Genomic DNA, 72,089 nt, shown 5'->3' with positions numbered 1-72,089 from the left:
CATTGGTTTAAGTAACATTCTTTCAGTTTTTGCTTCTGTTTCCTCTTATTACAGGGTAGCATCTGCTTAGCACCTTCAAAAAATAAATTAAAAACAAAATCCTGATTCTACATTGAAGAGAAAAGTTTCTGAGAATTAGGCTGCAGAACTTTAGTGTCTGCATATGTCATTCACTAGTATTTATTGTGGTGCAGGTCTGATGCAATCTGCCCACCCAAGAATACCCACATGAAGCATGGGGTGCCCTTAGAATACCAATTAAAAGAGAGAAAGAGAATGGATTAATAGTGGGGGGGGGATCCAAAAAAATCCAGTGCATCAGCACTTCTCTGCATCACTGCAGCACCAGTCCCGGGAGCAATACAGGTTAAAAATCTCCATGGTTGTTTCCCCCTAGAACCACATCCGACCAGAAAAAGGCCTTCAGCCAATTATTTCCTTACACTCTGAATGGGTGAAATTCAGCCCTGTGCAGACAGTCAGTGCATCACAGCGGGTTTAAGTGGCACTTCACTGCCCAGGTGCTGTGAGACTTTGGTGGCATAGTTTTCATCCTGGATTGGAACAGCCAGTGGGAATCCTGTGAGGTACAGAGCAGAGAGGTTGGGGCCACAACGTTCACCTCAGAGGCTAAGCTTCTACAGACTTTTGGGATGTTCCCATCTGAGGAGGATGATTTTGGCCAACCCTAGTTCAGAGCTTTCAGCACCTCAACCAGTGAGTCTCTGGCACAATTGTTCTAATGTATCTGAACTTTTCAGGCCTTGCCCCCACCTCTGACACCCCTTGTACCTCACCATTGCCCTCTAACAGCCCCTGTCCCTTCTCTTGATCCCTGCCATGCCCAAATACAGAGAGTAGCTCATGCTCCTTCTCTCTTAGACCTTCTTCTTACACGATCCTTCCCTACCTTTTGATAAACTGATCACTGTGCCCTTCCCCAGCTCCTGGAGGAATTGCGGCTCCTCAGGACAACCTGGGAATGGGTGGCTCCTACCTCCAGGTGGGGTGTGTGGTTTTCCATCTAAGCATCCCTGAGAGCCAGTACTTCTCGATTTCACAGGATGAGGCCATGGCTCCCCAAGCCGGGCCAGCTGCAGGCTGCATTGCTGTTGGCGACATGGACAGATCCCAGAACCTGGAAGACAGAGCAGGGAGGAAACCCTTGCTCATTTCCCTTTCAGAGCCCCCTTCAAAGACGGGTCAAGAGGGAAGGAGAGGAGGAAGGGCAGAAAGTGAAGCTGCCCCTGTGGGGAGGGCACTCCTGTAGAACCCAGTCAGTTCCCAGCTCTCCCCCACATTGCTCGGTGTGACCTTGGAGAGGTCACTTCCTCACCTTCATTCCCTGTCCTTAAAATGGGGGTACAAGTCTCCCCCACCCCACAGGGAGAAGGGAGGAGAGACCCATTTTCGGTGAGGGACTCAGACACTCTGGGCACAGATTGTGCCAGAGTGAGGGAAGGGACCCAGAGTTTGCTCCCTAGACCCAGGGGAGGAAGATGTTATCAGAAGGTCAGCAAAGGGGATGGGCCAGGAACTGCTGCCATGGACAGAGCTTAGGGATTTGGTCAGTGCCAGGGACTTTGTACCTCCCTTCAGCAAATGGCTTCCCTCTTGTCATCAGCAGTCCATACAGTATCTGAACTCCTTCCAAGTGTCCTGAAGGGGCTCCCTTCATTCTTCTTGCAGGTGATGGATTCGTTGACCCAGGTTGATGGCTGGAAATTTCGGAGAGGTCATTTGTAGCATGACATGAAATCAGTGGGAAATCTACATTTAGCAAAATAAAGGTTTCAATGGCCTTTGCAAATTTGGAACTGATCTGTCCTATCAATCGACGGTACATGTTCAGAAGAGGATGAAGCACGCCATCGTGGTCAGGTGATCTATGAGAGTCAGTTCCATCATGTGGCCATTTGATTCGGTAAAATTCCTGGCAATGACTGCCCATGGCCAGGGCAGGGTCTCCAGAGGCCTGAAATGCCAAGGAGTTTGGTGCGTGGTGCCTTGCTGAAAGCGTAGAAGTCACATCAGTCAAGCTAAGTCTGAATTTCAGCCCACATCTGGCACCAGCTAATGAAGCAGGCCCTGGTGGTCATAGTAGATGCATCTACTTGCAGGATGAGCACTGAGCCTCCAAATAGGTGCAGTAGTGAAGGCAGTTGTGAGCTGTTTGTGGGCTTTTTGGAACTTGGGTGACCAAACAAACATGGCCATTATGTGGAGGAGAGCACTCGTGGGGGTTATTGGCTCTGAGAACCCTGGGCCGAAGCAGCAGTAAAGCGGCAGTAAAGCGGGTGTCCCATCTATGAATGGTTTCCACCTTATTTGGATCAATCGTAACATTTTCCGGGGAGAGGATGTAGCCCAAAAACTCTGTGGAGAGTTGGCCGGAGGTACGCTTTTCCAATTCTGTGCTGAGACCATGCTGCTGAAACCTCTCCAGGTTCAGGTATGGTGCGCATGCTGCTCTTGGTTCTCCAAAAAAAAGAAGTCTGTCACCTGAATAGATGACACTGTGCAGATCCACAATGGCCCCAAATACATCACTGATGAAGTGTTGCAAGGGCAGGGGACCATTAGTTAGCTCAAATGGCATGTCTGACAGTTAAAATGTCCATAGTGTGCATTGAAATCTGCCTTCCATTTGTCCCCTGCCCAAATGAGTGTTAGATTGGAAATCCTTACAGATGAAGTTTGATGAACAACTTTGCAGATTTCCTGCGAGCAAACAATTGTGGGATTCCTAACTGGGGGTTATGGTTCCAAATGATCCTTTTTTTCAGGGGCTGATTGTCTAAAGAGAGACATAGTAGAGTCCCACATTTCTTCTTCCACAAAAGGGCCTGGGCACCCGTGGGAAACGCTAATTTGCTCATAAACGCTTAGGACCAGTTTTCAAGCCTGTACGCAGGGAGAGCCACTAATTCTGGTTCCACCAATGTGTAAATACTGGTGAAGGCAACTTTCAACCAAGGTTGCAGGTCAAGGGGGCAGTCATAGTCCTGGTGCAGAGGCAACGAGTCCCCATTTCTTTCAAAGGTATCCATGTAATCCGGGTATTGATCAGGAATGCCGGGTGTCCGAGTCAAGAAGGTGGAGTAGGTCCAGAGGCAGAGGCTGGTTCAAGGAACCCCGACATTTTCAATCATTTCCATTGTGCAGCTCCAGCAGGGACATCATCGGGCCAGGCTCATGTAGTGAGGCCCTGGTTCACACCTGGTGTGGTGTGTCCCTGTTGCATACAGGCCACTGACTTGCGGAGATCCTGCTTTTCTCCAAAAAGTTGCACCACCTAATGTCATGTATTGCATCTGATCATGATGCCCAGGGGTGGGAGCACAGGTCGCAGCAAGGTGCAGGATTGTGCCGAGGCTAAGAGTGGTACTAGAATCAAGGTCCAGGGACACAGCAGGGTCAAAACCGAGATCAGAGTCCATCGACAAAGCAGAAGCAGAACCAGGGCCAGAGTCTAAATCCATGCCAAAGGTCATAGCCCGGTAGTCAGAGAGCAAAGATCAGCCAAGTCAGTGTCAAGCCAGAGTCCAGATACAGGCCGAGGGTCAAAGCCGGGTAGTCAACGTCCGAGTGGTTGGGGAAGATCAGGAGGAGAAGGCAATGCTGGAGCGGGTCAGTGGAGGGCCTGGAGCGGGGCTAAAGAAGGGCAAGGAGATATGGAATCAAGGTGGGCAGGCAACATCTGGAGCCAAGAAGGGTCACGCCAAAGTCATAATCAGAGACTGGAGTCAAGGGTCAAAGCAGAGTCAACAATGAAGAACCGGAGGGCAGGGCAGGACAGGGTGGTGCATGCAGGCGGGAACCAGGATGACTGACAGGTTCTCCTAGGCACTGCCAAGCTGGATCCCTAGAGACCCCTAATCGGGGGACTCCCTTCCTAGGAATAAAAGAAGGAGAGCAAGATGACAAAGATGTCTCTGACCCTGGGGTCCAAGCCAAGGGGAGCTCCCACCCAAGCATTGTGCCAGGACCCCATCCCCCTCCTGGTTCATTTCACACTCAGAGACCCACCCCCCCAGCAGGAGGGGAGAATAAAGGGCAGAAAGTGAAGTTGCCTCTTGGGGAAAGGGACTAGCCTGGGATCCACTTCAGTTCCCAGATCTACCCCCAGGAGTGTGTGACCAGGATTGCAGCCCTTCTTCTGTGTCTCAGTCCCCACCTGCCAGATGGGGAGGATCCTTCCTTGCCCCAAGGTGTTAGGGGGGAGTTTCATTCCTGTCTGGGAAGGGTTCAGATACCATGTGTGTGGCTTGGGCTCCAGGTGGGGGATGGTCAGACATTCACTGCGACGGGGTAACATGGGCAATGGGGAGGTCTGAGCAGTGACGACAGGGGAGGGCTCCACATCGGGCCACCCCTCCCAGAATGCAATGATTACTGAGGATAAACCCTGGCTCTGCGGATGCTCCCATTTCTGGGCCAGTCCCATGGCCCTGAAAGCCTGATGCTTCTGAAACTGGCCTCTGGGCATGGGGGCAGGGACCGTATCTGGCCTGGCCCCAGCTCCAGGGGTCAGGGTGGGGCAGGGTGGTGAGAGCGAGATGCTCAGCCTGGGTTTCTCTCAGTGCTGTGGGGTTTATGGTCCCTCCCCCTAGCCCTTCTCCCCCAGGCCCAGCAGGAAAGAGCAGTACCTGCAGCAGGGAGTGGGAGCTTCTGGGCATGGGAAGGGGGGGCCCTTCAAGGCTGTCCCACGGAGCACAGCCCCTGCAGCGCTTTGGGCACCTGGCGCAAGCACCGGATGTAGAACAGGTGCGCCATGATCGCTGCTGTCACGTCCTCCTGCTGCAAGGGAACAAGGATCGGTCAGAGCCTCCGACACCCATGGCAATGAAGGGCATGAACGGCACTGGGAGCCAGCAAAATTTCCACCCCAACCCTCCCCACATCCAAGGGACAGATTCCCGCACCCAACCCTCCGAGACGAACTCTTTTCTCCTCTCGAGTGACCTCCAACCCCACTCCCACCACTGTGGAATGAACTCCTGTCCCCTTCCTCTCAGTCCCCCTGTGAGAGCTATTCTACCTCCCAACCCAGCCAGGGATTAAGCTCCACTCCCCAGAATCCCCTTATCCACCCTCTCCTGCTCCAGCTGAGGGGCTGGAAGGCTCTGGGCAGCAGTGCTATGGGGTGAGAGGAGGTGGAAACCTTTCCCAAGGGGACCCCCCCCCCTGTTATTAAGATGATGCCATGGACAGTAGCTCTGGGGAATGGGGCACTTCAGCAGCCTCTGCTGACTGACTCCTCCAGTTCTCCCAGAGCAGGTGGTGGCTGGGATAACATGATACTAGGGCCCTAGGAACCAGCCTGAGGCCTGGAGGGGTATGAAACTCTCACAGGGGGAGTTGGCAGCCCCTAGCATGAGCAATAGCAGCGTGTCATGTTGATGTGACACCTGTTAGGAAATAGCCAAGCTGGGTCTGCTCTGCTTTGAGCTGCTCAGGGGAGAAGCTGACACCTACCAATGGCACCTGCCCGGGTCAGTGCAAGGGGATGGGATGGGAGTGACTGTCAATGGCCTGGAGGTGAAAGGCCCTGGGTGTCCCTCCCCAATTGATCCTTCTTTGGTTACCTCATTCCCGATCAGCTGGCCGGCTTCCCCCAGGATAGAATATGTCAGCACAAGCCCAGCCTGGCTGACACGGAGCTGGGGGTCATGTATGGCCAGAAGCGCTGCCTGGAGGAAAGATCTTTTCTGGCCTTCTGTGAAGATCTCTCCAAAGACCTAAAACCAACAGCACCAGAGCCCTTGTCAATTGTCCAGAACCAGGCTCCAAATCCCTCTAGTATCTCACAAGGTGGACAAGAGTCCTCCTTGTGCAGCCAACTTTTGGGGTCCCATGGACCAAGGAGCCCCCTTCAGGAAGAGGTTGCAGGCACTGAGGAATAGCTCTTTCTGGAGCGGGAGTCACCACAGGTGCCATGACAGGCTGGGAACGTGTCTGCGCAGTCTGGAACCCAGCTCACAAAGACAACAAAGGACCCGCTACTGCTCCCAGCAGCGCTATTTTCTGCAGCTCACCCGCTAGAGGTTAGGGACCTTTTCGATCTGCTTCTGTTCCTGCTCCCCATCCCACCAACAATCCCACGAGCATCACATATGCTGCAGTGACTCAGCCCAGGAAAGGAGCTCAGTGTCCCTCACACAAGGCCCAGGGCAGGGGCAGGTTCTCCTTCCTGACTCGCCCTGGTGCTCGGCAAACCCCAAACCCTGCCTGTGCTTCCAGAGGTGCAGGGAATCCAACAAGGATCTGGTCCAGCAATTGCTGGTGTGAGCTTCCCAACTCACTGACCCAGGGGCTCACCTCTCAGACACCAGGGTGTCAGCCAGGGAGACAGTGAGCAGAGCCAGATTCCTGGAGATACAATCCTTCATTAACTCAACCCACCAGAGGATCCCTTTTATGCCATGTAACCATGGATCCATGCAACACACACAAGCCTGGACCGTTAGCAAGGGTCCAGCCCAGGCTCCTCGGCCTCTTGCAGCCAAACACTGTCTGCTGGAAATAAGTATCATAGAATATCAGGTTTGGATGGGACCTCAGGAGTTCATCTAGTCCAACCCCCTGCTCAAAGCAGGACCAATCCCCAACTAAATCATCCAACAGATTTTTGTCCCAGGTCCCTAAATGGCCCCCTCAAGGATTGAACTCATAACCCTAGGTTTAGCAGGCCAATGCTCAAACCACTGAGCTATCCCTCCCCCTACAGAACACACTCACTGCAGGGGGAGACAGCTCCACACCTGAGCTACTGCAATGCCCTGGCGGAGAGTCCTTACCTCCCCCACCCTGGCCATGTTTCTGTACGCCAGGCGCTCGGTGTCTTGGAGCCCGTCCCGACACCACAGATCGCTCTCCTCTCTGATGTTCAGCCCTGGGGGAGAAAGACACACCCATTGGGGAGGTTTGGCATCTGGCTTTAATGCCTGTTTCCTTCTCTTCCCTTTGCTGGGTGAACACTGGCTGGGGTTCTCATGGCATCCACGGCCCAATGGACTGGCAGGGTCCCCACCAGGTGCTTTAGTACCTGAAGGGGGATTTGTCTCATTCATCACAGTAATCAGGTGACCTTATGGTCATTGTGCTCTGGGCATGGGTGCCTGTTAATGGTGGCTGCTAATGCTGAAAACGCCCCACAGCCACTGACTTCAGGATCTGGCCCCAGCTACCCAACTGGTGACATTCTACAAGCTTTGTGTCCATCCCCTGTGGTCCCTGCCCCTGCCTTCATGATGGGCTCTTTCCCTCCATGTGTCTCAATAGGTCCGTTCCTGTCCCCTCACCAGCTGGCAGCCCCCTGGGGGGGCTGATTTCTCTGGACTGGGGGACAGAGCCAGGCTATGAGGTAAAGCAGCCAATTTCCCTGGCATCTTCGTCCCCTTCCTCTCTCCCTGAATTAGGGAGATGAGTGTGAGTCATCATCTAAGCTGGGGTCAGTCTCAGAGGAGGGAGCTTCTTTGTGTAGGGTCCCTTGGCCAGTAAGTGGGGGGCCCAAAACAGGGGCCTTCTTTCCATTGGGGTCCCTCTGCCCTCCTGCAGTTGGTCTAAGAGCAGAGGCCTTAGTTCTACTGGTGTCCCAATGGCCAGCTGGAGCTAGTCTCCAAGGGACTCATTTCTATGGGGTCCCATTGCCCAGCTGAGTTTCTTACCCCTCCTCTGCAGCAGGAGCCTCTGCAGCCAATAGATCCCAGCCCTGGCTTGCCGGCTGATGTCATCGGCTGGGTCAGAGAGGTAGAGACCCAGCCGCAGCACAAAGTTGCCCGCCTTGGGGAAATCGGAGGAGGTCTGGTGGAGGAGGAGAAGGGGGGAATCCATCAACATTCTGCCTTCAGCTCCCCAGCTCCCCGGGGTAGAGCTCTGCTCCCATCCATCTGTAGGAGGCACTGAGGGAGAGGAACTAGAGCCCTCTTTCTCTCTGCCCCCAAGGGAGCTTGGAGCAAAGGGACCCACGGCCTGGGCCCTCTATGAGCACTAGCTGCCAGGCTTCTCCAGAGTAACAAGGGAACTGAGGCCAGGCGCGACCCTGCCAGCCAGTGGCCTATGGAATGTCGCAGTCCCTTACGGAGCCAGGGGGGACCACTTAACCAGGGGATGAGGAATTTGACTCAAGCCCTGGCTCTGCAGGATGCTGGGGTCAAAGGTCACTTACGTCAAATCCGGAGAGGGAGGTGGCAAATCGGAGCAGGGCAGCGCAGCTCCGTATGGCCCTAGCTCTCTCCTGGGTGTTTCTGGAGTCGAGCCAGAAATGGAGGTGCTGCGGGAGAAGAAGGCAGGGGACAGTCAGCCGGCAGGCTTACATGCTCTACAAACGAGCCTCTCCCACTCCACATGGGGCAGAGAACTTGTGCTCAGGGTGGAATATCTGACTCCTCATGTGGGGGTTCATGACACTGCCCACATCTTGCTGGGCACAAGCTGTCACTGTCTCTCCAGCCTGGGACAAAGCTCAGCCTTGGGGCTTGTCTATTTGCTCTGAACCCCTGATCCATCAACAGCCCATCAGGATCGAGGCACATGCCCTGTGCCCCCAGACCCCAGCTCCACAGGCCTTGGTAGGATGGATGGAGGGGCCGTGGGGACAATCACTCCAGGAACTGCCGTGTCCCTAGGACAGAAGAGCTGATTCCCTCAGTCTTCTCCTGTATCTCAGGGTCTCCCTAGAAAGGAGCCAGTAGCTTTTCTCAGAGGCCTGTGTCCCAGGTTTCAATCTGTCAGTCCCCAGCCAGGCCTGGTGCTCACTGTTAGTGCTCAATGGAACCATGCAGAGCTCTGGCTGACAGTCCCAGCTCCTTCCCTCTGCCCCCGCCCCTTCCCCGCCACCACTACCCCGGATGGCGGAAGGGTCCCAGCATTCAACTGCACTGATGGCTCTGGGAAAGCGTGGCCATCTGGGTCCAAGCTGGGAGGACACAATGGAAACATGGTTCTTCTAGTCTCTCCTTTGCAGCCCTCCCACGGGGTTCATGGGAAATTCCCCCCCAGACCCTCCCATTCTGCTCACCTCCAAGAGGTGCTGCAGCTTGTCCGTGGTGGGGGTCTCTGCCAGCAGGCCCCCGAGCATGGTGTCCAGGCTCTCTAAGTAGGTGTTGTGCAGAGCCTGTGTCATAAATATAAAGGCAAGGGTAAACCCCTTTAAAATCCCTCCTGGCCAGAGGAAAAATCCTCTCACCTGTAAAGGGTTCAGAAGCTAAAGGTAACCTCTCTGGCACCTGACCAAAATGACCAATGAGGAGACAAGATACTTTCAAAAGCTGGGAAGAGGGAGAAAAACAAAGGGTCTGTGTCTGTCTGTGTGATGCTTTTGCCGGAGACAGAACAGGAATGGAGTCTTAGAACTTAGTAAGTAATCTAACTAGGTGGGTGTTAGATTATGATTTCTTGAAATGGCTGAGAAAAGAGCTGTGCTGAATAGAATGAATATTCCTGTCTGTGTGTCTTTTTTGTAACTTAAGGTTTTACCTGGAGGGATTCTCTATGTTTTGAATCTAATTACCCTGTAAGGTATTTACCATCCTGATTTTACAGAGGTAATTCTTTTCTTTTTACTTCTATTAAAAGTCTTCTTGTAAGGAAACTGAATACTTTTTCATTCTTCTAAGATCCAAGGGCTTGGGTCTGTGGTCACCTATGCACATTGGTGAGGATTTTTACTAAACCTTCCCCAGGAAGTGGTGTGCAAGGGTTGGGAGGATTTTGGGTGGAAAGGCGTGTCCAAACTTTGTTTTCCCAGTAAACCCAGATAAAGTTTGGTGGTGGTAGTGGAAATCCAAGGGCAAAGGGTAAAATAGTTTGTACCTTGGGGAAGTTTTAACCTAAGCTGGTAAAAGTAAGCTTAGGAGGTTTTCATGCAGGTCCCCACAACTGTACCCTAGAGTTCAGAGTGGGGAAGGAACCTTGACAGCCTGCAAGAAGAGGGAGCACCCGTCAGTCATGGGACATGGGGCTACCCCTCTCAGGGGACCAGGAGGGTTCTCTGGGGAGCCCTGGCCAGACCCAAAAGGTACATCCTGGCCTCTGCCATTCACATCACTGCAGGGACACTTAGCAAGAGTTCATGGCTGGATGCCTGCTGGCTCTTCAATCCTTGCCCTTAGCAGTTCTCTGCGCAGGGCCTGGTACCCAGCAGAATATGGAAAAGCCAAACCGCAATGGGTGGGAGGTAGGATCCCTGGGAAAGTCCAGGCAGCAGAGCACACAATGAGGAGAAGAGGGAAGGCTGGGATCAGCCACAGAGGGGTAACGCAATCCTCACTGGCAGGAAGGGGCCCTCCCTTGCAGTTTGTGTCATCCCCCCGACCCCACACGCCCTGCCCGGGCTTGCCCCCCGCTCTGCTCACCCCTCCCCTATTCTCAGCAGCTCCATCAAACCGAGGGGGCAGGGACCAGAGGCCGCTCCTGCTCCTGGGACAGAGAAGTAGGATCATGACCTACCCGGAAGTGGGTGGTGTCCTGCCCCGTGCCCATGGTGAAAATGGTGTATTGCAGAGCCCGCAGGAGGCGTGACTCCAGCTCCAGGGCAAGTGGTGGCTTCAGTTTGCTGGAGGGAAAGAGGAGCCCGTGTTATGCTTGGCAGCACCGGAGTGGCGCTGGCAGTGTCATGTACATGACCCTCCTCCCCTGCAATGATCCCTCCCTATGGCCACTGTAACGTTACGGGAGTGAAATCACCCCCAGCCAGGAAAGAGGGGATGTTCCCACCTCCTCTGCTGGGGGATGCAAACAGACATGGCTGGGGTTAATCTAGGCCTGAGAGGATCTGCACCAGGGTTAGAGCAGCTGGATGGGAGGGTCCTGGTACCTGAGGCTGCAAACCGCGGCCATGGAGCTGGAGACGATGGAACTCGGCTCAGACACCATGGGCAGATCTTCAATCAGCTCCTGAGAGACCCCAAGGAGATAAAATTGCATGTGAGATTCAGGCCCTGTAGACCCACAGGCGCTTCCCAGGGAGGAGGCCAAAGTGCTCTGCAGAAACAGTCAGTGTCACCCCCACCCCCAACCAGCTGGCCTCCCCATTCCTCCCATCCATCAAACTTACTCTTTCCTTCCTCCTCTCCCACCCAATTCTTCCCTCCCCTCAGCCTCAGCTGCCCCTCCGGCCTTACAGTTTCCCCACTGCCAGTTCCCCATCAGTGTCAGAATTTCCTCTTTCCCTGCTCCCCAGTCCTCATCCCCAGGAAGCCCTGTCCTCTGCTTCCCCCTCCAGCCCCACTAACTCTTCCTCCCATGTTGGGCTCCCTCACCCCAGGAGCCGGGCACGGGGTCCCACTCACCGCAATGCTCTCCACAAGGGCCGCTTTGGAGAAGTGCGGCTCCAGAGTGTCCCACCCCCGCTGCTGTGCCGACAAGCACAGACGTGGGACAGCGTGGAGGAAGCGGAGCTGTTTGGCCCTGTCCTCCACCCACTAAGAGTGGGGTTGTGGGAGAGAGAGAGAGAGAGATGGTCAGGTAGGGACCTCCCCACCCCACCTACAAAAGCTCCAGGTCTCAGGACCTCCCTGGAGTTGGACAGGGAAAGCCGCCCCTCTTCCCAAAACCAGTGTCACCCTGCACAGACTAGGGTTGTAACTGGGGCAGTGTCTGCGGGGAGCGGACACCTTGGCCTGCATGAGATGAACACCCCCACTTTGGGGTGCCAGGTAACAGGGGAGAAGTGCCCCCCATTGCGGGTGATGGATTCTCTGGGACAAGACCCCGAATGTGGGTGGGGATGGAACAAGGGGCAGGACAGACTTGGGGGCAGTGCAGCTGGAAGATTTTTGTACCTCAACTCTGCCCTGGAGGTGCTGCTGGATGACCCTGATGGTGTCTTGTTCAGGGGACACATCCTCCTCCTCCTCCTCCTCCTCCAGCTGGGCACTGAGGGTCTCTGCACCAGGGAGAGAAGGAGAAAAGCATCATTTATGCTACTGCTGTGAGAATGCAGGGTAGAGAAATGGCTCAATGTCCCCCATCCTCAACAAGGAACCCCATGGCATCAAGGTCCCCACCCTGCCCTTCCCAGAGATGACCTCAGCCCCATCAGCCTCAGGGCCCCATGGCCATCAGCCCCCACCCAACATTACCAGGGGAGGCTGGAGTTCCCCCAACTCTGCCCAGCATCTCCTGCCATGGAGTGTGGCTGGGCCACTCCCACTGGTGTCAGTGGGGCTCCCGTGGCTCTGTCCTGCCGCCTTGGTGAGCCAATGGGCACAGGGTGTGTCATAAATATCAAGGGAAGGGTAACCACCTTTGTGTATACAGTGCTATAAAATCCCTCCTGGCCAGAGGCAAAACCCTTTCACCTCTAAAGGGTTAAGAATCTAAGATAACCTTGCTAGCACCTGACCCAAAATGACCAATGAGGGAACAAAATACTTTCAAATCTGGAGGGGGGCGGGGGACTAATCAAGGGTTTTGTCTGTCTGTGTAATGCTTTTGCTGGGGACAAATCAGAAATGCAAGCCTTCCAACTCCTGTTAAGTTAGTAAGTAATCTAACTAGCAAATGTGTTAGATTTTCTTTTGTTTAATGGCTGGTAAAATAAGCTGTGTTGGAGGGAATGTCTATTCCTGTTTTTGTGTCTTTTTGTATCTTAAGGTTTTGCCTAGAGGGATTCTCTGTGTTATAAATCTGATGATCCTGTAAGGTATTTACCATCCTGATTTTACAGAGATAATTCTTTTACCTTTACTTTTATTAAAATCTTCTTTTAAAAAACTAACTAATTTTTCATTGTTCTTAAGAACCAAGGGCTTGGGTCTCGGTTCACCTGTACCAATTGGTGAGGATTATTATTAAGCCTTTGCAGGAAAGGGGGTGTAGAGCCTTGGGGGATATTTTAAGGGAAGATGTCTCCAAGTGGTCTCTTTCCCTGTTCTTTGTTTAAAATGCTTGGTGGTGGCAGCATACTGTTCAAGGACAAGGCAAAGTTTGTACCTTGGGGAAGTTTCTAACCTAAACGGGTAAAAACAAGCTTAGGGGGTCTTTCATGCAGGTCCCCACATCTGTACCCTAAAGTTCAGAGTGGGGAAGGAACCTTGACATGGTGGCAGTGGTGGGATCATTTTGGACCAGAAGCACAGCAGGATTTTAAAAGGTTTTGTAAAAAGTGATTGCAGCTGTAGATTTTGTCTCTCTGTCTGGGGGACAGAGCAGCAGGCATAACAAAAGGAGTTTTCTGTCGGCTGAGAACAGCTATCAAAGAAAAAAGGTATCGGGTTACAGCACAGCAAAATTTTACAAGTCAGGGTTTTTGGGTTTTTTGCTTTATTTCTAACTCTTGGGTGTAAAGTGAGTTAAAAACAGAGAGGTTAGGAGGACAGAATGCCATGTTCAACAGAAGCTGCAATTAGCCAGATTTGAGGCTGAGGAAAAACAAAAGGAACATAAAAGATGGGTCGAACTCAGGCAGAGAAAATGAAGGCAAAAAAAGAAATGGAGGCAAAGGAAACAGAAATGGAGGAGAGGAAAAAAGAAAAGAAGCATGCAGAGGAGAAGAAGGAAAAAGAGAGGAAGCATACAGTGGAGATGGAGAAGGCAAAGGCTCGGCAGAATATACTAAATAACCCTAACAATCCTTCCCCGACAATCCACAAATCCTTCCCCAACAATCCACAAATCCTTCCCCAACAATCCATTACACTATGTCCACAGTATAATGAATCCAGTGATATTGCTGAATATTTTCTCACCTTTGAGAGACTTTGCACACTCCATCAAATCCCTGAAGCTCACAAGATGACCAGATCGGCCGCAAGATTGCCTGGAAGAGCTCTGGACATATTCAATAAGATGGTGATTGAGGAGGCTTCGAACTATAATAAATCCAAGGGTTTGGTTTTAAAACAATTTCAAGTTACACCTGAAACTTACAGAGTAAAAGTGAAAGCCCTTAAGAGAGGACCTGGACTAAGTAATGTGGCTTATGTAAACCAGAGAACAGATCTGTTTGAGAAATGGCTCAATGGACAGGATGTAACTAGCTTTGGAGGAATACGGGATTTGATAATACAGGAGCAATTCCTGAATATGTCCAAGGATGATAGAAAGCAGTGTTTATGGGATAAAAAAATGGACTCAGCAGGAAGTCTTGCTTTTTATGCTGATCTATACAAGCAGTCCCAGACTGCCAGAGAGGCGGGGCAAACCGGAACAAAACGGGTGGAGGGAGGAGAGAGGAAGAACCCTGGTCACAGTTGGAGCGGATACCAGAAGGGACACCCTCAGACCACATCCTACTACCCGGGGCAGCCCAAGGCCCCAACTACACCCCAAGGAACACTCCAGACACCTTGTTTTCCCACCACACCGTTCTCCAGCAACCCACCTCGCCCCAGTGACCAGTCAGCTGGGCAAAGTTTTAAATGTAACAAGCCGGGACATGTCAAGCCCAACTGCCCCAAGAACCCCTGGAAATTATAGTTCATTGCACCAAAATCACACCAGAGGTTCTCAGGCCCAGATGCCTCCCAGACACCCTCAGAGTGGAGGGAAACTGTGAGTGTGGGCAGGAAGAAGGTCACAAAATGGAGGGACAGCGGAGTATTGGCTATCCAGGCTTCCTTAGTGGACCCCAATTTAATTGACCCAGAGGTCCAAGTGACAATTCAACCCTTCAAGGCCAACTGTTTTGACTTGCCTACAGACAAGTTGTCTGTTCGCTACAAGGGCTTGTCAGGAACGTGGACTTTTGCAGTCTATGATAATTATCCCATCCCCATGCTGTTGAGGGAAGACTTGGCCAATCATGTGAAGCTAGCCAAGAAGTTGGGAATGGTCACCCGCAGACAGGCTAAGCAAGCTGTCACACCTAGCTCTATTTCGGAGACTTCTACCAGGACGCACTCAAAGATATTGGAACCAGACCCCATACAAACGTCTGCAACAGCAGTAGTGAATCCAGTCACAGAGCCAGTCCCGGAACTGGATCCAGCAAAAAAAACAGCACCAGACCCATTGCCAGCACTGAATCCAGTACTTGCAACCCCAACACCAGAGGGCTCCACCCAACCTGCACTGGCAGCAGCAGATAACCCTACACAAGAGGCTCAGCCAGAGCCTAAACCCCAACATAGTGCACCAGCCAAGAGCGGTTCACAGTCAACTAAAACAGCCCCATCGCTTGCATCGCTTCCAGAGGGACCAAGCCCAGGTCCACAATCCAATCAGGAATTGATGTCTCCAGCATCAAGGGAACAGTTCCAGACCGAACAGAAAGCAGATCAAAGCCTCCAGAGAGCTTGGACGGCGGCACGGAACAACCCACCGCCTCTCAGCTCTTCGAATCAATCCAGGTTTGTTGTAAAAAAATGACTTTTATACAAGCAAACTCTTTCTGGTGGATACGAGGAAAACTGGCATCCTCAGAGACAGTTGGTAGTTCCAACTAAGTACCGGGTAATGCTATTAAGCTTAGCCCATGATCATCCTAGTGGCCATGCTGGGGTGAACAGAACCAAAAACCATTTGGGAAAGTCGTTCCACTGGGAGGAAATGGGCAAGAATGTTTCTACCTATGTCCGGTCTTGTGAGGTGTGCCACAGAGTGGGAAAACCCCAAGACCAAGGCAAAGCCCCTCTCCAGCCACTCCCCATCATTGAGGTTCCATTTCAGCAAGTAGCTATAAATATTCTGGCTCCTTTTCCAAAAAAGACACCCAGAGGAAAGCAGTACATACTGACTTTCATGGATTTTGCCACCCGATGGCCAGAAGCAGTAGCTGTAAGCAACACCAGGGCTAAAAGTGTGTGCCAGGAACTAGCAGACATTTTTGCCAGTGTAAGTTGGCCCTCCGACATCCTTACAGATGCAGGAACTAATTTCCTGGCAGGAACTATGGAATGCCTTTGGGAAGCTCATGGGGTGAACCACTTGGTTGCCACTCCTTACCACCATCAAACAAATGGCCTGGTGGAGAAGTTTAATGAAACTTTGGGGGCCATAATATGTAAATTTGTAAATAAGCACTCCAATAATTGGGACCTAGTGTTGCAGCAGTTGCTTTTTGACTACAAAGCTGTACCACATCCCAGTTTAGGGTTTTCACCATTTGAACTTGTATATGGCCACAAGGTTAAGGGGCCATTACAGTTGGTAAAGCAGCAATGGGAGGGGTTTACACCTTCTCCAGGAACTAACATTCTGAACTTTGTAACTAACCTGCAAAACACGTGCCAAACCTCTTTAGCCCTTGCCAAAGAAAACCTACAGGATGCTCAAAAAGAGCCAAAAGCCTGGTATGATAAACATGCCAGAAAGCATTCCTTCAGTGTAGGGGACCAGGTCATGGTCTTGAAGGCACTCTAGGCCCACAGAATAAAAGCGTTGTGGGAAGGGCCATTAATGGTCCAAGAGCTCCTGGGAGCTGTTAATTTTCTCATAGCATTCCCCACCTCCAACCGAAAGCCTAAGGTGTACCATATTAATTCTCTAAAGCCCTTTTATTCCAAAGAATTAAAGATTTGTCAGTTTACCGCCCAGGGAGGAGATAACGCTGAGTGGCCTAAAGGTGTCTACTACAAAGGAAAAAGTGCTGGTGGTGTGGAAAAGGTAAACCTCTCCATGACCCTTGGGTATATGCAGCGACAGCAAATCAAGGAGCTGTGCACTAGCTACACGCCGACGTTCTCAGCCACCCAGGACTGACTGAACGGGCATACAACTCCATTGACATAGGTAATGCTCACCCAATTAGAGCCCGACCTTACCGGGTGTCTCCTCAAGCTAAAACTGCTATAGAATGGAAGATCCAGGATATGCTACAAATGGGTGTAATTTGCCCCTCTGGCAGTGCATGGGCATCTCCAGTGGTTCTAGTTCCCAACCCAAATGGGGAAATACGTTTTTGCATGGACTACCATAAGCTGAATGCTGTAACGCTCCCAAACAACTATCCAATGCCACGAACAAATAAACTAGTGAAGAAACTGGGACGGGCCCAGTTCATCCCTATCTTGGACTTAACCCAGGGGTACTGGCAGGTACCGCTAAATAAATCCGCCAAGAAAATGTCCGCCTTCATCACACATGTCGGGCTGTATGAATTTAATGTGCTCTCTTTCAGGCTGCAGAATGCACCCGCCACCTTCCAAAAACTTGTAGATGGTCTCCTAGCGGAATTGGAAAAATGTGCAGTCACAGACCTTGATGATGTGGCCATATTTTTGGAATCCTGGGCAAAACACCTGGAACACCTACAAAAAGTCTTCAAGAGCATAAGGGAAGCAAAACTAACTGTTAAGACTAAAAAGTGTCAAATAGGCCTAAACAGAGTAGCTTACCTTGAACATCAGGAGGGTCAAGAAACTATCAACCCCCTACAGGCCAAAGTGAATGCTGTCCAAAAGTGGCCTGTCCCAAAGTAAAAAAAAACAAAACTGGTCCAATCCTTCTTAGGTTTGGCCAGATATTACAGGCCATTTGTTGCGCAATACAGCCAAATCGCCAATTTCAAGTTAGACCTAAAACTTACAAAGTAAAATTTCAAACCCTTAAAAAAGGCCTGAACTAATGTGGCTTATGTAAACCAAATAACAAATCTGTTTCATAAATGGCTCAACAAACGGGCTGTTACTAACTTTGAAGGAAATGTATATTCCTGTTTTTGTGTCTTTTTGTAACTTAAGGTTTTGCCTCAAGAAATTCTCTGTTTTAAATCTAATTACCCTGTAAGGTATTTACCATCCTAACTATATATTGGTGATTCTTTTCTCTTTTCTTTAATTAAAATTCGTCTTTTAAACACCTAATTAATTTTTCATTGTTCTTAAAATCCAAGACTTTGGGTCTGTGTTCACCTTTACCAATTGGTAAAAATTATTATGAAGCCTTCCCCAGGAAAGGGGGTGTAGGGCTGGGGGAAATATTTTGGGGGAAAACGTCTCCAAGTGGTCTCTTTCCCTGTTCTTTGTTTAAAATGCTTCGTGGTGGCAGCAGACTGTTCAAGGACAAGGCAAAGTTTATACCTTGGGAAAGTTTTTTTTAACCTAAGCTGGTAAAAATAAGCTTAGGGGTCTTTCATGCAGGTCCCTACCTCTGTACCGTAAAGTTCAGAGTAGGGAAGAAACCTTGACAGGGTGTTACTAGTCCCCCGCTGCCCCTGTCCTCCCCCCTGTCCTGTGGGTGTCCCCTCACCTGCACAGAGGGAGACTTCAGCCTCAGGGCTCTCAGACCCCACGGAGGGGCTGCTGGCCCCTCGGGAGAAGGAGGAGCTGCTGGTCCCCGTGCCAGAGTCGCCCAGCTCCTGCTCTGGGCTGGCTGGGGGCTCCTCGGTGGCCAGGCTGGTGGATGGCTCCGGTTGGGCACTGGGTTGCGGCTCCTGGCTCCTCCGCTTCCTGTGAAGGAAGCTGCAGAGCCACCTTCCCAGGCTCCCACCCTCTCTTGGATCCCTCCTACATAGCATCACCCTGGGCCACCTCCATTTGGGACCAGAAGGGGCCTCAGGGCATGCTAAGGGAGCTGGTGTCTTCCTCCTCCTCCAGAAAGCCAGGGAGCTCCTCCTCCTCGCCTGACCACTGGCCTCTTCCCCGCCCGCGGGGACAGAGGGGCCGCTCTCCTCCTGGGAAAGCCGGCCGCTGCTCCCTACCGGCTCCGGAGCCACCAGCCCGGCCTTCCTCCTCAGCATCCACCTCAGCCGCTGCATCCTGGGAATGAGTGGGGAGCAGCCATGAGTCTGGGTTCAAGGCAGCCTCTCATTAATGTGCCTGCCTGTTCCTCCATCCACCTCCCCTCCGCTGAGGCAATTTCTCCTCACCACACACCCCACCCCAGAGCATGGGGGCTGCCGTCCACACCCACTGGCAGCAGCTCACAGCACAGGCTGCTCCCAATGTTCCCCCATGGGGAACAATCTCCTGCAAGGGAAGGGCTGGGAGCCCTCTTGCTGGCCCATTCCCACCAGACTGGGGATGGCTCTGGAGAACTCCACTCACTTGCTCTAGATGGGAAAGCGCTGGGTGGCAGATACTCACCGAGGCCTAGTCTCTTGCCCTCCTCCTTGATCTCCTGCACCCAGGTGGGCTGGAAAGGGTGCTGCCCAATGCCCTGCCAGCAGAGCAGGGAGTAGAAGCCTGCAGATCAAAAGTGGCTGTGAAAACAAGATGACGTTTTATTGTCAGGGGATGGATAAACTCAGCCTAGCAACCGGGGGTTTACAACATTGACCTATGGCCAGCAGCACACCTCCCATCTCCAGGTCTCCTCGTACCTCAAGCACATTCCTGAAGCGTGATGACCCAAGGGCTGTAGGGGAGTGTCCCCAGCCCCAGTGAGGGAAACAGAGGCCTGGGCAGGAGAAGCCACTGCCTCAGGGTCGTTGAGGGAGTCAGGGATAGAGCCGGGGATGGAGCCTTTGTCCAGGCTCCCGCACTAACCACTAGAGGAACAGTCCCTTCCAGAGCTGGGAAGTGCCAGCGGGACTCGATTCCCAGTCTCCCTGGCTCTGAGTGTGACTTGTTGTTGTGACTGAAGCAGGGGGGTGGGAATCTGGACTCCTGGCTTTCACTGGTGATTTTCTTCTATTCCCAGTCTCCCTGGCCCTGAGTGTGACCTATGGAGGTGGTGGAATCTTCATCCTTAGAGATTTGTAAGGCCCAGCTTGACCAAAAAAATCATCTATTTTAAATTAAGGGCAAAATTTATGAAAATCTCTTCAATAATTTAAAGAGAAGAGGAAAAAATAACATGAAATCGAACATGTTCACTGCCAAGTTTTTGAGAGAGTCACACCACTGACATGATAGCTAAAGTCCTGGAAGCAAAGTTAGCTGAAATGCTAAGCCAGCTTTGGACAGCAATAGCTTCCTTGGAAGGTGCAGAAACTATTGTCTTCTTTTCAGTTTATTCAAAGAGTTCAGTTCAATGACTCGTTCGTTGAAATTCAAGAAAGCCATTGAGAGTTCACAAAACAGGCAACTTCTTTTCCTCCCTCAATCTATGGATAAAAACTAGGTGTGAGGGGATGGATATACTAGTTCATAAATCTAGAAACACGTGAAAACCAGAACGTATCATTTTAGTTCACTAACCACACTTCAAATTTCCTTTGGTTAAGAAATCAGTTTTAAATGCAAAACATTTTCATACAATGTTTTTCTTATACTTCTCTTTCTAGCTCCAGCATGACCGTGGTTTGTGACCAAAGAGAGGTCACTTCTTTTCTCTTTCCCTCTCTATCATGGAGATGGAGAAAATTCTCTAAGTCCTAGCAGGCAAGAGATTTGAGCACGTCAGGCGTGTGAGAGGCCTTGTGCTCTAAAGGACAATGGGTGATTGTTGTTTGGGGCAAGAACCCCAACAGATTTGATACTTGTCCCCCATCCAAAGCCAATAACACATCTCTGTATTTTCAATCATGAGTTAGACATTCTCAGCACTCCTTTATCTCCCGCAGCCCTCAGGTGTTCCTTGGATTATGGAGGCTTGGTTGCAAAGAGGACTGGAATTTTTTTACTGGCTTCCTGGGTGTCCCTAGCCAATGAGGGTCTCAGTCTGGCCTCCGAGGCCCACACCCCCCAGACACTGAAGATCAGGATGGATAGATTTCAATTCACATTTTTTGTCTTTGTATTTTTGAATTATTTTCCTAATGAAAGATTGATTCTCATGAAATTCACAGAGCTGGCAGATGACAGAACAAGGAGCAATGATCTCAAGTTGCAGTGTGGAAGGCTTGGATATTAGGAAAAACTTTTTCACTGGGAGGGTGGGGATGCCTTTGAATCTGCTAGGATAGGGTCCCCCATCTTCTACTTAGAGCCTATATTTTTTCTTACCTTCTACACAGATGACGATTTCTTTCCACACAATCAATGCAGTCATAAAAATAATCCCGAGAATCTCCTCCACACCAACCGTCTCTTGGTCCCCACTGAGAGACCGCGAGATGGAGGCTTGCTGCAGCAAGGCTACAGGGGTCTCCGAGGTTCCCCCTGCCCCGCACCCCTGTCCTGCCGGGCTGTTGTCAAGGGAGCTCTGTGGGGTCACACCCGCCTCATCATCTTTGCCCAATCGGCTGAGTTCCTGCCAAAGGCCTTTGTGAAGTCACTGCCACACTCACCTTTCCCTTGCAGGCCTGATGTCTGCCGCTGGCCAGCCCGGTTGGATGTTTCAGCTGCACCCTGGATCACCCCACTTGCTCATTATTGATTCTGGGGAGCGAGCAGGCCACCCAGTAAAACAGCAGAGTCTATGCCTCACCCCACACTGAGTTTTTCATAGAGGCATCGGTTGTGAAACTATTTGATCTCCTAATCCGGCCTCTATTTCACTGGCTATGACATTTCACACGCTTACCACCATATTAAGCCCAATTGCTTGTAATTCACAAAAAGGTGCCATGGCACCTTCCAGAATGATAACCAGTTGTGATGGGAGGATACCAGGAAACAGAGAATCCACCCCTTCCCCAGGCCCTACACTACCAGCACTCCCAGCTATCTTCGAGACACCACCGACATTCTGGGGAAACTACAATCCATCGGTGATCTTCCAGAAAAGGCCATCCTGGCCACCATGGATGTAGAAGCCCTCTACACCAACATTCCACACAAAGATGGACTACAAGCCAACAGGAACAGTATCACCAATAATGTCATGGCAAACCTGGTGGCTGAACTTTGTGACTTTGTCCTCACCTATAACTATTTCACATTTGGGACAATGTATACCTTCAAATCAGCGGCACTGCCATGGGTATCCGCATGGCCCGACAGTATGCCAACATTTTTTATGGCTGACTTAGAACAACGCTTCCTCAGCTCTCGTCCCCTAATGCCCCTACTCTACTTGCGCTACACTAATGACATCTTCATCATCTGGACCCATGGAAAAGAAGCCCTTTAGGAATTCCACCATGATTTCAACAATTTCCATCCCACCATCAACCTCAGCCTGGACCAGTCGGCACAAGAGATCTACTTCCTGGACACTACGGTGCTAAGAAGGGATGGTCACATAAACACCACCCTATACCGGAAACCTACTGACCGCCATGCTTACCTACATGCCTCCAGCTTTCATCCAGACCACACCACACAATCCATTGTCTACAGCCAAGCTCTACGATACAACTGCATTTGCTCCAACCCCTCACACAAAGGCAAACACCTACAAGATCTCTATCAAGCATTCTTACAACTACAGTACCCACCTGCTGAAGTGAAGAAACAGATTGACAGAGCCAGAAGAGTACCCAGAATTCACCTACTACAGGACAGGCCCAACAAAGAAAATAACAGAACGCCACTAGGCATCACCTTCAGCCCCCAACTAAAACCTCTCCAACGCATCATCAAGGATCTACAACCTATCTTTAAGAATGACCCATCACTCTCACAGATCTTGGGAGACAGGCCAGTCCTTGCTTACAGACAGGCCCACAACCTGAAGCAAATACTCACCAGCAACTACACACCACACCACAGAACCACTAACCCAGGAACCTATCCTTGCAACAAAGCCCGTTGCCAACTGTGTCCACATATCTATCCAGGGGACACCATCATAGGGCCTAATCACATCAGCCACATTATCAGAGGCTCGTTCGCTTGCACATCTACCAACGTGATATATGCCATCATGTGCCAGCAATGCCCCTCTGCGATGTACATTGGCCAAACTGGACAGTCTCTATGTAAAAGAATAAATGGACACAAATCAGATGTCAAGAATTATAACATTCAAAAACTGGTTGAAGAACACTTCCATCTCTTTGGTCACTCGATTACAGACCTAAAAGTGGCAAGTCTTCAACAAAAAAACTTCAAAAACAGACTCCAGTGAGAGACTGCTGAATTGGAATTAATTTGCAAACTGGATACAATTAGTTTAGGCTTGAATATAGCCTGGGAGTGGATGGGTCATTACACAAAGTAAAACTATTTCCCCATGTTTATCCCCCCGCCACCACCCGCTGTTCCTCAGACGGTCTTGTCAACCGCTGGAAATGGCCCGCCTTGATTATCACTACAAAAGGTTTTTTATTTTTTGTTTTTTTCCCTCTCTCCTGCTGGTAATAGCTCACCTTACCTGATCACTCTCATTACAGTGTGTATGCTAACACCCATTGTTTCATGTTCTCTGTGTATATGAAATCTCCCCACTGTATTTTCCACTGCATGCATCTGATGAAGTGAGCTGTAGTTCACGAATGCTTATGCTCAAATAAATGTGTTAGTCTCTAAGGTGCCACAAGTCCTCCTTTTCTGTTTGTTTCAGTGGTTAGTCTCCCTCACTGTCAAAAATGTGTGCCTTACTTCTCATCTGAATTTCTCTGGCTTCAACTGACAGCTGTTGGTTCTCGTTTTGCCTTTCTTGGCAAGATCAAATTAGCCCTGCCCCATGAAATCCGATCTCTCTGTCCTGCTGGGATCCCTCCAGCCAGGAGAACCCAGTAGGGGCCTCCTAGCTGTTTGTCTGCTGGGCTGGGGATGTCAGGTGCACCAGAGGCATGCAGAAGTGAGTGCACTGCATCAGCCCAGCGTTGGGCTCAGGGGTTTGGCCTTGGCGACTTCTGCTCCAGCCACGTCTCTGGGTGTCTGGGCTAGGGGCTTCTGACCCCCGTGGCTGCAGCCAAGGCTGGGGTGCTGAGCTCAGGACTTCCATGCCCCTCCCCACTGCCCTGAGCACTCTGGGTGTCTGCCCGGCATCTGCAGCTGGGGCTCAGGGCATCCCTTGCAGTTCCTTCTGGGGCTCAGGGGTCCATTTTTCTGGATGCCCCCAAATTGGTCCTTGCATTAATTTGCCAGGGGACTAGTAGGTAGGAGCCCCCAGCTGAGGTGCTCTCAGCAGCAGGGACCCCTCCGCACATCTTAGAACCTCCTCTCACTTCAGAAAGATTCTTGGCTGCTGCCCTCAGAGCCCAGGTCTGAAGGCAGCACAGAAGTGAGCGTGGCAATGCTGTAACCCCCCTACAACAACCTCTGAACTCCCCCACGATCCCATTTTGGTTGGCACTCCCAGCAAACGAAATATCATTGAGATGGACATGTTCCAACGAGACAATTCAGTTAAGAGTAGGATACCAGAGGAGGAAAAATCACTTTTGTCGTGGCAATGAGGGTGGCCCATTTCAAACAGTTGACCAGAAGGTGTCAGTAAGAGTAGGGGGAAATTAGTATGGGGGAAGTTAGGACTTTTGGCTGCAGAATTCTATTTCATTTTTTTATGAGATTGTGTCTTTTAGGTTTTCTGGCACACAAGCAGAGAAGTTAGAGAAAAACATAAATGATTCTTGCTGGAAGTTTGCAATGTCTCGCTAATTTGTTTCTTAAGACCAGAACAAAAACACACAAGAACCCCAAAATCAGAAGGAGAGAATGTAAGCTTCTGCCTATAACAGAGAGGCACAATTCACTGGGTACCTGCTGACTGACTGCTGCTACACCCCCACTGCGCTGCTTAGCATGCAAGTAGGTCCAGGAACCGTGCCCAAAATTTAAAGTCGCAGTATTCAATTTTAACACAACCACAAATACACCAGAGCATCCAAATTTTCTGTTTTACAAGGTCTCTCCTTGTTTTGGAACACTGGTTTCTAAACATGCCATCGGGACTTTGAATCAAATTTCAGCTACTAATGAGCATGTGTGTGGAACAATCACTAATGTGCATTCGGTGTTATGTTGTAGGTTTCTTTAGGAAATCTGGGGAAACAGGAGCACTGGGAAAGCCTGTTCCCCCCCCCCCGACACACACACTGCACATTTGCTGCCCACTGGTGCTGCCTGAGCAGTAGCATTGTGACATCAGAGATAATCCACCACTCAGCGCTCCCTGCCTCCAGCTCCTTGTCACACCTGGGGAGAATGACTAGCCCCTGGCTGCCATGGCAACAGCTACCTTTGACAACTGATTGCCTCCTTCTTATCAGAACATCATCACACATAGGAAGTTTGTAATGAAACAGGACCAGATTTGGATAAGCAGGACAGTCTCCTGCTGGGCTCATTTGGGTTTGTACTGTGGTACTGTACAGTGTTTCTTTTCAAAGAGCAATTGTTTGCTACTTTCCTTAGTAAAGGCTCAGTGAAAATAAGATGCAAAATTCCTGCTCTTTTACTTGGATATTGTTTATCTGCTTCTTACAAATTGAGGATTAGAGCTTAGAACTTTCACTGATACTGAAGTTGCATAAAATGAGTTTTATTTTAATACAGTTTAATTTAATTACTTTCTATACTCTGATCAACACAGCACTGAGTGGTGAAAAGGGACCTTCACAAAGATAAGAATGGCAATAAAATATATACTGAAAACAATAGATGAGTAAGAGCTTCATTGTTTAAACAGCACATATATAGTAGATGTTCTTTCTATTCAAAAACGAAGGAAATTAAGAAACCAAAACCCCTTCATTTAACGCTTCTTAGGTTAGCTTTCATCAATAAATTAAACCATCAAATAATTAGGAAATACAAAGTCAAGGATTTAAAGAGGATTAAAAGGTTAAGAAGTTTAGCATTCTCAGGTTAGCAAATGTCCAAATAAGTGTTGCCGTGTCACCCTTAATTCAGTCCTCTTGTGCCTTTGCCCAATGATGCAGACGTTAATTACATGATCCCATGTTATTTTTTTCCCTCTCGACCCCTGCCTTATTCAGTGCACAGAATTCTTTGCTCTGTGGCTGTGTATTGAAGGAGTCTGTTGTCTGCAGGATCCCTGCCTCATTTATTGCAGAGTTAATGTTTCATGGGCAATGCTCATTCTGGTATTTCCTAACTTGAGAGTACTTGACTTCGTAGCCTTGGTCCTAATTTTTATGGCTTACTTTACTGAGGAGACCAACCTTTATGACAAAGGTGGGTTTTGTTTTGGTTTTGGTTTGTTTTTTGGTGATGTATCCATTACTTATCTGTTCAGTACCAGTCGTGTGTGCTTTACAAAACAGAAAGAGTAAGGACACTCCCTAAAACTGTTACGAATTATACCTGATAGGACACGCACACAAATGCTGCGAATTACACCTGGTAGGACATGCACACAAATGCTGCGAATTATACCTGGTAGGACACGCACACAAATGCTGCGAATTACACCTGGTAGGACACGCACACAAAAGCTGTTACGAATTATATCTGATAGGTCACGCACAGTTCGAATCTAGGCTGAGGCACATAAACAAAGTCCACAACTGCAGAGTTCCCACAAAACACCAAGTTTATTACGCTCGAGCGTGGTGACCCCCTGCTAGCCAGGAGGGGACCCCGAATACAGATTATACAAAAGGTTATATACTTTTTAGCAAAGCATATTGCCCTCGTGTATCAGAAACCTTAGCCAATAAACAAACCCTTTTCTTATCTACCACCTATCCCTGCTTGGTGCATTCCTCGTGCTAAACCAGTATGTTAATTACACAGCATGGTCCGAAAGCCATGCATCAGGAACTTTTATTATCAGGATGGGAGGCCTCACATCACAGGCCAGGAGATACGGAGTTAGAGACTGACAAAAATCAGATACTGGGAGTCAAGGCAGGCTGGAGACAAGGAGGAGGATTTTCACAGGGATGCAGTGTCTAAGGAACACTCCTCCTGGTGCATGATGGGCTTGCTTTTAGACAATGGTGGGCCCCAAACCAAAATGGAGTCACATGTGCTAACTTTTCCTTAACAATACAAAGACCTTATGATCTATGGAAGACGGACACATACAACGAAAGCAGGATATGTAAGGACTACTAATTTCTTTCTTTCTTTCTTTCGATGAATAGTTGTCACAAATATAAAGGGAAGGGTAAACCCCTTTAAAATCTCTCCTGGCCAGAGGAATAATCCTCTCACCTGTAAAGGGTGAAGAAGCTAAAGGTAACCTCGCTGGCACCAGACCAAAATGACCAATGAGGAGACAAGATACTTTCAAAAGCTGGGAGGAGGGAGAAAAACAAAGGGTCTGTGTCTGTCTGTATGCTGCTTTTGCTGGGGACACAACAGGAATGGAGTCTTAGAACTTTTAGTAAGTAATCTAGCTAGGTATGTGTTAGATTATGATTTCTTGAAATGGCTGAGAAAAGAGCTGTGCTGAATAGAATGACTATTCCTGTCTGTGTGTCTTTTTTGTAACTTAAGGTTTTACCTAGAGGGATTCTCTATGTTTTGAATTTAATTACCCTGCAAGGTTTCTACCATCCTGAGTTTACAGAGGTGATTCCTTTACTTCTATTAAAAGTCTTCTTGTAAGGAAACTGAATGCTTTTTCATTGTTCTAAGATCCAAGGCTTTGGGTCTGTGGTCACCTATGCACATTGGTGAGGATTTTTACCAAACCTTCCCCAGGAAGTGGTGTGCAAGGGTTGGGAGGATTTTGGGGGGAAAAGACGTGTCCAAACTACGTTTTCCCAGGAAACCCAGATAAAGTTTGGTGGTGGCAGTGGAAATCCAAGGGTAAAATAATTTTGTACCTTGGGGAAGTTTTAACCTAAGCTGGTAAAAGTAAGCTTAGGAGGTTTTCATGCAGGTCCCCACATCTGTACTCTAGAGTTCAGAGTGGGGAAGGAACCTTGACACCTCCCCAAATATGATATAAACTAGCATATAAATAAAATATTAAAAGGTATTTTTAAGATATAGTTAAAGGACTATCATCAATGAATAAACCTCCTTTCATAGTACCCTTGTAATTGTTTCCTTACTCACTAGTGTTTTCCAGGAGTGGCTTTTGAGTTTCAAAAAAAAAAAAAAAAGTTTGATTATATCCAAACCAAACTTTCCAGTTGGAACATTTCAATCAAAAGAATAGACCTGGTCTTTTGTAAAAGGTACGAATGGGGTAAGTCTATCATTGCCTGTCATGATCTTCATCCAGTATAATTCTGAGCTATCAGTAATTGTATATATGTTTGAGAAAGAAATGTGTCCATATTAGAAAGAAAAAGTTTTTGGCTGAAAGCTAAAGTACTTACTGCACTATCTTGTCTTATGTTTAGATTGTCAGCTGTTTGGGGCAGGGACTATCTTTCTGTTCTGATTCCAACAATAGAGGTCTTAGATATTGTGTGTGGCGGGAAGAGGGAATCATGAGAATCTTTTATAGTGAGGCAATCTAAATATAGGGTTTGTTACTAGCTCCCTCTATAACTTGTCTCACAATTATCATCACTACGTGTACACACAGATTACATTAATGTATTATGAAGGTTACAATTTTTAATAAAGTCGAGAAATGCTCAAGTTAAGATTCTCATATTAACCTTAACTTCTCATATTAACCTTAACTTCCACGGCACATTCTGTGTCCAGGTACTGGAGGGAGGGGTAGCCTTGACGGGGTCCAATTTTATCCCCTCACCTTAGTGCAGCAGTCCCTTAATTGGCTGTTTGTTCCAACCCTCCCTCCCAGTCTCTTCACCACAGTATCACGCCTGCCTCCTACCTGCCTCTCCCATACCCTGTGCCCTTTTCTTTACATTTAATTGATCCCCTCCTAAATACCCCCTCAAAAAATATATCTTGGAACTAAGATGTCTGCTGCCATTACACTGTTCACTCTGCTGGCATGTCCGGGCTAGTTAAATTACAAGCTCTTCAGGGCAGGGACTGTCTGCTAGCACAATGGGGCTTCTTCCGGTTAGACGTTAGGCCAGGGATAGTCAATTATTTTTTTGTCACGGTCCAAATTTGTTGGTCAAGGTATAGTCAAGGTCCAGACTCCAGAGGAAATAATAATAAAAAAATTATAAGAAGAAGAAAATAAAAAGATTTGGGGTTCCATTCAAAAGCATCTGGCAGTCTGGATTTGGCCTGCGGTCTGCCTATTGATTACCCCTGCCTTAGGCCCTTCTTACTGATGTAATAAACATGATTAATAATATTAAATAGTAACACTGATCATATGGGTTTAGATTCCGTGCTGCCCTTTATTTGCAGTCCATGAAGAGGAGGACAAGATGGCTTTAAACCACTTTTACAAACTCCTGATTGTGGGCTACTCTGGGGCCAAAACATCTTCCAATGCAGGGGCTTTCTAAGTAATAGCAGCCTGTCCTGACTGCCTGTGAGCAGCAGGACTTCCCACAATCTCTGCAGAGCTACGTTTTGTGGGTCCATCCCTGATATGTTTTGATTGCCTGCAGCTCCACCCCGGGTATGCCTCCTACCCTAGGGATTCAGACCGCACCCTTGGTCCTGCGGCTGTCATCAGTTCTTGTGTAGAGGGGATTCTATCCCAGCTGGAAACGCTCCTCTGGACATTTTACCCAACACAAAGCCTGTGGTAAATGATAATCGTCTCGTCTGAGGACATTTTGGTGTCAATCTCATTTAAAGTAATGGGAGACAGCAATCATTTCTAATATGGGAAATTTCAGGATTTTTAAGCCAGGAATAAGGAGATCCTATTGGACTTTTAAAAGACACCATGTAACTCTAAATTCACAATGTGAGTTGGCAACATGGTATACTGGCCAAGTTCACTTACATCTCACTTATCATGCCTATTACAAGGGTAACCGCTGAATACTCTTTTAATCTGTTCTTCTTTATTAGCTAAGGAGACACTAGAGCCCAAAGAAAAATGGAAAAGGAAGAAGAAAAAAGGATGCTTTCCATGTTCCCCATTCCGTAGAAAAAGCAAAGGATCTGTAGGTAAGCGGGACTCTTCTCATTTGGTTTGGGGCTCTACTCCTCACTCCCAGGAACTCCCAGTTCCTAACAAGGAACTGTGACGGGTGCACTATCGGCAATGCTGGGAGCCTGAAGCAACTCATGGAAATCGGGGCCATCACAGGCAGCTTGTGGGTATAAGAGGATGAGGTTTTTTTGGGTGGGGTGGTAGAAAGGGGACGGATACCGGGGGCGCCTACACCATTCTGCCTCTGATTCCCATTACACTGCGTTCTGCCACATTCCATTAATATCCTCCAGCTGCCCCAGTCCCTGTTCTGCTTCTCACCCCATCTACAGTGGAATCAGGCTTTCATCCTCACTGCCAGGGTGCCAGCAGGGGGAGCTTTGAGACCACAGCAGACACTCACCCTGCTAGCAGTTCAATGCCCGATGCCACGGTGGCCACCAGCAACTGCAAGGAGCAATTGCAGGGAAAGTTTTTGTCAGCCTCAAGCCCTGGGCGAGAGGATACTCTGTGAGTTCTTTGCAGGCAGATCATGCTCAGTGCGGTTGGCACAGAGAATTTCAGGGATGGAGCACATTCACTAAGGTTAACTTGGAGCTGTGTGGGGATGGATCATGCTCAGTGAGGATGGAATCTTAGATTTTGGCTGCCAGCTTCTAACAAGCCTCTACTGAGCATGTGCCAAGAGTTATTTTCAGAGGCGTATAAATTGGGTAGTTCTGGAAGAATTTTCTGAGAGACAACGAAAGGCCACCTTGCTCCAAATGTCAAGTCCCTGTTCTAAAGTATGGAGCTGTTAGACCTTCTCAGAGAAACAGTTGTAATTTTTTTTTAACAGTGGCAAAGCATCACTTCCTGTATAGAGGGGATTCTCCCCCCGCTGGAACCATTCCTCTGGCCCTTTTACCCAGCATAAAGTGTCCAGAGCAGGAATGAAAATATCACCCAGTGCTTTTTTTTTCCCCAGGGAAAAAAGAAATAAAATAAACTCAAGCAAAAAACAAACAAAACGGTCTATCCTGATTTCACTATGTACTTGTACAGTTGCACAAAGTCAAAAGTGTATGAAGCTTGCAGAACGTCCCAGTAAAATAGCAACGTGTAACCTGTGTGACATTCAGTAGTCCTATAAATACGAAAGCACCTCTGAATTTAGAAGACATTTCATTCTACCGTATGACAAAAACATTTTTTTTTCTTTTGGTTATAACTGTTATTATTTAACACCTCTTTTTTCTAAATTAACCTGGATATTGGGCCTCAGTGAGGAATAGAAAAGCCTCCTAAGAAATTTTCACCTGCAATCTTCAGCTGCTTTTAAAATTATTTGAGTGAAACCAAAACAATAATAAAACCCCCACAAACAAACCCAACACTTAATATATTTTTGCAGAAGTAAAGGTTGCATTTTTGCATCTTCATCTATTTCAGATATGGCCCAGGATTTCATAGTAAAATTCCCTACAAATAGCTGAGGACTCCATCTTATACATTGCACTTCTCAGATTATTACAAAGAAATTAGCAGTGATCCTTCCACATTTTCAGTTTGTTTGTATTCACACAAACGGGGAAGAAAATACATGTGTTTGTGTCTAGTGAGAAAGTCAATTATTGATGAAGTACCGAAAATTTATTTTCTTTAATTTCACTATCAGATGGTTTAAATCAGGGGCAAGATTCAGCGACACAGAGAGCTCCAAAGTCAAGGCAGAAAGATGTCTTAAAGCTGGAGCAAGAAGGGTTCATTGAGCCGGTCCTGGAGCTGGAGGAGAAAGAAGGACTTTACGGTATTTCCTCTCATAATTTTTGCACTGTACCTAAATTCAGTGGGTGAAATTCTGGTGCCTTTGAAGTCAATAGAACGTAGGACTTGAAGGAATCTCCTCGGTCATCGAATTCAGTCCCTGCTGTCATAGGCAACCCCATGCCATCATTTCATTCATAAACTTTTCAAGCTCCATCTTCAAACTAGTTAGGTTGTTTCCCCCCACTTCTCCTATTGGGTGGCTGTTGAAGAACCTCTCTCCTCCAACAGGAATTTGTCACTGACTTCAGTGGAGCCAGAATTTCACCCAACATGCTTTACTTAAGTTTACAAAAATGATCCATTAGGACCTTCAAAAACCAAATACACATGAGATTGGCCTAAATATCACAAGAGTAAAACTATAATTATACTATACTTCACGGTTTGTAAATTTCTTGTCTGGTTTGTGAGCCTTTAGGGGAAAGCTGCCTCCTGCTTTAGTCTGTGGAGTGCCTTAGGGTCAAATTCAACACTAAACAAATATGCAAACTGCAGACTTCCCCCCTATCTGCTTGAAGATGACTCCCCTTATCTACTCCTAACCCCTGCAAGGGTGAAGCTGCCATTTTGTGCCTCTTCATCTCTCTCCCTTACCCCTATCCTATCCCCTTCCCCTCCCTGCCCCACTAAGTCCCCTCCTCCACTCCACGCTCCTCCCATTGCCCCCAGAGGCTTCTGTCCCCAGTGCCACCTTGCATTCACTTGCCCCCACATTTTCCCACCCTCTCCCCTGCCCTTACAGTATCTTACCCCTCACATTTTCCCTCTTTCACCCCCTATTTCCCTGAGATCTCCTCAGTCCTCCCCCCCAACCTCTCTGAATAGCCTCTTCTCCTCATGAGGATGTCTCCTGCTTCCCACGTTCCTCCCAGTTCCTCAGAGTTACTTCTCCAGCCATTAACCACAGAGTCCAGAAAGTGGCCATTGTCTCTGAGGGCACCCTGGCTTCAGTATAATGGAAAACTGTGGGAGATGGCAGCCATCTCTATTTGGGGCAGCCTTACTTCCACATGCAAAGCCTGTAGTGAATGATAGTCGTCTCATCCCAGGGCAGTTTGGCATCAATCTCATTTCAAGTAATGGGAGACAGCGATTATTTCTAATATGGGAAATTTCAGGATTTTAAAGCCAGGAATAAGGAGATCCTATTGGACTTTACAAAGACACCATGTAACTCTAAATTCACAATAAGAGTTGGTACCATGGCATACTGGCTAAGTTCACTTACATAGCACTTGTCATGGTTCTTACAAGGGCAACCACTGCGCCCCGTCATGCACACCTCTCTTTAAGAGGGAATCTGGTTGTGGTCTCTCTTCTGGGTTTTTACTGCCCACTCGGGAAAAGAAGTGTGCCATTTGCATGGGCCTTACCGGGTCGGTGGCCAACTTGAAAATCGTAGGGCTGCAGTGAAAGTTACCACCTCATGACCCGGGCATTGATGTCCTTCATAATGTTAAGCAATCGAAGTTGCATGTGGTCAGTGACCAAATGGAAGGGGTTCCCCAGTAGATGATACCTAAGTGCATTGATTGCCTACTTCACCACCAACACCTCCTTTTCTATCGTTGAATACTTCTGCTCTCAGGGAAACAACTTCCTGCTCAAATAAAGAACTGGATGCTCCTCTCCCTCAGCTTCTTGAGAAAACACTGCTCCCAATCCCATTTCTGACACGTCAGTCTGTAATATGAAGGCTCTGTCAAAGTCTAGGTGGAATAGGATGGGATCCCTAGTTAGTCGATCCTTCAGTTCCAGGAAAGCTCTCTCACACTCTGCTGACTACTGTATCTTGTGAAGCTGGAAGCTCTTTTTTAGGTCGGGTAAGGGTGACATGAGCGTTGCAAGGTTTGGCACAAAGTAGCAATAGTATCCTGCTAGGCCCAAGACTTGGCTTACCGGCCTTTTTGTCATAGGGGCCGGGCAGTCCCCTAAGGCTTGTACTTTATCCAACTGGGGGTGTAGGGTACCTCGGCCCACACTGTACCCCAACTATGTTACCTCTCGCTGCCCAAGATGGCACTTGACTAGGTTGATGGTGTGCCCGGCTTCCCCTATAGCTTGCAAGATGGTTGTGAGGTGTTGGAGATGTTCTTCCCACATGAGGCTGTCTACAACTATATTGTCTATGTAGGCTGCTGCATATAGGTGGTGAGATTGCAGCAGCCTGTCCGTAAGTCACTGAAATGTGGCTGCGGCCGCACAGAAACCAAAAGGCATGGTGACTAACTGGTACAGTCCAAACGGGGTGTGACCAGCAGTGCAAGGGGAACCCCTCACTGGAAATGCCAATGTCAGGGCAGGCTGCAAAGGGGAGAGCAGATACTCCCCAGACTGGTGGGTAACACTGAAGTTAAACTCCCCAACCAGTCACAAACTGTGCTTCCAATCCCCCACACTGGTTATCAAGAAGCAAAAATGAAATCACACAGCCCCTTAATTGCATTCCAGTCTCTGGCTTCCAATCAACACCTACGTCCAGTACAGTGAGAAGTTATCTAAAAACTCTGCTCACATATACAAAATGTTCTTCTGACCCCAAAGGGTCAGCCATGTCACCAGGCCAGTATAGGTTTGGATACTACCCAAAATACCACTCTGCCAGCCAGGTTTATTATAAAGAAAAAAGAAAGAACAAGAAGATAGATGTTAAATGGTAAAGCAGTTACATATATACAAAGATTTGAAAGTCCATATATCAGGCTCCTATCAGTACTTGTGAGTTTGCTGGCTTGAATGTCCCTCTGGAACACAACCCCAGCTAGGATGGGTCATTCAGTCCTTTGTTCAGAGCTTCATTTTGTAGCAAAGTTCACCCAGAGATAAGAAGCAGGACTGAAGTCAAAATGGAGAAGATGCAGCTGCCTTTTATAGTCTTTTGCCATGCAGCCTGTGCTTCCTTTGTTCCAAACACAAGCTGCCCTACACATGGCTTGAAAGCCTTAGAGTTCTGTCCATAGGCATGCCCCTGCCAGAAAATGACCACATGGTGACAGGGATGCTGGAAGATGGGGAGGCCAAGGGGCCATGACCCTCCGCCTTTTTGCCATGGGCCCAGCCCCCTGCTCCTCTTACTCTGGGAGAAAGAGACTTCTTTTAGTCTTTTTTCTTCACCCTTCTTGGCCAATACCAGATACCTTTGTAGGACCCTCTCGTAAAGTTTAGCCTTTTCAGAGTCTGATAAACTGGATCTTTGAAGAACGTCTTTCATCTCTGAATCCAATTGGTGAGGAGCTGTGGTTCTGATATTTTCTTCATCACTAGAGGCATGTTTCATCACTAGAGGCGTGTTTGTTCTAGCTGATGGCTAGGAACGAGGTACAATTTTTCAACCATTTTATTTAAAATGCCTGACAGCAAAGCTCAACAAAGGTTTGATAAAACCCCTGATCTGTTTTACAATCATCTTTTATTCTTTTGAGGAACAGGTTTTTGTAATCGCTCAGTGTTTTACTAATCCCCCATTTTCTTTTTAGCATGCTTACTTGTTAGGGTTTCTGGGGGACTTTTCCTTTTACAGAGTTGAGTGCTATTTCTGAGCTGGCCACTACCAGGTTGTCAGAGGCTGAGCACAGAATAACCTTCCTTTGATGCGGTCTGGCTTTGATGAGGAGTTTCAAAAGAGCTAGGTTTCTGTGTACATGGCTAGACATGCTTATCAGGGGGATGCTCTTTTTTTTAAAATGGCGAAGGATTGTTAAAACATTTACTACTTTTCTGTTTTTTTCAAGGTGTATACATAGGGCCAGTCTGGGGGAGAAATGCTTGTTCTTAACCTGTAGGCTTCGGGTGCTAAAACATTTAAATCCACCAGCAGAAACTTCTGGGCTTTTTGATAGCATCCTCAAAAGCCTCCCAAAAGAATTGTGTTTTCCCAGGGTACGTTTGCCATGCCTGGGTGGTAACTTGCAGTTTATCTCCATGGTTTTAAAGAGAACCATATACTTTGTATTTAAAATAATCATTTGTCTTTTTTTCCCCTGGCAAAACACATTTTGCACAATGTACAAAATACTCAGCTTCCTGTGGTGTATGTACTTTGTAAAGGCTTTCTCAATTTCACTGCTTTCAGAAGAAGACTTCTTCAAGTCATCTCTAATAAATATGCCTTGTGAAAAGGAAAAAATACTTTTTTTTCCTTCAAAAATGGTCAACAGTGCCAAATGTGTATGTGTCAACATATGAAACTGGAGGACAAAAGAGGGTGTGGAAACCTGTAAATATATATATATTGATGAATCCTATTGAGCTGTATACTACTAATGTCTAGAGTGAAAATATATAAAAACCCACAACGGGTTTTCACCTCAGTCCCCGGAAAAATCATGGAGCAGGTCCTCAAAGATTCAATCCTGAAGCACTTGCATGAGAGGAAAGTGATCAGGAACAGTCAGCATGGATTCACCAAGGGAAGGTCATGCCTGACTAATCTAATCGCCTTCTATGATGAGATTACTGGTTCTGTGGATGAAGGGAAAGCAGTGGATGTGTTGTTTCTTGACTTTAGCAAAGCTTTTGACACGGTCTCCCACAGTATTCTTGTCAGCAAGTTAAAGAGGTATGGGCTGGATGAATGCACTATAAGTTGGGTAGAAAGTTGGCTAGATTGTCGGGCTCAACGGGTAGTGATCAATGGCTCCATGTCTAGTTGGCAGCCGGTGTCAAGTGGAGTGCCCCAGGGGTCGGTCCTGGGGCCGGTTTTGTTCAATATCTTCATAAATGATCTGGAGGATGGTGTGGATTGCAGTCTCAGCAAATTTGCGGATGATACTAAACTGGGAGGAGTGGTAGATATGCTGGAGGGCAGGGATAGGATACAGAGGGACCTAGACAAATTAGAGGATTGGGCCAAAAGAAATCTGATGAGGTTTAATAAGGATAAGTGCAGGGTCCTGCACTTAGGACGGAAAAACCCAATGCACAGCTACAGACTAGGGACCGAATGGCTAGGCAGCAGTTCTGCGGAAAAGGACCTAAGGGTGACAGTGGACGAGAAGCTGGATATGAGTCAACAGTGTGCCCTTGTTGCCAAGAAGGCCAGTGGCATTTTGGGATGTATAAGTAGGGGCATAGCGAGCAGATCGAGGGACGTGATCGTCCCCCTCTATTCCACATTGGTGAGGCCTCATCTGGAGTACTGTGTCCAGTTTTGGGCCCCACACTACAAGAAGGATGTGGATAAATTGGAGAGAGTCCAGCGAAGGGCAACAAAAATGATTAGGAGTCTGGAACACATGACTTATGAGGAGAGGCTGAGGGAACTGGGATTGTTTAGTCTGCAGAAGAGAAGAATGAGGGGGGATTTGATAGCTGCTTTCAACTACCTGAGAGGTGGTTCCAGAGAGGATGCTTCTAGACTATTCTCAGTGGTAGAAGAGGACAGGACAAGGAGTAATGGTCTCAAGTTGCAGTGGGGGAGGTTTAGGTTGGATATTAGGAAAAACTTTTTCATTCGGAGGGTGGTGAAACACTGGAATGCGTTCCCTTTGGCGGTGGTGGAATCTCCTTCCTTAGAAGTTTTCACGGTCAGGCTTGACAAAGCCCTGGCTGGGATGATTTAATTGGGGATTGGTCCTGCTTTGAGCAGGGGGTTGGACTAGATGACCTCCTGAGGTCCCTTCCAACCCTGATATTCTATGATTCTATGAACGTGTGATTGATGACACCATCCGAATCTGCAGGTCCTCATTAGAGCTGCATGCCCCAGTCCCCCTCAGCTGAGTTTCTGGGTTGTCTCCGTAGTTTCTCTCCTCCCCAAGCTCATGTGACTCAAGAGGGGGGATGGAACTGCATGGACTTGAGGACTGAGGAAAGGCACCATAATGTGCCTAAATAAGCCAACTACCATCAGTTCGCAATTTCAGTAACTGATTTACTGCACACTGGAAAGGCCATGACCACATTATAGAGGAAGAATAATGTATGTAAAATAGGTTTCAGAGTAGCAGCCGTGTTAGTCTGTATTCTCAAAAAGAAAAGGAGGACTTGTGGCACCTTAGAGACTAACAAATTTATTTGAGCATATAAATAAATTTGTTAGTCTCTAAGGTGCCACAAGTATTTAAAATACTTAGTTTTAAAACAATGTTTAATTTTTAATGTTGAACTCCTCAATTTCATTGAAGGTCAGGTAGGATGGGTATCTGAGGTGGACACACATTGAGTATATATCCCAAACAATTGAGAAATGCCAATTTTAGGAAAAAGCAATCCAAAATATTTCTGTGTCCAGTGTATCCATAAGCATTTTTTTAAAGAAATAATGTATTGAGGTTGAGCTGCTAAAAGCATGTTCTCTACCTGTTGATTTGAACCCATCACTTTCCTCTTTGAATCCCTCTGCTCACTCCTCATCTGATATTCAATCAGATTTAAATTATTGGTCACCTTTTCAAGGAAACTCTGTCTCCTACCTAGACAATATCGACAACAAGTGTGTTAAGCCAGGGATAGTCAATAGGCGGACCATGGGCCAAATCCAGACTCTGAGATGCTTTTGAATGGACCCCACAATGTTTTTATTTGTTTATTATCATTATGGTTTTTTAAACATTTTTTTCTTGGAGTCTGGACCTTGACTATACCTTGACCAAGAAATTTGGACCTTGACAAAAATAGGCTATCCCTTCATTAAAGTATATATCACTTACTTTCTCCTCAGAGCACATTCTGTGGTATCTGAGTGCCTGGCTGTCAATAACATATTTCTTGGTATGGTTGGGGAGGTTACTAGATCTATGAAGGTAGGTGTGGTGATCCATGGGTTTCTTGTATATGGTTGTCTGTAGGGTTCCATTGCTGAAGCTGATTGTGGTGTCCATAAGTTGTGGGAAACCTCCAGAGAGAGTTTAATGGATGGGTGGTGGTTGTTGAAGTTGTGGTGGAAGTCTGAGGGAGTTTAAGCTGTCTTCCCATAGGATGAAAATTTCTCAGGTATATCACTAGTTTCATGATGCACTTCTCCAGAAATTCTTCTTCAGGATGACCCATGAAGAGGTTAGCATATTGGGGAGCCATCCTAGTACCCCTGGCTGTTCTCATGCTTTGGACAAAATGTTTATTGTTGAAGGTAAATCTATGACAGGCGAGGATGAACTGGATGAGTTTGGCTATGTGTTTGGGATGGATAATTGATGGTTGTCCATTGTCTTTTAAATATTTGGGGCAGGCAGCTATCCTGTCATTGTGAGGGATATTGGTGTATAGGAAAGTGACATCCATGGCGGCAAGGATGGTATTCTGAGGAAGGTTGTTAATACTGTGGAGTAGAGTAGGGCTCAAATGTACTTGAGCCATCCAGCTCCTGTGAGAGTGGACTGTCTGGAAAGACTCTTGCCCAGGCTTACAGCACATGCACGTTTCAATCTCTTTGGCTCATGAGTGTTTGTACGCAGTGTTCTAGAAAGCAAATGTTTCCTTTAATAGATGTTTTCAGTATTGCTTCCTCAAACGGGCAGTCAGTGCCACACACTGGCTGAAATAAATGCTGAGTGACTGAGATCAAGTAGGGGATGTTGAGCTCAGTGGTGCACAATCCCCTCCATTATAAGACTGCTGATTTTGCAAAATGCTGTGTTTTTGAGGAGCTGTGTCTAGGGAACTCCTTGCTCAAATGACCCTGAAATTTGGGTCACTAACCCTATCCTGTTCCCCCATGAGACAACAAATTTCAAGATAGTCCAAGTAAGCATAGAGATCTTACAGCACTAAGAAGAAATAACATTTAAGTAGAAAGGGCTTCTCAACCTAAACTAAAGCAGAGCTGGTGCTTCATTACAGAATCATAGGACTGGAAGGGACCTCGAGAGGTCATCAAGCCCAGTCCCCTGCCCTCATGGCAGGACCAAGCACCATCTAGACCACCCCAGACAGGTGTTTGTCTAACCTGCTCTTAAAAATCTCCAATGATGGAGATTCCACAACCTCCCTATGCAATTTATTCCAGTGCTTAACCACCCTGACAGTTCGGACATTAGGAAAAATTTCCTATCTAAACTTCCCTTGCTGCACATTTTCTGTTATTGCTTTTTTGTCTTCATTGAGTAATGGGCCTACTCTGTCCTTTGTCTTCCTCTTGCTTCTAATGTATTTGTAGAATGTTTTCTTGTTACCCTTTATGTCTCCAGCTTGTTTGATTTCCTTTTGTGCCTTGGCCTTTCTAATTTTGCCCCTACATACTTGTGTTGTTTGTTTGTATTCGTCCTTTGTCATCTGACCTAGTTTCCACTTTTTGTAGGACTCTTTTTTTTTATTTTTAGATCATGGAAGATCTCCTGGTTAAGCCAGGGTGGTCTCTTGCCACTCTTCCTATCTTTCCTGTGCAGCGGAATAGTTTGCTCTTGTGACCTTAATAATGTCTCTATAACACATAATAAATGGGTTAATTGTTTATCAGGTCCAAATACCCTTACACTGCACTGGAGACATTACCGTACCAGGACTGGCCTGGAGGTGTCTTCGCATTAGCTCCCCATGTTGCAATGTGGGTAAATTTGCTTTGTAAGTAATGACAGTCCTCACAGCTCCCCAAAAGGACAGAGAAAGTAGCGTGAGTGAAGGGACTGATTTGGTCGCTGGGAGGTAAGCAAAGCCACAGTGCTGTTAGCTACACCTGTAAAAGACATGTCCCAGCAAAGAGATGGAGGAAGATATGAAGAAAATCAAAAATAAGTCTTCCCAGAAGGTGTAATCTGCACTGACTGCTGAAAGGGAAATAAAGGGTCAGATCCTCCGGATGAGCCATTGATGCCCAGCAGAGCTCAGGGTGAGGGGTGAAGGCTACCATCACAGCCACCTGATCCTCAGACTGCCAGGCACCAGTCTGATCCTGAGCAGCAGCTTAGAGCAGCCAAGGGATCATTCCAGCTTCTGGGATCACCACAGAGACAGGGTCCTGAGTCTATGCCCCCTCCTCCAGTAGCTGTGAGCTGTGATGTCATAGATCTGGTTATACAGGAAGATTTCCTAGGAAATTTTCAGTTGGCCACTTAAGCCATTTTAAAGTGGACTTTGCACTGCACTGAGGATAAGGATTGGGATCAAAAAATGCAAACCAACCTCGCATTAGCGGAGTTCAAAGTGGGCCAGAACTATGTTTTATTTGTATAGAAGTAATCCCATTGGCTTCATTTTTGTTATGTCAATATAAGTAAGAGAAGAATTGAACCCAGGATGTATAAGTCATCTGTTACTTACTGGGTACTGCTTTTCTTTAAATTACAAACATCAGGCTGTCTATGGAATGAGTAAACTGTATATAAAGTCACCATTTTCTACTCTGAAATTTTGGTTTGTTTTAACTTCCTTCTGCAGAAAGAAGTAAAGCATTTCAAGATGTTCTGTCCAGATTAAACCTGGAGAAGCACAGAAGCATCAAGATCAGGCTGAGGGATGTCCTGGAGATCTGCCCAGAAAACATCAAGAACAAGATTCCAGAGGCATTAGGTGATTTACCTTGGCATTTCCTGAGGAAGGTCATGGCTCTGAATGGGACGGCCAGAAATACAAGCATTGGGCACAAGGCTCCTGCAGAAGAAATGGGTGATTATGAGGAGAAACTGCATATTGATGGCACTTTCTGTTTTAGTGACACTGAGATGAAAATTTCTCTGCAACCTCTTGATGTTCTTTGTGCTCTTCTGCTTTGCTCAGACAGGTTCCTAAAGCAGGAGATCCTGTTCAAAATGTCCATGTGCCAGTTTGCCCTTCCTCTGCTGCTACTCACCCTTGACACCCCCAAGTGCACCCTAATACTGTGGGCCATGAGGGACATTGTGCGGAAGTGGAGGCCGCACTCCCTGGCAGAGAGCAGAGGGTTCAGAGAGGAGAGCCTGGTGCTCACGTCAATGCCAACCATTTCTTTTGTGTGGATGGGGAGCTACAGCTTCTCCAAGTCCCACCTCCTCAATGAGGTTCTCGGCCCCTCCCAGCAGCACCACGATTTCTTTATCAGTGCGGGACATGGAGTCTGGGAACTTCCTTCAGAAAATCGCAGATGGGCTGGTTGAGATTTCCTGGTATTTCCCTGGGGGGACGGAAAATTCTCATCTTTTCCCAGAACCCATTGCAGTTACAAATCTGCATGGAGACATTGAGTCCCACTGGCTACAGTTTAGCTTTTTAACAGAGGTCTCCTTCACAGTGTTCATAGTTACCGAGAGCATCGGTGAGAGAGAATAGGCACTGATATCATCTCGGAAAGAATCCAGCTCTAAATATTACTTCATCCTCAACTGCAAGAATAAGAAACCCAAAGAAACTCTGGGATTCCTTAATAAGCGGTCCTCAGTGTTGAAGCTGAGCAAATCACAGCTACTGGTGAAAGATCATACCATGAATAATGCAGGATTTGTGAAAAAGGTGCAGTCCACCATAGGAACCATAGTGAATTCATCTCCGAAGACAGTGAGTTTGGAAGCCATGGCTGTGACGGCACATGACCTAGGAATCCTGTTGGATGAGGACTGTCAGGCGTGTCAATGTGCGAGCAAATATACTGAAGAAATCACTTCAGAAATAAGAGATGGGGCAAAATACAAAAGGGGAATGCTGAGCCTGCAAGGAGACCGATGGAAAAACTTGGCTAAAGTGGAAGAAGAGATGAGCCGAATGAAAAGGCAAGGGGTCATGGCCACTGAAAAGTATAAATCTGAGCTGAAACAGAAATGGTTAGAGATACGTAGACAGCGGAATCAGTGTGACCGTACTAATGGTTTGACTAAGTTCATCAAGGGAATAGTACAGCTGAAGCCAGTGGAGAAACCTTACTTTCTGAAATGGATGAAATTTAGCCTGGATAATATTGCGAGGGCGAATCTTTCTAAAATGCGGGCAGACTATAAAGAGAAATGTGAAACTCCAGGAGTGGACCGAAAACAGCTGGAGGAATTAGATAAATTAATATCTGACAGTTCCTTGGGGGTGGAGCATTTCATGCATGAGTTGGGGCAGTTCTTTGAAGCTGAATGCTCAATGGTTAAAGAAGGGAAAATGGAAGAAAGCCAAAGACATTTCACCCGTCTCCCAGGCATAGCAGCTGACCTGCTGCTGGAAGGGTTTCCTGTGGAGCTGATCGATGGAGATGCCTCCAACATCCCCATGAACTGGGTAGTAGATGTTCTAACTCATCTCCATATCAGACTAGGGGATAGATCCAGAATGGTGGTTGTAACAGTGCCGAGAGTGCAGAGCACTGGGAAATCCATCCTTCTCAACACCATGTTCGGCCTGCAGTTTGCAGTGAGTAGTGGTCGATGTGTGCAAGGAGCCTTCACGACGCTCATTAAAGTTACAGCAGCTGTTCAGGAGCTGCTTGGCTGTGATTTCATCCTGGTGATAGATGCTGAAGGTCTGAAGGCCCCTGAACTAACAGCACTGGAAGACAGTTATCAACATGACAATGAGCTGGCCACCCTGGTGATTGGACTGAGTGACATCACCATCGTTAACATGGCCATGGAGAATGCCACAGAAATGAAGGATGTTCTGCAAATTGTGGTCCATGCATTTCTCAGAACAGAGAACAGCCAAACTGCCAGTTTGTGCACCAGAACGTCAGTGATGTGTCTGCTCATGTTCAAAATATGAGGGACAGAAAACACCTCCTGGAGCAGCTGAATGAAATGACCAAAGCTGCAGCAAGGATGGAAAAGCAAAGCAGGGAAATGACATTTTCTGATATTATGGAGTATGACCCAGAAAAACACAATTGGTACATGCCTGGCTTGTGGCATGAAGTCCCTCCCATGGCTCCCGTAAACACTGGATACAGTGAGAGTGTGTGTGAGCTAAAGAAATACCTGTTTGAATTCATAGAGAACCGTTCACGGAAAAGAGCTGGAAAGGATATTCCTGATTTTATTGTATGGTTGAAGAGCTTGTGGAAGTCAGTGAAACATGATAACTTCATCTTTAGCTTTAGAAACAGCCTTGTAGCTGAAGCCTATAACCTGCTGTCTGTGAAGTATTCTGAATGGCAATGGGGTTTCGGCAAGGAGATGTATCTCTGGATATCTGAAAAAGAAACTTTTATCTAGAATCAGCTGCCAGAGACACTAGAGGGTGATCTCTTTCACAGCTTAAAAATGGAAGCACAAGGGAAACTACAGCAGGGAGAACAGAAGCTCTTGAATAACTTAGAACAGTATTTGAAAGGTGAAGCTCCAAATTTGAACCTGATAGAAAAGTACAGAGAAGATTTCAAAAGGAGCGCAAATAGCCTCAAAAGAGAACTTGAAAATTATTCAACCAGTAACTGTGAGGAAGCAATTCGAATACGAAGAGGACAGCACAAGATAGACAATACCCAGTCTGGGTACAAGCAGAAAATTGAAGGGGACTCTTGGCTGAATGCCGAAACAGAGAAGATAAACTAGACCATGAGAAACTGAAGAAAGAATTTGAAACGATGTGGCGAGAAACCTTGTCAGAGTTAACGCTCTGTACTTTACAGAAACGTCAAGTTGTTCAAGATATCGATCTCCAGCTGAGAAAGGATCTGAAGCACAGAGGGGCTGCTGTCAGAGAGATACTGCAACATGCAAAAAGCCTGCTGGATTATAGAATGAAGTCTTTCACAATGAAGAAGGAATACTTAAACCTAAAATGGACCAGAGCAGTTGTAGAATACTTCTCACAGGAATGTTACTGTAAAACTGAAGAGCTTGCTCTATCTTTAATGACTGAATGCAAGAAATACATTGAAGAAAAAGTTAAATCCAAAACAGACTATGATGAAACCTATTGTGGAGAACTGCTGCATATGGTTAATGAGAGGTTAAAAGAGGAGGAGATTGAGAAACTTCACACTTCTCCTTTGTTTGAAGTTGACCTGAAGCTTCACGTTTGGGGGAAGCAGCTTGGGCATTTCAGAAGATGCATGAAGATTTTATCAAAGAAAACGATCCTCAGCAACGTCTGGAGAAGCTGAAACCTCATTATTTCTCCATATTTACTGATCTCTATTTGGAAAAGAAAGAAAGCCGAACAAGGGTGAGGAATTTCTGTGATCAGTGTCTCAAACCTGCCCTGGTGGGTTATGTCAACAAAAGGCTCGGACTAGAAATAGTTGACAATATTCTCAGCAGTGAACAGGCCCTTGAATACACCAGCCGAAGCTTCTTTCAGTTCTTTTTGCTAAAGAAGCTGCTGGAAGAGATGAACTTTGACAACTATGTGAAATACATAAATAACTATGAAGAGTTTGTCAAATCCTGGATACAGAGATGTCTGATAGACCACTATGGAGGGAAGGCAAGTTTGAGAGATTTGGAGAAAGGGATTCTATCCAGAATAATAAATAAAATCAAGGGAGTTCTGAAAAACTCCATAAATAAAAACAATAACACAGATTCTGCCTTTGTAGACAGCTTTTGCAAAGAGCTGCCGCAGGACCTGGCCATTTCCAGCAATAGCTTAGTTGGAGTACAGTTTAAAAACACAGCAAAAATTGAGCAGCTTTCTGGTAACATTGAAATCTTCCTTCTGGAGCTGGAACAACAAATCTTAACCCAGTTTAATCATTTGGAACTTGAGACCAAACTCTCCAGCCTGCCAGTGAAACCCCAGGATGAGATCTTCAAGCGAGTGTTTGGCTGTGGGAAGCAGTGTCCGTTCCGTGAAGCCCCCTGTGAAGCAGGAGGCACTGACTATAAAGAGCATTTTGTATCAGTCCATCGACCCAAAGGGTTAGGGAACTTCAGGGATTGTGATTCACAAAAGCTTGAGCATTCCATATGCTCCTCTGATGTGGTTTCCAATCGTGAATTCCGAACTGCAGCCGCAGATGGGAAATTTCATCCCTACAAAGATTACCGCCATTACTACCCAGACTGGCGCATTCAGCCTGATCCCAGCATTGATGCTTCTGATTTCCGGAAATTTGTTTTCAAATCATTCAATGACCAGTTAGCTAGAACGTATGGTGCTAAAGCAGCAGAACTTCCAGGAGACTGAAAAAATATAATGAAAGAGCAGGCGCTGAAGAGCCTAAAGGAAGCATTTTACATGAAATAATAGACATGCCAAGAGTCTATTTAAATAGGATGCACTTCAACAAAACAAAACCCTTAATTTTAAAAAATGGAATATGAACCATTCTGACAGCCTGTACCGTTTTTTAAATTGAAAACGAAAAAAAAATCAATTGCAGGTCACATCTTCCAGTTAGTGCAAGGCTGCTGCACAGGAACAGCCATACCAAAGCAAACTGATAGTCCTTGTTTCCCTGTGTCCTTGCTGAACCAGAATAACAGCCCATCTAGCCTGGTATCCCCACCTCTCTGCAGTACTGGATCAGACCAATCACCCACATAGCCTAGTATCCCACATGCTTGCTGTATTGGATCAGACCTACAGGCCATCTAGCTCGGTATCTCATCTCCCTGCTGTACTGGATCAAACCAGTGATCCATCCTGTCTCTGACAGTGGCCATTACAAAATGTCTCAGTGGGAGGTGCAAGAAACCATCTAATGGAAATTGTATAGAAACGTTTTTAGAGGAGAAGCTTCTTCCTAACATAACTATGTAAACAGGGTCCGAATGAGTTCTCCCATGACAGCTAGCTGGGAGCGGGAGAGACTTTAGGAGCAAATTGTATTTACATGAACTCACCTACTCTGCCTAGATATCCAGCAGATATAGAGGTGTTGCTCAAAGTGATCAATATTGACTTGTGTTGGGTTACAGATCACTTTAGTACGGAATGAAGGGGTAGTGAAATGTTGTTGTCAGTGTTGTTGCATTTATTGTATGACTAAAGGGGAGCAGAACTGTGCTTAACCTGTCTCAAATGAGGGGTCACCCTCAGCTGAAAGGACTCATTAAGCCAGGTGCTCGAATGCCTGACTCCTGTGAACGTAAGAGGGGTGAGGAGAGGTATCTCTGCCAGGAGGAGTGAACTCTCCCTAAGGGTCCCTGGTCTGGTTTAACCTGTTTCTCCCCACTGTTCAGAAGATAGGGCCTTTTGTTATTTTAAGTGCTCAAAAGAGCTGACAATTACTTGTGGCAGGACAGCATTTCTGCCCAGCCTAATAGCTGAAAATCACTAAGGACTTGGCTACACTTGTGAGTTAGAGTGCATTAAAGCAGCCCCGGGCACCCTAACTCACGACACATCCACACTGGCAAAGCACGTAGAGCGCCTGGAATCTGCAGCGGGAGTGCCCCTGCTAATCCACCTCCACCAGAAGCATAATGTTTGGTGCGTCTCGGCTGAAACGCCCCGGCATCAGTGTGAACGAGGTGTTGCATTACTGCGCTCTGATCGGCCTCCGGAAACGTCCCATAATCCCCTTAAGTCAAGTGGCCACTCTTGTCATTGTTTGGAATCGGCTGTAGGAATGCGGATATGTCCTTTCAAAGCTCCGTTTTCTGACAGCTGGCATGCTTATCTGCTCTGGGACAAAGCAAACCATTACTGTGGCTTGCTGCTTGAGAGGCAGGAGGAGGGGAGTCTGCTGCTGTCTGAACTTACAAGACAGCATGCTGACATGCTCTCAGCCCCCCCAAAACCCACTCTCTCTCCCCCCACATACACGCAACACACTCCCTGTCACACTCCACCCAACCCCACCCCATTTGAAAAACATGTTGCAGCCACTTGCATGCTGGGATAGCTACCACAATGCACTGCTCTCTGTGGCCGTTGCAAGAGCTGCCGTTGTGCTGGCATTGTGAACACACAGAAGCGCTTTCCCTGCAGCACTCTCTGAGGGGCACTGCAGCTCCTGGAGCTGTACATCTGACAGTGTAGACATAGCCTAAGTTACATCAGTGAAACTTTCTTTATTCAAGACAAGGGCAGATTCAGGACCCGAGTATTACATAGTAGGAAGTAATTACTTTAGAATAGGCTGTAAACACAGATAAATGATTGGCATGTATGTTGAGTGTTTAAACTGAGTCTCTCCCCCCCAAATAAGAATCCATTGAAGACAATTAAACTGCTATATTTAGAGCATGACTGTCATTTACTCTCCCTATTGTGCATTAAGAAATTAGTATTCTTGTTTTAATGTAATCACGCATAAGAAGCAACAGAAAACCATTTACAGTTAAACAAAATAAACTTCGGAACAGACTTTTTTGTGGTGGCTTATTTATTTTGAAATGTTGCCTTGAAACTTTTTCTTTTATTTAGCCCTGAGAGGAAGGATAGTGGGTGAGGTCAGCAAACATTTCAGGAGATGTGATGCTTCCAAAGTACAAACCCAAGATCCCAAGCGATACAGGACCCCTTAACATTTAAATGAGCCCTTCTGAGAGGCCTGATGCTGATAAGAATGACTGACCTCATGAAAAATGGGCTTTGTTTTCTCATTTAAACACTGAGAAAATTTCATGGAGCCCTGAGCTCTCACTGGGGGGGGGGGATGGGGTGGAGACCCAATGGGGCACAAGTTAGTAACCGCTGTGGTGGGATAGGCAGGGCCAGCTCTGGAGTCAACAGACCCCCAGGTGAAGCAGTTAAACCCCAACCCAAAGACTGGATTTTCCACAGTTACAAGGGAAATTAGATAACTATACACACACACACACAAACAGACTGAAATATGTAGGGTTAGAAATCCCCAGTAACAACATTGATGGCCCAAACTCTCTGCAGTGACCCCAACCCGTGACACTCCCTCTCTGTGTCCCTTCTCGGCAGTGGGGCTGTGAGTGTAGCTGGATTGGGCAGTGGCTCCCTCTACTGTCCCACGGGGGAATCTCTTCTCTTCATTGCCACATGCCACGCAGTTGCGTACTCTATCTGTCAGCCCAGCTGCTCAGTGGATTTGCCCATGTCACCCAGTTTCAATTGTTCCTTTCCACATAGAATCATAGGACTGGAAGGGACCTTGAGAGATCATCAAATCCAGGGGTTCTCAACCTTTTTCCTGCTGAGGCCCCTATAAAAACATCCTATAAAAACAACAGGGGCCGGCAGGGGGGAAGTGTGGGTTCCAGGCCAGGGGGACACACTTGGGCATAGGCATAGTTGTACTTCTATCTTTTTTTTGGTGGCGGGGGGTTAAGGAAGGCCTGGCATGGCTCATCCCAGCTCCACACAGCAGGGTCCAGGGAGGATGTGCCATCTCCACCCCCTGACTCACTCAGGAGGGCACCCAGCTTGTCTGGGCTCTGGGGGAATGCAACCAAAAATATAACTGAAAGGGGGGACTCAGTTCAAAAAGTTTGAAAACCGCTCAGGTGCGGGCAGGAGGTTAGTTAGGGGCTGTGTGAAATGAGGGGAGTAGCTCAGGGTACAGGGAGGGGATAGCTAAGGACTGTGTATGGGCAGGGGGTAGCTCAGGGTGCAGGCAGGGGGTATCTATGGGCTGTATGCAGGCAGGAGGGCTTCCAGTGCAATGCCCAGCTTCAGGGGCAAGGCACTGGGACTCCCGGCTTCAGCCTCCCTGCTGCTCCTGGCTTGTGGGGGAGGGGAGGTTTGACGGCTCGAGCACCGCGTTGCTCCTGGCTTGGAGGGGATGTGGGGACCCTGCCAGCTTCAGCCCCACCTAGCTTCTGGCTGTGCCACTCCCGGCTTGGGGGGGATGGGGAGGGCACCGCGGGCTTCAGCCCCGCGCTGCTCCTAACTAGGGCAGGGGCCCACTGGCTTCAGACCCGCACTGCTCCTGGCTTAGAAGGAAGGGGGGGGGCAGGCTTCAGCACTGGGGCTCCAGGTTTCAGCCGTGGGGCTCCACGGACCCCTGGAAAGGGCTCACTGACCCCCTGCTGAGAACCACTGATCTAATCCAGTCCCCTGCACTCATGGCATGACTAAGCATCATCTAGATCATCCCTGACAGGTGTTTGTCTAACCTTCTCTTAAAAATCTCCACTGATGGAGATTCCAGAACCCCTCAGGCAATTTATTTCAGTGCTTAACCACCCTGACAGGAAGTTAGCCATTGATAGCTACTCTCTGGAAATGGTTTTCCACCAGTTTTGCACGCATCTTATAGTAGCTCCATCTAAGTTGTCTTTCCCTAGTTAGTTTGTTTATGAGAAGGTCAGGTGAGACTGCATCAAAAGCCTTACTACCGTCAACATATAGCACATCTACTGCTTCTCCCCATCCACAAGGCTCGTTACCCTGTCAAAGAAAGCTATCAGGTTGGTTTGACACGATTTGTTCTTGACAAATCAATGCTGACTATTACTTATCACCTTATTATCTTCCAGATGTTTGCAAATTTAGAGCTTAATTATTTGCTCCATTATCTTTCCAGGTACAGAAGTTAAGCTGACTGGTCTGTATTTCCCCAGGTTGTCCTTATTTCCCTTTTTTTAGATGCCCTTTTTCAGTCTTCTGGAATCTCTCCCGTTTTCCATGACTTTTCAAAGATTATCACTAATGGCTCAGATATCTCCTCAGTCAGCTTCTTGAGTATTCTAGGATGCATTTCATCAGGCCCTGGTGACCTGAAGACATCTAATTGGTCTAAATAATTTTTTACTTGTTCTTTTCCTATTTTATCCTCGGATCTCACCTCATTTTCACTGGCATTCAGTATGCTAGATGTCCAATTACCACTAACCCTCTTCTTGAACACTGAAACAAAGAAGTCATTAAGCACCTCTGCCATTTCCACATTTTCGATTATTGTTTTTTCCCTCTTCATTGAGTAATGGGCCTACCCTGTCCTTGATCTTCCTCTTGCTTTTAACGTATTTGTAGAATGTTTTCTTGTCACCCTTTATGTCTCTAGCTATGATCTGTTTTGTTCCTTGGCCTTTCTCGTTTTGTCCCTACATACTTGTGTTATTTATGTTCATCCTTTGTCGTAATTTGACCTAGTTTCCACTTTACGTACAACAATTTTTTGATTTTTAGATCATTGAGGATCTCCTGGTTAAGCCAGCATGGTCTCTGGCTATACTTCCTATCTTTCCTATGCAGTGGAATAGTTTGCTTTTAGGCCTTGTTGTGGGGCAACTGCCCCACTCCAGTAAAACAGGGGTTAAAAGCATCCCTGGAGAGGGCTGTAGCTGGGCTAGGCTGATTCGGGAAGCAGCCACAGCTGTGGCCAGCTCAATCAGGGTCCAGCTGGCCCTTATAAGAGGGCTTGGGGCCAGAAGTGAGAGGAGTATCACTCTAGCCCTGGAGGGAGAAGGGCTAGCTGCCTGGGAGCACTGTACCTGAAGTGGAGCAGTGCTGGGGAAGGGCAAAGGGAGCAGCAGCCTGGTAAATCCCCAGGCTGAGGCCTTGTTGAAGGCCTAAGAAAGGTACTGGGGAGGCAGAGGGGCAGCCTGGGGATAGGCAAAGGCAGCAGGTCCTACCCCCTCGCCAATGATGAGTAGCCATTACAGACTGCAGTCTGCCCCAGTGAGCAGGGGCTAGATGATGACTGGCAGTAGCCACTGAGGCAAGGTGGGTTTAGAGGGTTGGGGGTTCCCCTGGGAGGGGAGACCCAGAGTGTGGGGGTACAGCTAGGGGGCAGCACCCCAAGGTAAAAGGGCACCGAGGTCCAGGAGGGAGATGGGGGCCCTAAGGCAGGCAAGACACCAGCCTGCAGAGGGCGCTCCCAGTGCTGAAGAGCTAACTTCCAAGATGACCAGCAGGAGGTGCTGTGCCGGTGAGACTTTGCCTTGCTACAGGCACATAATAATGTCTCTGAAAAACTGCCAACTCTTGAACTGTTTTTCCCTTTAGACTTGCTACCCAGGGATCTTACCTACCAACTCCCTGAATTTTCTTAAGTCAGCCTTCTTGAAAGGTAGCACCTTGCACAGACACATTGAATGTTGCCTGACATTATCAAGCTCTTTCTGAAATTCCTCACAATCCACCCAAACAAAAGAATTCGGTGGCCCGGGCAAGTTTTCCTATCTCAAGTTTTTAGTCCATTATTCCAGGTCAATAATAAACACACAGAACATGACCAATCCTAGTGTTGCCACTCAGGGCCTCCCACTCTCCAGGTGATCATTAATTCCCACCTCTCCCCATCCAATTCTTACACCTCACATATGGGCTCTGTCTCTCCGATGCTCCCAGCACTGGGCTCTTCTCCCCTCCTGCTGCTGCACTGAGGCTCTCCGGCCTCCCTCCTTTGGGTGGCTCAGGTCTCCCTCCCCACAGCTCGGCCTGGGGGTGATGGGGCAACAGGTCTCCTGGGGCAGGGAAACTGCAGGGGCTAGGGTGACCAGATGTCCCAATATTCAGGGCTTTTTCTTGTATAGGTGTCTATTACCCCCCCCACACACTCTGTCCCGATTTTTCATACTTGCTATCTGGGCACCCTAGCAGGGGCTGGGGCTGCAGTGCAAGCAGCCCCATCCTGCGAGTTTCCCACCCCAGGGCAGAGGGGCCCAGCTGGGCTGATTGGGGGGGGCAGGGGGAAGCAGCAACAGTTCCTGTAATCTGACCTTTCCCACACCCTCCCCCCACAAATCTCCCCATGGGTCTTCTACTAACCCCCCCAAATCGTCTCTGCTCCCCTGAATCCGCCTCCTGACACAATGCCTCACCCTGCACCTCCTGCCCTTCAGTCCCCCCCAAAAAGCCTTTTCCCCCTCCTGCCCCTCATGCCCCCTGAACTGCCACCTGCCGCCTCCTGCTTCCATCTCCTTCGCTTGCCCTTTGGACAGCACCCGCCCCATTCTGCTCCCTGCCCTGAAGCAAACAACCCCCCGCCCTTTGGCTTGATAACACCCCTCCCCTGCTCCAACCTCTGTGCCCCCAGCCCCAAACCGCATGGGGCTGGGAGGAGGAGAAAGTCCTTGCCGGCTAATAAAGCCAGTTTGTGCCCCACAGCCCTGCCTTGGGGAGGGAGGGGATCAGCCTGAACTTCTCCCCCTCCCCAACACTGACCCCTGTAAACTGCCCCTGAACTTCCCCCTCCTCAACAATCCCCTCAACTCTGCCCCCCAAATCTACCCCGTGCCTGGACTCTGCCCCTCCCCCATCCTGGCCCCCTCCTCAGTCCCCCTAATGAGCCCTGTATGAACCCCCAACCCCCTCTGCTCCCCTGAACCCATCTCCTGACCCCTGCAGCCCCTCCTGCACCTCATCCCCCCTGAACTGCCCCCTCCCTTTCCTAGTGACCCCCAGCTCCACAGGGTGACTCTGCTGTGTCGGTTTAACTGTCACTCCAGGACATGCCAAGCTCCCCTCCCCCCTTACAGCCACCTGGGCCCTCATTAGCCTCGGGGGTGGGAGCTAATTTGCACAGAGGATAATGGAGCAGCCAATCAGGGGCTGGCCTGGGTGCCGGGGGGGCTATAAAGGGCTCCTCAGGGCTTCCAGACCCCTGGGCAGGGCTGTGGCTGTGCTGGGAGCCCGGGCTGCAGGGTCAGGGAGGGGTCTGGGCCCAGCCCCAGAGCCGGCAGGGGAAGCGGGAGGCTCTGGTGCTGCGCAGGGTGGGGCAAGAGCTGGGTACAAGAGGCCCCAGTCACTGCAGCTCCCCCTCTGTGGGGCTCCAGGGGAGAGGTCTGGAGCATTTGTCACACGCTTGGGATCCCCCCTGTAAGGGAGGACAAACTGGGCTTCATTCATACCCCAGTCTCAGTCATAATGCTGGGGTAACAGTGGGGGCCCCTTTCATAAATCACCTCATTATTTTTAGCTCTTTGTTTCATGGGTTTCAAGCCTCCCACATTCTCATTCAGTGAAATAGAGCCGTCCCCTCCTGCTGCCATTGACCCCCGACCCTCTGACTGCTACCGACATGGCCTGGCCTGGGAATGTGAAGGAACGTCTCCGAACTGAGAGAAGACACGCTCAGAAACATACAGTCCTCTGTATTGGAGAGCGAGAGGCTGGAGAGACACAGACACACCCTCAGTTCACTGATCTTTCATGTTAATAACAGTTTGAAGAACATCCATCCAGTCTAGAAGAAAGGTTTGCACTCTCCGAGCAGCTCAGCACAGGGGATGGGGGTGCTGGGGCAGTAAAAAGGCTCCAGGGAGCCCTGAACCTCGGTGGCTCCTGCTGGGGTGCCCAGCCACAACGGGGCACAGCTCGGTAACTGCTGGGGTGGGAGAGGCTGTAACAGCACTGAGGGAAGCTGAATGCAGGGGGATTTCTAGTTAAAAGGGAAGTTAGAGTTATTACAGTAAATGTGTAGGGAGAAAGAAAAGGAGGACTTGTGGCACCTTAGAGACTAACCAATTTATTTGAGCATCAGCTTTCATGAGCTACAGCTCACTTCATCGGATGCATACCGTGGAAACTGCAGCAGACTTTATATACACACAGAGATCATGAAACAATACCTCCTCCCACCCCACTGTCCTGCTGGAAATAGCTTATCTAAAGTGATCATCAAGTTGGGCCATTTCCAGCACAAATCCAGGTTTTCTCACCCTCCACCCCCCCACACAAACTCACTCTCCTGCTGGTAATAGCCCACCCAAAGTGACAACTCTCTTCACAATGTGCATGATAATCAAGGTGGGCCATTTTCTGCACAAATCCAGGTTCTCTCATCCCCTCACCCCCCTCCAAAAACCACACACACAAACTCACTCTCCTGCTGGCAATAGCTCATCCAAACTGACCGCTCTCCAAGTTTAAATCCAAGTTTAACCAGAACGTCGGGGGGGTGGGTAGGAAAAAACAAGGGGAAATAGGCTACCTTCCATAATGACGTAGCCACTCCCAGTCTCTCTTTATTGTTGTGACACCCCCCCTCCAACAGGGCCACAGACCCCCCAGTTGAGAACCACTGTGGTAGAATAGATCCCTGTCAGCTGAAAGAGCTGAGGCTTTGTCTTCACTGCAGAGTTAACCTGAGTTTTCTACACTCAGTTACTGGGCTTGAGTCAGCCTTTCTCACATGAGAAGAGCCGCACTGTGAATAAACAAAGGTCCTGCTGTTTCCAGACTGGCACTGCACTCACTCAGGTGGGGCACTGAGACTTTTAGGAGCTCATCCCAAGGCTCTTTGCCCAGCAGTGAGCTGAGCCACTGTATGGATTCTTTCCCAGTGGATGGTGGGAGAACTTGTCTGTCCTTTCTTGGGACACAGGGGGAAGAGTGGGAAGGCATTGGAGAATTAGAAGCACTCAAGTGCAGCTAGCGTGCATCCATACTACAGAAAGATCATGTTAGCTGGTGAGTTGTGCTAACTTAGGCTTTAGCCTGTGCCCCGAGGGGCCAGCTCACTTGAGTTATTAGCAGCACATCTTAAGGGTTTTTCTGTGTGGACAGGAGTCGAGTTAGGGCAATGCATGAGGTGTAGCTCGAGTTAACTCGGCATCTCCTTTTGAATCTGAGCGATATTATCTGCAGAATACAATGAAAATAGTTCACTCTCACAAGCCCCATTCACACCTGGCAGTGCCAATCTCTTCTAACCATGTTCACTGCCACTACAGAACAAAGGGCGATAAGAGGACATTGTCTTGGGGAAGGTCTGTCTCCTCCGGCTCTCTGGTTTGTTGAAAGTCTAATTCCAACTCGGGATTTATGCCACCTTTCTCCCACAGCTTTGGGGCTTGCAGAGTCTGTGATTCCTGATTTAATACCTCCATCAAGATAAACAGAAGAGAAATAAGTTATTTAATGACTAATTCTCTTCAATCACATCCTGTTTTGTATGTGTTTGTTTTATTCAATACACTGCACCTGCCGCCAGGGCCGGCCCATAACATTTTGGCACCTCAGGCATTAGGGTGACCAGATGTCCCAACTTTATAGGGCCAGTGCCGACTTTTGGGTCTTTTTCTTATATGGGTTCCTATTACCCCCCCACCCCCTCTCCTGATTTTTCACATTTGCTGTCTGGTCACCCTATCAGGCGGGGAGCTCAAATGACACCCCCATGCCCCCTTGCTTGGGCCAAAACTTTGAAAGGTCTCAATTCTGCCTTCTTTCTGTTCTACTCCGCCCGTGGTACTGCTCTGCTACCTACCCCAATAAAGGAGAACTAACAACTTTAAATGCCTTGTTCAAAAATTGTCAGTACACTTTACTATGCAGACAAGAAAAGTTACATTTGCTGTTCAGGCATTTGAAAGTTAACACTGGCATTTTGATGTTTGAATAATCAAAGTGGTGCTTCCGTGCCTTCTTAGTTGCAGAGATTTGAACTGCTTCTGCTTCCTCAAGGTCCACAGTCTGGGCCAACTCATACTCTATTGAGATGGTTGCAAGGCCGACTAGCCTCTCCTGGGTCATTGTGGAGCGTAGATGTGATTTTACTAATTTCAGCTTGGAGAAGCTGTGTTCTCCCCTGGCAGCTGTTACAGGAAGTGTTAGAAGTATGCACAGAGCCACAAAATAATTTGGAAAGATGGTGGTCATCTTATTTGTGCACGTATATTCCAGAACAGCCTTTGGAGTTGATCCTGTTGAATGTATCTGAAAAGGGCTTTCAGTTCATCACCTATATCACTTGCATCAATATCGCACATGTCGTCATGTGTCAACACGGTCTCTAGTGCCCTGCATTGCTGGTTTAGGTCTTCTTCAGGTACAGTGAGGAGTACAGTACAGTGAGGAGGGAACATCCTACAACATCCCAAATATGCTGCTGTGATCCTTGAGCTGCATGAAACATTCTGCAACGGATTGTATCGCACAGTCTAGCACCCGGTTAAAGAATTCAGCTTTGAATTGTTGTTTGGGGTCTCTTATGAGATTCTCCCGTGCCTCATATACAAAATGTCGTCTTCTTTGGTGACTCTTGTATTCTTGAATGGGTGGGGAAATAGCTTCAGTGTGAAGCTCCTCTACCCATTTCTGCGCACTCTTCAGAACGTTTTGAAATCCCTCATCTGGCCGGAAGGAGTGTAGGTGGCTGCAGCGGCAGAGGAGCCAGCCACCAGAGCTGGAGACAGAGGAGGTTGAGGGGGAGTTCTGCTGGAGGAGAAGGACTGAGGTGAGAAGGGAAAGACAGACACAGAGGCAGCAGTGGTGGTGACCCAAGCAGTGGAGGACACAATGAAAAACTCATGTTTTCTTCCACACTATGGATAGAGACCTCTTTAATGTTTTTAATGAAGTAAATACTCATGGGAACTGTGCGCTCATGGGAGACTTTAACTTCCCAGCTATAGACTGGAGGACAAGTGCTAGTAATAATAATAGGGCTCAGATTTTAATAGATGCGATAGCTGATGAATTCCTTCATCAAGTAGTTGCTGAACCAACAACTGGGGATGTCATTTTAGATTTGGTTTTGGTAAGTTGTGAGAACCTCCTAGAATAAATGGTTGTAGGGGACACCCTTGGTTCCAGTGATCATGAGCCAATTCACCTTAACCTGAAGGGAAGGATAACAAAAAATAGATCTGTGAGTAGGGTTTTTGATTTCAAAAGGGCTAACTTTAAAAAAATGAAGGACATTAGTTAGGGAAGTGGATTGGACTGAAGAACTTATGGATCTAAAGGCAGAGGAGGCCTGGGATTCCTGCAAGTCAAAGTTGCAGAAGCTGTCAGAAGCCTGCATCCCAAGAAAGGGGAAAAAAATCATAGGCAGGATTTGTAGACCAAGCTGGATGAGCAAGCATCTCAGAGAGGTGATTAAGACAAAGCAGAAAGTATACAGGGAGTGGAAGATGGGAGGGATCAGCAAGGAAAGCTACCTTATTGAGGTTCGAACATGTCGGGATAAAGTGAGAAAGGCTAAAAGCCATGTAGAGTTGGACCTTGCAAAGGGAATTAAAACAAATAGTAAAAGGTTCTATAGCCATATAAATAAGAAGAAAACAAAGAAAGAAGAAGTGGGACAGTTAAACACTGAGGACTGAGTGGAAGTTAAGGGTAATCATAGAATCATAGGATATCTAGGCATGGCCCAATATCTAAACAAGTACTTTGCCTTTGTCTTTAATGAGGCTAATGAGGATCTTAGGGTAATGGTAGCATGACAAATGGGAATGAGGCTATGGAGGTAGAGATTACCATATCCGAGGTAGAAGCCAAACTCGAACAGCTGAATGGGACTAAATGGGGGGCCCAGATAATCTTCATCCAAGAATATTAAAGGAATTGGCACATGAAATTGCAAGTCCATTAGCAAGAATTTTTAATGAATTTGTAAACGCAGGGGTTGTACCACATGACTGGAGAATTGCTAACATAGTTCCTATTTTTAAGAAAGGAAAACAAGTGATCCGGGTAACTACAGGCCTGCTAGTTTGACATCTGTAGTATAGAAAAAAATTTGAAGGAGAAAGTAGTTAAGGACATTGAGGTCAATGGTAAATGGGACAAAATACAACATGGTTTTACAAAAGGTAGATCGTGCCAGACCAACCTGATCTCCTTCCTTGAGACAGTAACAGATTTTTTAGACAAAGGAAACACAGTGGATCTAATTTAGCTAGATTTCAGTAAGGCGTTTGTTATGGTGCTACATGGGGAATTATTAGTTCAAGAATACTAATTATTACAGAGGGTCCTACTGAAAGGTGAACTGTCAAGCTGGAGGGAGGTTACCAGTGGAGTTCCTCAGGGATCGGTTTTGGGACCAATCTTATTTAATCTTTTTATTACTGACCTCGGCACAAAAAGTGAGTGTACACTAATAATGTTTGTGTGTGACACAAAGCTGGAAGGTACTGCCAATTCAGAGAAGGACCGGGATATCATACAGGAAGACCTGAATGACCTTGTAAACTGGAGTAATAGTCATAGGATGAAAATTAATAGTGAGAAGTGTAAGGTCATGCATTTAGGGATTAATAACAAGAATTTTAGTTATAAGCTGGAGATGCATCAATTGGAAGTAACAGAGGAGGAGAAGGCCCTTGGAGGATTGGTTGACCGCAGGATGACTATGGGCCACCAATGTGATATGGCCGTGAAGAAAGCTAATGCGGTTTTGGCATGCATCAGGTGAGGTATTTCCAGTAGAGATAAGGAGGTGTTAGTACCGTTCTACAAGGCACTGGTGAGACCTCATCTGGAAGACTGTGTGCAGTTCTGATCTCCCATGTTTAAGAAGGATACAGGAACAGGTACAGAGAAGAGCTACTAGGATGATCCGAGAAATGGAAAACCTGTCTTATGAAAGGAGACTCAAGGAGCTTGGCTGCTTTAGCCTAACCAAAAGAAGGCTGAGGGAACATGTGATTGCTCTCTGTAAATACATCGGAGGGATAAATACCATGGAGGGAGAGGAATTCTTTAAGCTCAGTACCAATGTGGACACAAGAACAAATGGATACTGTGGAAGAAGACAAGTTCTTACTTTTAGTTTGCATGCAACAAGTTAGAGACAGTTTTATTTTTAGGCAATTGCAAGAAGGAAGACAGCCGTTTGGACAGGGTGTCTGTTTTTATGCAAATTTTTAAAGTATAAACAATGTAAAGCAAGTATTTATACCTTTTTATTACATAAAGCTCTGCTTTGTCTATACATTTTTTATATTGTATTTGTTTTTAACATGTTTTTCCTACAATTACATTTTATTGTTCTTTTAAGGCAAGGTTTTTGCTTTGCAATTTTTGTACGCTTACACCAGTTTTGACTTTAGAAGTTTTGAATTCTTAGGGGTTAGAGTTACCCTGACTTTTGCTTTTTTTTTTTTTTTTAACAGAACTAAGATGGCTGCACTTAAATGCCCTTTTTTACTTTCACACTCCCCTCTTCAGTGCTTTTAGCCCAACCATCATTTTTAAACTTTTATTTTGTTAGACCTTGTATTTTTGATATTAGATTAAAAGGATCGGCTCCATAACTTTTGGTTGGATGTAACGATAATGCATAATTAGTATGAACATGAAAAGTATTTTTGTTATTCTGTTTTTTATAACAACAATAACATATTTTTTAATTAAACAAAAACAATACAAACATTAATGTGTTTAGTGTAATAATATGCTGGAGTTATTTTGTAGCCTTAGTTGCATAGCACAATATATTATAATTAGTCCATAAGATAAATGCTTTATAGAGGGTATGAAAGGCATGTTTTTTAATTTGATATATATTTTGAAGCACATAGATTTGGCCTTGTAATTTAGAGATTTTTTGAACCTTTGGTAGCAGTGAGTGTAGGTTTTGGAATTGGTCAGGTATTAAGGTGGTTTAATGAAAGGGTATTTGAAGCCTAAGATTTAATTATAGGATTTTATTTGCAGACCAATAGATAAGGATTTTTTGCAGCAATGGTGAAATTAAAATGTATGTTTTGCAAATGGTGACCTTAACGTTTACACAGCTGTAACTAGCTTGGAAGAGCAGGTGTTTTGTTAGGGTTGGTTTTTGTTTTCTACTTTTTTAACAAACGCTGTTAGAAACAGTGACAAATTTTTTTTTTTGGCTTTTGCTTTTGTACGCACTGAGGCTGTGGGGGCTTTAAAGGCCAAAAATGTTTATTGGCTTTTTATTTTTATGTAAACATTGGGTGTTATTTTAGGAGCACTGACAACAAATTGGCTCGGCATACCAGGGGAATTAATTTTTTTAATATTACCGTGAATTGTTTCATGTTCTATGCATTGTTTTTACGGACCCGGCAGGATTTGGTATGTGGGAGCCCACACCCCTTTCACCGGCCCGTAGGCTTGGCAGGAGCACTGTGAGTGCCTGCAACTTTACCCTTAAAACGTTTAAGTTTGTTTTTACGGCCACAGATCAGATGGCACTTTTGAAGCACGAGTAAGGGCAGTGGGCCAGGCCTGGTGCTTAAAGTTACTGTGAATGGCCATTAGCTGGTTATTTAGGAAATTTTGAACATGCCAGATTTTATTGCAATTTTTTTTGCCTTAGTGATATTTAATACCATTGTTATTAACAGCTTTTGGGTTATTAACCTAAGGGCGGAGATAACATGTAATTTACCCATTTCAGCTTGCACTTTGGTTAACTGTGCTTCAGTCATAAGACTAGTGGCCTTTTTTAGCTGCCCTGATTTTTTATTATGTTGTTGGCTTCTATAAATGTTTTCAATTGCTGCTGCACTATTGGCCCCACTTGACAGGTGTTTGACCCAATATTTTTTTAGAGGAGACACGGGCGCTTTGCTCTGCTCACCAAATGGCAGCTTTTTTGGAGCAGTTGGGATAGATATATGTGACCTGAAAGCTAAATAGGGCAAGGGTAAATTTTATAGTTTTTAATATAGCATTAATTACTATTACTTTAACACATTTATTTTAGTAAAGTACCATACCACATTTGTTGTTTATATAATTTAAAATACTTTTAAGAAGCATTGACATGAATAGCATAGGAGGGGTATTTTGCAACATGGTACAGATTAGGTTATTAATTACTGGGACTATTTTAGTACAGGTAAATTTTTGGTGGCAGAACACACCCTTTTTTAAATATGAATTTGGTTCTTTACTAATTGGGCAACCAAAAACAATAAGGACCTTTTTTATGACATATTATAGACCCCTAAGATGGCTTTTATATTAACCCCGCTATAAAATCCACTAATTTTAATTTTAGATTTTTGAGGCTTATTTGTAGTGATATTGTATACTTTTCTTTTTATGGACTAGTTTGTTTTTTATTTAATTGTTTTCTTAGATAGGATATTTTGAACCTTTAACCTAATTTTTTAAACAATATTTAATTACATTATTAAAATGTGAAGGCCTTGGCCATTGGGTTTTATTAGAATATCTGATGTTGTTTGTATTTGGATGTGTTACGGGGGTAGAAGTATCACGGAGGGAATGGCAGGGGCAGTGGCAACAAGGCACCTTTGGTATTTGTTATTTGAAAGCGAATTAGGGAGGGCAATACATGCTGAAGGTACTTATTGAAAAACACAGGGCGCAGCCTTGGAATAAACCCCCAAACCCCATTAATACCACACTATTAAGCATGGATTTTACAAGGGTTTTTTTTTTTTGCCAGTGTATAACGCTTCGCCTTGTTTACCAGGGCCAGTTTTTAATGTTCTTTGTAGTTAGGAATTTTTGGACTTTGGCGGTTTTAGCAGAGTGAGCGGCTTTGTTTGTTTGTTTTGTTTGTTTGTTTGTTTTGGAGCAATTGTGGTTTAGTACTGTGGAAGAAAATATATATATATATATATATATATATATATTAGTTTGAATGCAACAAGCCAAAAAGAGTTTATTTTTAAGCAATTGCAAGGGAAGAAATGCAATGGATGAAGAATACCTTTGCCTTAGTAGTTTTTTAAAGTATAAACAATATAAAGCGGTATTTATACCCTTTGATTATATAAGATGGTGTCTTTGTTTATACTTTTTTGATATTTTATTTGTTTTAAAAAATTTTTGCTAACAATTACATTTTATTTTTATTTTAAGGCAAGGTTAAACAGCTTTGTTTGCAGTTTTTTATACGCTTAAGCAGGTCTGCCTTTACATATTTTGCGTTATTATGGTTCTGCATTAGCCTGACTGTTGCTTTGTTTTTAAATCAACTGAGAGGCCGACATTTAATGTTTTTTAATTTTGTTTTTACACTCTCCCCCCGCCTTTTGTGCATTTTTTAGCACAACTACCATTTTATATTTTTTATTTTTATTAGATTTTGTATTTTTGATTTTAGATTAAATGGTTAGCCTTATCAACTGTGACTGGATATAACAACAAAGCATACTGTTTGAACATGAAAGGTATTTTTGTTATTACATTTTTTACAACAACATATTTTTAAACTACATGAAAACAGTATAAACATTACTGTTTTTATTGTAACAATCTGCTGGGGTTGATTTATAGCCTTAGTTACATAACACACTACTTTATGATAGACACTTTCAAAACTGTGGAATGCATGGTTTTTAATTGAATATATAATTCGAAGTATAATATAATATACTTTGAAGTACATAAATATATATGTACATCAATGAAGTACATAAATACAATATAACTTGAAGTGCATAAATTTGACCTTGTAATTTAGAATTTTTTTGAACCTTTGGTAGGAGTGAGTGTAGGTTTTGGAATTGGTTTGGTATGAAGGTAGTTTAATTCAAAGGTATTTGAAACCTAAGATTTAATTGTAGGACTTTATTTGCAGGCCAATAATGGAATTGTTGGCAGCAGTGATGAGATTAAAATGTATATTTTACAAAGTGGTGGCCTCAACATTTACACAGCTGTTACTAACTGGGAAATTCGGTGTTTTGTTCGGGTCGTTTTCTGTTTGCTACCTTTTTAACAACCATTGTTATAAACAGTGACGACTTTTTTTGGCTTTAGCTTTTGTACGCACTGAAGCTGTGGGGGCTTTAAAGGCCAAAGTGTTTATTATTTTTTTATTTTTATTTAAACATTAGGTGTTATTTTAGGAGCACTGACAACAAATTGGCTAGGCATACAAGGTGGTTTAATTTTTTAAATATTACGGTGAATTATTTAACTTTACCTGCATTTTTTTTATGGACCTGGCAGGATTTGGTATGTGGGAGCCCACACCCCTTTAACCGGCCCATAGGCTTGGAAGGAGCACTGAGAGTGCCTGAAACTTTACCCTGAAAACATTTGAGTTTGTTTTTACGGCCACAGATCAGATGGCACTTTTGAAGCACTAGTAAGGGCAATGGACCAAGCCTGATGCTTAAGGTCACTTTGAATGGCCGTTAGCTGGTTATCTGGGAAATTCTGCATGTTTGAACATGCCAGATTTTACTGCATTTTTTTTTGCCTTAGTGATATTTAATACCATTTTTGTTAACCGCTTTTGGGTCCTTGAACTAAGGGTGGAGATAACATGTAATTTACCAACTTTAGCCTGTACCTGGGTTGACTGTCCTTTAGTAATAAGACCAGTGGCCTTTTTTAGCTGTTTTAATTTTTTATTATGCTGTTGGCCTTGAAATGTTTTAAATTGCTGCTGCACTCCTGGCACCATTTTACAGGTGTTTTACCAGATTTCCTTTTTCTAGAGGAGACCCAGGGCCTTTGTTGTGCCAACAGAACAGCAGCCCCCTTGGAGCAGTTTGGATATATAAAATTGACCTGAAATGAGATAGGGCCAAACAAATTTTACAATTTTTAATGGAACATAAATTACTGTAAATTAGTATTTTAAAACTTTTTTTTCAATAAATACGGTACCACATTTGTTTAAATTTTTTTATGTACCTTTAAGAAGCATTGACATGAATAGCATAGGAAGGGGTATATTGCAATATGGTACAGATTAGGTTATTAATTACTGGGACTATTTTAGTACAGGTAATTTTTTGGTGGCAGAACACACCTTTTTTAAATATGAATTTAATTATTTTCTAATTGGGTCACCAAAATCAATAAGGACCCATTTTTTATATATATACTACAGACCCCTGGAATGGCCATTATATTAACCCCATTATAAAACCCACTAATTTACATTTTAAATTTTTTAGGCTTATTTGTAGTCATGTGATATACCTTTACTTTTACTGACCGGTTTGTATTACTTAATTGTTTGCTTATATGGGATATTTTGAACGTTAAAAATATTTTTAAACAATATTTAAATAAATTACTAAAGTGGGAAGGCCTTGGCTATTGGGTGTTATTAGACTCTATGGTATTGTCTGTACTTGGATGTGTTACGGGGGATAGTATAGTGGACAAAATGGCGGGGGCAGTGGAAACAAGGCGTTTCTGGTATTTGTTATTTAACAGCCAATCAGAAAGGACAATACATGCTGAAGATACTTATTTAAAAACATAGGGCGCAGCCTGTTGAATAAAGCCCCACATTTAATTAATACCACTTTGTTAAGCATGGGTTTTACAAGGCTTTTTTGGCCAGTGTATAATTTTTTGGTTTTTTACCAGGGTTAGTTTTTAATATTTTTTGTAGTTAGGAATTTTTGGACGTTGGCAGTTTTAGCAGAGAGAGCGGGTTTTTTTTGTTTGAAGCAGTTGTGGTTTAGTACCATGCAGGGGAGAATGACCAGCACGTTACCCTGCAGTGGTCTGGGTTTTTTTGGCAAATGCTGGCTGTGTGGTAATTTCATTACTGGACAAGTGAGCGGTTACAAGCACTTCAGTTTGTTGGTTTGTTTGTTAGTTTTGCTGTCCAGAAGGAGGAAAAGCAATACCAGAAGTAGGGACAGGCTGATTAGTAGTTGAAGTGGAGTTATTTTGAGGCCGAGCGACTTTTTTGCAGAAAGAAGCATGGGTTCAGGCAGTGAGCTCTTGGCACTTTACAGCAGTGTTGGTAGTTAGCAGGACTTGCTAAGGGCCTTTTTAGCGTGGGGCCAGAGCAGTTTTGTGTTGATGGACCTGTACGTAGACCCAGTTACCTGTTTTTTAACCAATGGCAGGCTGGGTGAAGTTTCTTGGAGCAGGACTTGTCTTACCTGTGAATACAGAGACCTAACACATTTTATTAATGCCTGGCATTGTTCTGCAGATTTTACGGCTGCTTGAACCCATTTTAAGCCCCCGTTTTTTTCCTGGGGCAGTTAGGTTTTAATAAAACCCCTTATGTATTTTTAGCTCATTTGACTAAAATGTTTATGGCCAAATGATTTTAATTAAATCATTTTTTTTTTGCCTGGATTTATTTGCAGACCTTTTTTTGAAAAGGGCCCTTTTTTTTTCTTTCAACTGGCTGCAAAGAAACCAAGAATTTCTTTTTTCTTCCCAGCATTTTGTAAAATTTAACTACTTAATTTTTTTAGCAATTATAGAGTTAACTTTATTTTTTTAAAATTACTTATTTTTTAAAATGACACTTAAAATAGTAAAATCTAAGTTAATTAATTGTTCTAGGGATTTAAATTTTTGATGCTTGTTATTAGCTATGCTTTTAAAGTTTTTAACTTTAAAAAAAAAAATTTGTGTTGCTTGCTTGGGCCCGATTTTGCTTTTTTTGCAGAACCGTTCCTTTTTATGGGTACAAGCCTTGTTTTTTTACCACTTTAGCAAGGAGGGTGGGCTTTTGAATTAGCCCCCACCCCTTTGGGTTATTTTTTTGGAAACATTTTTATTTCCAAGGGCTACCCGGGTGGTGGCGTGTGAGGCTGGCCACCTGGGCAGAATGCATGGCCAATTGGCATTCTCACTGTTTCATGTTTTTTTACGGCAACAACACGGCCATTGCGGCATATGCTGAGCACACATGCTTACATTTTCACATGTTCCTGAAGGGCTGGTACTTGCTTAGCCAGGGCTTCAGGCATGTGCGTTCCGCTTTTTTTGCCTGGAGGTTTTGTTTTAAGGCTTGCAACTTGTTTTGGGCGGAGGTTTGAGTTGCTGCTTGGATAGTGATTTATGCTTTTAGTTGCTTCATTTTTTTGAGCTGTTGGGTACACATATTTTTTAAATTTTTTTTTATTGCTTAGTTTTGCTATGACTTGGGGTAGACCCACCTGCACCCTTTGTTTGCAGCCCGGGGTGGAGAGCGGAATGCTAAACCGTTTTTTTGGTTTTTAGGCATACTACAATGGAGAGTGGGGCTTATTTTTAATTATGCAATTTTTAACCTATAATACCAACAGTGCCAAACAAAGCAAGCGTAAAATAACAAGGATAAAACAGATAGATGGTGTGCACTGTTCAGGGCTTTTTCCCTTTGCAATTTTTTCTTCAACTGTCTCAGATTTTTTGTTACCAATTTGCCTGTGCCTTAGTTAATTAGGCTAAGACCACAGGATCGCAGGGGCGGAGATGAAGAGCACACACCATGTGACTGAATTTTAAATCTTTATTAATAAACTAACACAGTGGTGAGTGTAGGAACTGCTTTTACGTCACTTAAAGGAAGAAAAAATGTTAATACTTAAACCTTGACCCACTTTTATACATGTACACACGCTGCCCGGGCTAGCCAGCCCTGGGGGTAGGAGAGAGAGATTGAGAGAGAGAGGTGGATGGTAGGTTGTTTTGTGTATAGATTGTTTAGAGGTACGCTGCAAAATTTTGTAACTTGCTTTTCCTTTTCGGAGCGATTTTTATGCCCTGGGTTTTTGGGGGCGTTCCTTTTAGGGATCTTTGCTTGGTATTTTAGTTTACGCCGGCTGTTTGTGGCCTTTTTAGCGTTTTCAAACCATTCTGGCTTTAGGGTTGCAAAGGCAGACTGTTGGGTTTTACCAGGCAGCCAATATTTGCAAATGTAATTTTAGTTTTGCAACTTATTTGCTTTTTGTTTTATGTGTGTTTATATTTTTTTTCAGCCAGCTGGGTGTGAAAGCAGTTTTTTTTCTACTTGGCTTGGTCTCTGTTTTTTGATTTTTGAATGCAGGGCAGCTTTTTTTTATTTTTAGGCCAAACTGACTTTTAAATTAACCCTCCCCCCCCCCTTATTGTTTTTTTCATTTAGCTTTAACTAATTGGGGATATGAAAGAGCTGAGAGGGTTAACAATATAGTTTGGGTAGGGAGGCATTTGGTTGCATTACATTTAGTTTTTACATTTTGTACTTGAGTTTTTAATTTGGGGAGGGAGTTTTTTGGCTTTTGCACTTGAGACTTATGGAGGTTTTTGTAGCTTTTTTTTTGACGTGTATGATTTTATTTATTTATTTTGTTTGCTGTGTTAGCTGCTTAAAAGCTAAAAAGATTTTTATATACTTTAGGGAAAGGGTTTGCGGGGTAGCAGTTTATAAGTAGGAAGGGCTTTTACTTTTTTGCACTGTTTGCTGGGTCACGAGGTTTGGCTGACCCCTCCCCCCTTATGTTTAGAACTTTTTTACTTAGAGAGTGAGGGCCCTGGTGTGCCTGAAGTTAGCTTAAGTCCCAGACCTCGATAACGGCACTTACTTTTTACACATTTATTATTTACTTTTATTTTATTTACTTTTATATTTAGATGCATTTTTTTAATCTATAACCTTAATGTTTTATGTTTGGACGTAATACACCCTTATTGAGGCAGCAAAAATTTTTAGCTTTGATTAGGTTTGACCTCAACCTCATATTGGGGGTGCGGAAAAAAGTTTTTCAGCACCACTGTGCATTTGGCCTTGTTGCATAATAAATAAGTTTGCATGGCGTGAGCCCAAAGGGACAGACAGTCCCATGGTTAGGATTTTTTTTTTGATACCCCAGTATCGATTTTTATAGGGTTTTTTTACCTTTTGTTTGGTGCTTTGGACTTTGAAGGGGAAAGGTTTGTAGTAGTTGCTGCTGTTTTAGCCGGGAATCGTTATCTGAGTCACGGCACCAAATTGTGGAAGAAAACAAGTTCTTACTTTTAGTTTGGATGCAACAAGTTAGAGACAGTTTTATTTTTAGGCAATTGCAAGAAGGAAGACGTCCGTTTGGACAGAGTGTCCTTACGCAAATTTTTAAAGTATAAAAAATGTAAAGCAAGTATTTATAGCTTTTTATTATTTATGTAATAATAAAGCTTTGTTTTGTTTATACTTGTTTATATTTTATTTGTAGCAAAAAATGTTAAACAATTACATTTTATTGTTATTGTAAGGCAAGGTTAAAACCAACTTTGCTTTGCAATTTTTATACGCTTACCAGTTTTGCCTTTACAAGTTTTGCATTAGAGTTAGCCTGACTTTTGCTTTCTTTTCAACAGAACTAAGATGGCTGAACTTAAATCCCTTTTTGTTACTTCCACAGGAAGTTTAGACTTGAAATTAGAGGAGAGTACCATCAGAGGAGTGAAGTTCTGGAACAGCCTTCCAAGGGAAGCAGTGGGGGCAAAAGACCTAGCTGGTTTCAAGATTAAGCTTGATAAATTTGTGGAGGAGATAGTATGATGGGTTAACATGATTTTGGCAATTAATTGATCTTTGACTATTTGTGGTAGATGGGGCCTAGTGGCCTGGGACGGGATGTTGGATGGAATGGGATGTGAGTTACCCAGAAAAGAGTTCTCTGTAGTATCTGGCTGGTGAATCTTGCCCACATGCTCAGGGTTCAGCTGATTGCCATATTTGGGGTCAGGAAGGAATTTTCCCCCAGGGCAGACTGGCAGAAGCCCTGGGGTTCTTTTGCCTTCCTCTGCAGCATAGGGCACGGGTCACTTGCTGGAGGATTCTCTGCACCTTGAAGTCTTTAAACCATGATTTGAGGACTTCAATAGCTCAGACGCAGGTGAGAGGTTTATTGTAGGAGTGGGTGGGTGAGATTCTGTGGCCTGCACACAACACTCGCCATGAAAGGCGTGTGTTCCGTATGGCTGATGTCAGGTGTGCAGTCCAGAATAACAGGGTAATATCTTGCTGACTTAAGATCTCCCACAATCATCCATTTGACTTTTGTTGCCAGTAACTGAATGATCTCATTTTAAATGGTTTTCCAAGGTAGTAGTGTGTGTACATTTCTTGGGTGATGACACTTCTTAGAAGCTCCTGGAGTACAGCACCAAACTCAGCCATCAGCTCCACAATTTTAAGGAAGTTTCCATTGTTTGGCACATACAGCTGATCTGACATGCCACGCAGTGCTAGGTTTTTGGGTAGCAAGCATTCTCACAATGGCAAGGAGCCTTTTCCGAACATTTTGCCAGGAAAGAGACTCTGATGCAATCTTCTCTTGATGCTGATCATCTATGGAGGCCTTTAACCTTAGTCTCATCTCAAGATTTTTCACCTATAAAATGCTCTCTGGTGATTTGCTGCCTTCTCATGGCATGCCAGATTTCTAGCCAGATTTTTCCAGTCCTTTGTTTCTGTAGAGCCCAAAGAGGCTGGAACATTAGAATTCAGTATTTTCGATTTTTGAATACATAAGCCGTGGCCTCTCCACTTTCTCACCATTGGGGATTTCATGCCAGTAATGTGTTGGATGGGAACTACTATTTTCATTGTCTTTGGGGAACATGAAGTTTTTCACTTGCTGTGGCCCGTGCAGTACAAGGAAGTCCCTCAGGCTACTGCTCAAGTGGGTCCACAGTCCTGGATCATCTAGACTCAAGGAATTCAACTCAGCAGCAGCAGTTTCTTGCGCCTCCACCACACTCTTCTCTGAGCTACACTTTTCTTCAGGATCGTGCATGGTTACATCCATTGGAGATGCAGATATGGATGCTGCAGTAGCTGCCAGGTCACCTGCACTCTGACTAACTGGAAGATGAGGTATCTCCTCACCACTCACACCCTTACTGGGGCCGGAAGGCTCACCGTGAACATTTGTGTCTACGTATCACAGGAGAGCTCCTTCCTGCTTAGATAAAGAAAGCAAAAGAAGCATTTCTCTTTTTCTGAATGCTGCCTCAGAGGGACGTTTTCTTCTTTCACTCATGACTGCTGTTCTGTGCCAGCTATAGTGGCTCTCAACGCTCAGTTGAAGGGGACAAATAAGCAGGCTGGTAGCAGGGCCTGAGTGAGGGAAGTAATCAGCGTCTTAAGGGCCTAACTGGCTCCTACTACCTCAGCTGACTTCCTGTTCTCCTCACGTGGGTTCAGGGAAGCAGCAGGAAACAGGAAGCTCCCTGAGAAGCTGGGGTTAATCAGTCCAGGCTCCTGGGCGTGCTAGAGAGGTACATAAGAGGCTCCTCCTCCTCTCTCTCCCTGCAGCTCCTGCTGCTTTCTGTGATTCTCTCTCACCTTTTCTCCTGCCTGCCTGTTATGTCTCTTGTGCCCTCCTGCCTCCAGCACAGCACTCCACCCTCTCTGTGCATCTCGAGCAGAGAGAATCCACATGCACCAGCAGCAGACACAGTTTTCTACACTCTGGGTCCTACTGGTGCCCCCCACAGTCTGGCACCTGAGTCGACCACCTCAGTTCACCTCCTAGTAAGGCCAGCCGTGTCCTGTGGGCACAGAGCACCTAACTCCCACTGAGGTCAGCCTGGGAGGCTGGATGTGCACATTACAGGCAGTAGACTGTCAGAGCAGCATAATCTACTGAAAAACCGTGTATTGCTCATTGCAACCCAAGCTCTCACTGTGTGGCTCTTTGTCCTGCCTCTGTTGTGTAGAGCAAGAGCAGAGGTTTATGAGATGGCGGCTGCTGCTGTGGCCAGCCATCTCCGTACCTTTCCCATTGTCTCTCTTCTGGCTGTGGATGCTGGACTGCAGCAGCTCCGTGGAGGTCCCAGCCTCGCTCTTTAATGTCCACTCTCCACTTGCTTGGATGGCGCTTCATGGACCATTGAGTAGTCTCCTGAAAACATCCCAGTTGTGGACACAGGCACCAGCAACCGATTCCCCAAGCCAAACTCCCCTTCGCAATCCAGAGAAACAGCCTGGAGCACAGGGTTTGGCCCATGCTGACTGCAGACACCACAGCTGCTGCACGGTGACTCCTGTGACCCCTCTAGCCCATCAGCACTCGGCTCTCCTGCATTCTGCTGAGCGGCTGAGGTCTGGGGGAACAGAAACCCTTTGTTAGAGATGGAAAATCTCTTCACAGGGTCAGTCTGTTAATGGCTGCCAGACGCCTTCCCTGTGAAACCCCAAATGTGCAGCCCCTCTGATTCCCACAGGGGAGATCTCTGCTCATTCACTGGTCACCCGTGGCTGCAGTCTCTGATGGGGGGAATGTAGAGGGGTCTGTGCAGATGGTCCCTTCTACAGCACCCATAAAGGGAGGATATTTGGCCTTGTGATGTGAGGCATGGATCTGAGACTTAGGGCTCCTGGATTCTGTGACTGTGAAAGGGGGTGAGGTCTAGTGGGTGGAGCTGGATTGGTTGACAATGAGTGAGCGGAGCTTGTGCTGAAGGACCCTGGTTCAATCCCCCCAATTCCTGTGGTGTCTACATGTGGCCAGTGATGAGCTGCCAAAATCTTAACAACCGGTTCCCTATAAAAAGTTCTGATTTAAGGGATGTGCCCCAGTATATATTTTTTGTACAAACAGAGTTAGCATAAGTCTGTATTTTCCCGAGAGGAATTTTTAAAATTTAAAAATTCCTCCTGGACGGCGATTTAAGAACCAAAAAGCCTGACCTGCCTGGGAAAATATGGATGTATATTAATCCTGCCTAAAGTTCTTTTTTAAAAAGATGGGCCTATACTAAAAAGGAGCTCACATGTGTGGGTCCCCGCCACACCCTGGGGGTGTGCTAGGGTGACCAGATGTCCTGATTTTATAGGGACAGTCCTGATTTTGGGGTCTTTTTCTTATATAGGCTCCTATTACCCCCCGGCTCCTATTACCCCCCACCCCGTGTCCTGATTTTTCACACTTGCTGTCTGGTCACCCTAGGGTGTGCACATGTGTAGGTCCCAGCTGCTCCCTCTCCCCATCATTGAAGCAGGTGTGCAGGGTTACTGCCCTGGGAACAGCAGGGCACCAGTGGATGTGGGGGTGGGAGCAGCAGGGGGTGGCTGGAGACAGGGGCTGGCTGCGGGCAGGGGGTGCGGCAGGGGGTGGCTGCAGGCAGGGGGAGCGGAAGAGGGTGGCTGGAGACAGGGGCTGGCTGTGGGCAGGGTGGTGGGTGCTCACGGGAAGAGCAGCAGGACGTAGCCCAGGCCCAGCAGAGCAGCCAGGGACCCAGCAGGCAGTAGTGGGAGCCCCAGGGCCAGGGGAGCAGCAGCAGCACCAGGGGCTGGCTGCAGGCAGGGGGAGCGGCAGTGGCTGGAGACAGGGGCTGGCTGTGGGCAGGGGCTGGCTGCGGGCAGGGGGTGCGGCAGGGGCTGGCTGCGGGCAGGGGGTGGGGGGTGGCTGGAGACGGGGGCTGGCTGCGGGCAGGGTGGTGGGTGCTCACGGGGAGAGCAGCAGGATGCAGCCCAGGCCCAGCAGAGCAGCCGGGGACCCAGCAGGCAGTAGTGGGAGCCCCAGGGCCAGGGGAGCAGCAGCAGCCCCAGGGCTCATGCCCAGGGCCAGGCGGCAGCCCACGTGGCTTCCACAGCACAGCGCCCCCGGCGGCCAGAGGAGGAATTACATCACTTCCCGGCCGGAGCCCATCAAAGCCTCAGCGCCCCCTGCAGGGAAGCGGGTTAACAACTGGTTCTAAAATGGCTTCAAAATGTAACAACCGGTTCG

General features: G+C 46.4%; 1 pseudogene; it reads left to right on the top strand.

Moving 5' to 3' along the window:
* Positions 1 to 37,512: 37,512 nt before the first annotated feature.
* LOC140912867 (up-regulator of cell proliferation-like) lies at positions 37,513 to 45,390 on the top strand (annotated as a pseudogene).
* The last annotated feature ends 26,699 nt before the right edge of the window (positions 45,391 to 72,089 follow it).

The sequence above is a fragment of the Lepidochelys kempii genome, chromosome 6 (genome assembly GCF_965140265.1).
Source record: "Lepidochelys kempii isolate rLepKem1 chromosome 6, rLepKem1.hap2, whole genome shotgun sequence".
Classification (NCBI taxonomy): domain Eukaryota; kingdom Metazoa; phylum Chordata; order Testudines; family Cheloniidae; genus Lepidochelys; species Lepidochelys kempii.
This window is presented reverse-complemented; position numbering and strand designations above follow the sequence as displayed.